This window comes from Rutidosis leptorrhynchoides, chromosome 2 (assembly GCF_046630445.1).
Source record: "Rutidosis leptorrhynchoides isolate AG116_Rl617_1_P2 chromosome 2, CSIRO_AGI_Rlap_v1, whole genome shotgun sequence".
Lineage (NCBI taxonomy): Eukaryota > Viridiplantae > Streptophyta > Magnoliopsida > Asterales > Asteraceae > Rutidosis > Rutidosis leptorrhynchoides.
In genome coordinates this window covers 475,440,177-475,512,265 of record NC_092334.1, presented here as the reverse complement: position 1 = coordinate 475,512,265, position 72,089 = coordinate 475,440,177, and positions in this window count along the sequence as shown.

Here is a 72,089-nt window from a genome sequence, read left to right as displayed (position 1 = left end):
CCACGACCTCCCGGATACACACCAACACACTAAACCACCCGACTGCATCTGTTTTTGTGAGATTTATTCGCTCAAAATGTTTATAACTCTTTCCTTTTCTGTTCCTATCCTTCCTCATCTTCTTCATTAAATAACTCGATCATAAACTAATTCACTAATCATTGTTAACCTGATTATTGTTTTTAATACGCTTTAAGAAACTTGAAATGTGATCTTTATTTTGACAGAACAATTTTAATTAAAAAAAATGGAAGAAGAACTCCTGCTGTACCGTCGCTGTTTCAAAAAAAAAAATTTGATTTCGTTTTCAGGTACTTTTAGATCAAACATTTAACATAAACTTAGTTGTAATCCACATCTTGAAACTATTGGTGTCGTTAATTGAAGTTGATTTGTAACAACAAACTCGAATTTTCTTCAAGAACAAACCTTTTAACTTTTAAAAAATTAATTTTAACCTCAAAATTCTCACTTAATATAATGAATTGAAAGATGAAGCTTTGCAGAAAGTTTGAATAGATGATTCCTAACAACACCCCATTTATAGTTTTCGAAAATTTAATCGCATTTGAGTTATGGTAAAGTAGAATGTCGAACAGGGGTATTTTCTATTACTCGTTCCTGTTAAAAAAAAAAATTAATATATGAAGCTGATGAAGAAACATGAAAACGGTTTTTCCTCTGTAATCGTGATATGTTTAATCGTTTTATAAAAGCAAGAGGTCGACATAACCTCACAAGCATCACAGTAAGTTTGAAAAAAAAAATACCTGATTGTGATATGAAATAACAGTATTCGGTAATTAAAAAAAAATCTGATATCTTGTAACATTTTCTTTTTAATTGTATTTTTTTTTTAGATAATTATATCTATATAAATCTATTTATTTATTTGATTATATTTCATAAACTTTAATATTTATAATGTTACTAGTATTAAAATACTAATACTAATAATAACTATAAAAATTTTACTAATAACCAATTTCAAAATACTAATAATAATAATAAAGATAATATTGATGATAGTAATATCAATAATAATAAGTAATGCTGATAATAATAATAAAAAAAATAATTCTGATAGCATTAGATATAAAGATGTTAATAATGATACAATTAATGTTAATAATATTCATAAAATATCTAAGTAATATTAATTATAATAAATGTAATAATAATATAAATGATTTTAAATAAAAGTTAGTTTTTAGTTATTCATAATAATAATAATTATGATAATAACAATAAATATAACACTGGTATTAAATTTTCATACTAACAACAATAATGAAATTAATACTAATAATAATATCAGTAAAGATAATAAATTAAATGTATTAAATTTCGTAACTATATATTATTAATAACAAAATAACTAATGTTGATACTAGTTATTAATATTTTTATTAATAATCATAAGGTAAGTAATAATAATATTTCTATGATAACTATAATTAAACTCATTATATTAGACATTAATATTACATATTATTAGTTATGTAGTATATACTCAATAATTTACATTGAACATTTAATATTCAACATTACCATATATATATATATATATATATATATATATATTTTCTATATACTTTGTTTATATATAGATAATTTTTAAAAAGATAATTATTATACATTATTATTATTGTACATAATTAACAATTACAATATATAATATTCCATATTATTAAATACACATCTATATACACATAACGTTTCGTGAATCGTCAGACTTGGTCAAAAGGTAACAAGTTATCCGAATACAGATTTCAAACTTTCTAGACTCAACATTACAGATTTTGCTTATCGTGTCGGAAATATATAAAGAATAAGGTTTAAATTTGGTCAGAAATTTCCGGGTCGTTACAGTACCCACCCGTTAAAGAAATTTCGTCCCCGAAATTTGGTAGAGGTTGTCATAAATAACAATAAGAATGTTTTCATGACAAATATGAGGTGATAATAGAGTTTTATTATTATTGGAAGATATGGATAAAATGATTCGATCATGTGAAGCGTACGAGTGAAGCTATCACAAAAGAGTGAAGTGAGTAGTATAAAATTGTTTTTAACCGATGACGTGGTTATGATTGATTTCCGGGATTTAAGGGATTTAAAGAAAATCTTACGTAATGAGATTTGGTTCTTCGGCGATCATGATCTTCTTTGATTTAGTGTGGCAAATCTGTTGTGACTTCTTTGTCGGATATTTCACTTATGGAACTACCCCCTTCGTTTCCCTTCTTCCCGTCCTTGAGTCAAGCGAGCAATGGTCCGAAATTCGTATGTATGAGATTTGGAATGAACATAGCTAATGCTCTAAGAAAGAAAGGGTATTGGCACGATTTTGATTTGTTAATTTACCAGAATACCTTGGAAAAGATAGAACTATCAAGACGATATGTTCCTAATTCGTTTGGGAATTGGACAGAATGTAAGAGCCGTGTAACATGGCACATGATGACGGTACTGTGAATCATCACATTCCATTAGAAACTTAACATGACTTACTCTAATATAATGAAGTTGATCAAGTTTCATTATATTATACTAATTCATGCATCAGTTCCCAACCCTACTTCAAAACATTCTATTTTAATTTCGAAGGTTTCAGAATTTAGAAACTAACACAGTTTCTTTTATGATGTGATACAGATAGCGCGAGAAGATAGATGATTTCCGATAAGAATAGTTATAAAAATATCTTCCAAAAACATTGAGGATATTTATAATGAAAGATATGATAATATCTTGGAACTTCTAATGCCGAAGGATGATAATGAAGAATAGTGTCAGCAAAGGTTTTAGAGTAAGGAGTAGGGTATGTACTAAGGATTTCAGCAGGCACTGAATCTTTTAAATTCTTTGAAGTCAAACTTATTCTTTGTGATTTGTCCATGGCTTACTTCGTAGTTTCGCATAATCCGCTTTTTGGTACTAAATTTTCTATTGAGTGTTTCCAATACTCCGTTCTTTATCATCAACTTTTGGCTATTAAGACCATCTACAACATGCTGCTTCGTCAGCATTCTCAAAGTTAACGGATATGGGTCATCGGTTATCAAACTGAGGTGGTTTCAGGAGAATTGTGTTTTTAGATGGTTAAACGCTGATGATGGAATATAAAAGATTCTCCAGTAACGACAGCGAAAAAAATAACGTGTATATATATCGAAACTAACCTTTCTGAGAAGTCGAGGTTAACTTGCTGGAGCTGTGACAAAATTGGCTAATTTGAAAAGGGATTGCAAAGTTATTTTGGGTAATAATAACACTAAAGAAATTAACAATGTTGCGTGTTAAACGTTGACTCAGTTTCCGAGAGTCTTACAGGAGCATAAGTCTTTTCTTCCGTAGATGAAACGCGGTTGGTTCATCCTCTCGATTGAGGGGTTTTCAAGAATCATGAAAGATTTGAACACGCATTGAAATTGTCGAGATACAAATGAGGTTTAAGATAAAATCAAGTGGCAAGCTTGAAGAATTATTTAGTTTCATATGTTATAATCAATATTTTAATTTAATTCATTTTAATTGTCCAAAGTTAGCAGTCCAATAGTCCGATGGTTCAATGATTCATATATAATTTAATATATAATATTCGAATTAAATAATACGTATCGTGACCCGTGTACCGGTCTCGGTGTCGATCACAACTCAAAGTATATATATATTTTGAAATCAACTCCGACCCTGTATAGCCAACTCCCACCTTCACATATAGAGTGTCTACGGTTGTTCCGAAATATATATATAGATGGGTCGATATGATAAGTCGAAACCTTGCATACGTGTCCCGTCATTTAAAGTGCGTAAAAATAAATAACAGAAATTAAATGACGATAAATAAAATTGCGAGAATATAAATTGCGATAAATTAAATGTTAATCAGTTAGCTGGGAACAGTTAGCCGGAACAGTTAGCGTGTAATCCTATCACAATTTCAATTAATTAATTCGTTTGTTTCTAACACCTTTTTATTTTTGTCCAATGTTTTCTTCGTTATGCCACTTGTTGAATTCCGATAGGTCAAAATCCGAATATGAAATTTGAATGAAAATGGTTATTCCGGGGTGAACGGATACGTATATCAGTAGTTGTAAATAGGATAGTAAATGATCGTTGAATCAGATTCGAAAAATGTACAGTGTAACTTATTAATGTGAATTCTAAATATTCCTCGGGTACTACCCACCCGTTAAAATATTTTCATCATTAATAATTTGTACGAAAGAATTTTTAATTACAATCTTTATGAAAATATACTTGCATATATATTTTCATCGGATGTAATCATGGATTTAATGAGTCAATAAGGTATTAAACTCATTTGATTTATCGTTAATACTAAATTACATATTATCTAAAACATTAGAGATTATATAATCGCCTTGTCGAACGAAGGTAAATGAGGTAGAATGATATGTAAAGCGAAGATAATCGATGTAGATCGATGTGTAGAACGAAGTTCATACTCGAAGTACAGATGGTGATATTGAGGCGTGTCATGTTGATATTCGGGGTACAGATTGTGATGTTGAGAGTTATGATGCGGTTAGGGTTTAGGGATGATAAGGGTATTGTCGACGTCGATGATGGTGGTACGGTTTATGCTGCTGGTGCTGCTGCTGGTGTTTGTAACTTCCGCACCAGATTTTCCAAAGTCATTACTCGAGTACGTAGTTCGTTAACTTCTTATATTATGTTGAGATGATTGTCGATCGAAAAGAGCGGGTGAGTAAGATTCAAATATAGGATAATATATAATCGTGACAGGATACTCTAGAAATGAGAGGGTAAATGGTTTCTCGAACAGGTTCGCCGGTAAGTGCTTTCAGGTTCATCGCCAAGAGGGCAATTTGAGAAGAATCTTTGATTTGAAATGATTTTCGAATATAGGATGATATTCTAACTTCATAGAAGATCTATAATACTAAAGGTTTCGTAGCCTACAGAGAAACTTACGGCATATGACAAGCAAGTCTACAGATGCGCTAAGATATGAATTTTTTTTTTTTTTGTCTATACACTATCGATGCACTAAATGCAGTAAGACGTGTCCATACTAAAGAATGATAAGCAGACAATTCCCTAAGGATGATAAGCAGATGGTTTCCGACTAGAAATGATAAGCAAATCTTTTTGACAGATAGGCACGGTCAAAGTCCAGACTTACTAATGTATCCTAACAACTACCAGTTAGACACACTAATGCAAGGCCTGGTTCGCTAAGACCAACGCTCTGATACCAACTGTAGTAACCCGAACTAATCCATCCGAACGAAGTCATTAACAGTTGGTTCCATGGCGATGATCGACTCCAAGTAATATCTTTAGTATGAGCTAATGCACAGCGGAAGACTTAATTCGTACCTGAGAATAAACATGCTTTAAAATGTCAACATAAAGTTGGTGAGATATATAGGTTTGAAGCTAGCAGCGTTATAACTATGGACCACAAGATTTCATATATAAAAATATAATACACTCGCAAGTGTATAAAAATCATTCCAAGTAATGGGCACCCGGTAACTAGCCTTAACAAGAGTGTGTACCCCTGAGTTATAATAATATGTGCACCGAATCAAGTGCGTTCTGTTAACCTCGAAGTACTAAACACCCGTTCTTCTAGTTTAGTAGTGACTAGAACAACATCTGGGTGGGGGTGTAAAACCCGATAGATCTATCTTTAGGATTCGCGCCTACCAGTTCATAAACCAATAGTTAAAGTTACCAAGCTAGGGGATTTTTAATTCAAACCCATGTAGAACGTAATTTTAGTCACTTGTGTCCATAACGTAAATCATTTATAAAAATAGCGCATGTATTCTCAGCCCAAAAATATTTAAAGTTTAAAAGGGGACTATATACTCACCTAATGTATTTTGTAGTAAAAATACATATAACACCATTGATAACTTATAAGGTTGGCCTTCGATTCACGAACCTATATTAATTATATATATATATATATTAACACACATAATGGCAATCAAATAGTTATATATATTAATTATATAATATTTATTTATTTAGTGTTGTAGTTTGTATAGAATTTATTTTACATTTTGTCTATCTATATATTCTAAATTATATATTATATATATATTTATTTTATATATAAAAATATGTTAATATATTTAATATATATTTATAGATATTATAAATATATATTATATATGAATCATTATTTGTTATTAATAATAATGAAAATGATAATGATAATGATATCATAATAGTGATACTTAATACTCTAAAATAAAAAATAAAAATGATTATATTAGTATTGATAACAATAATAATAATTTTTAATGAAAATTAATAAAATGATAACTTTTAAAAATAATAGTAATAATTTCTTCGGTTTTGTTAATAACCATAATAATCATATATATTATCTTATTTAATAAATGTTAACCATATTAATAATGGAATTAATAATAATATTAAAGATATACTAATATCAATACTTAATGATAATCATAATAGTATCAGTTAATACCTTAGGAGTGTTAAAAAAAAATTAAATCGTCCAGGATGGGACTCGAACCCACGACCTCCCGGATACACACCAACACACTAAACCACCCGACTGCATCTGTTTTTGTGAGATTTATTCGCTCAAAATGTTTATAACTCTTTCCTTTTCTGTTCCTATCCTTCCTCATCTTCTTCATTAAATAACTCGATCATAAACTAATTCACTAATCATTGTTAACCTGATTATTGTTTTTAATACGCTTTAAGAAACTTGAAATGTGATCTTTATTTTGACAGAATAATTTTAATTAAAAAAAATGGAAGAAGAACTCCTGCTGTACCGTCGCTGTTTCAAATAAAAAAAAAATTTGATTTCGTTTTCAGGTACTTTTAGATCAAACATTTAACATAAACTTAGTTGTAATCCACATCTTGAAACTATTGGTGTCGTTAATTGAAGTTGATTTGTAACAACAAACTCGAATTTTCTTCAAGAACAAACCTTTTAACTTTTAAAAATTTAATTTTAACCTCAAAATTCTCACTTAATATAATGAATTGAAAGATGAAGCTTTGCAGAAAGTTTGAATAGATGATTCCTAACAACACCCCATTTATAGTTTTCGAAAATTTAATCGCATTTGAGTTATGGTAAAGTAGAATGTCGAACAGGGGTATTTTCTATTACTCGTTCCTGTTAAAAAAAAATTAATATATGAAGCTGATGAAGAAACATGAAAACGGTTTTTCCTCTGTAATCGTGATATGTTTAATCGTTTTATAAAAGCAAGAGGTCGACATAACCTCACAAGCATCACAGTAAGTTTGAAAAAAAAAATACCTGATTGTGATATGAAATAACAGTATTCGGTAATTAAAAAAAAATCTGATATCTTGTAACATTTTCTTTTTAATTGTATTTTTTTTTTTAGATAATTATATCTATATAAATCTATTTATTTATTTGATTATATTTCATAAACTTTAATATTTATAATGTTACTAGTATTAAAATACTAATACTAATAATAACTATAAAAATTTTACTAATAACCAATTTCAAAATACTAATAATAATAATAAAGATAATATTGATGATAGTAATATCAATAATAATAAGTAATGCTGATAATAATAATAAAAAAAATAATTCTGATAGCATTAGATATAAAGATGTTAATAATGATACAATTAATGTTAATAATATTCATAAAATATCTAAGTAATATTAATTATAATAAATGTAATAATAATATAAATGATTTTAAATAAAAGTTAGTTTTTAGTTATTCATAATAATAATAATTATGATAATAACAATAAATATAACACTGGTATTAAATTTTCATACTAATAACAATAATGAAATTAATACTAATAATAATATCAGTAAAGATAATAAATTAAATGTATTAAATTTCGTAACTATATATTATTAATAACAAAATAACTAATGTTGATACTAGTTATTAATATTTTTATTAATAATCATAAGGTAAGTAATAATAATATTTCTATGATAACTATAATTAAACTCATTATATTAGACATTAATATTACATATTATTAGTTATGTAGTATATACTCAATAATTTACATTGAACATTTAATATTCAACATTACCATATATATATATATATATATTTTCTATATACTTTGTTTATATATAGATAATTTTTAAAAAGATAATTATTATACATTATTATTATTGTACATAATTAACAATTACAATATATAATATTCCATATTATTAAATACACATCTATATACACATAACGTTTCGTGAATCGTCAGACTTGGTCAAAAGGTAACAAGTTATCCGAATACAGATTTCAAACTTTCTAGACTCAACATTACAGATTTTGCTTATCGTGTCGGAAATATATAAAGAATAAGGTTTAAATTTGGTCGGAAATTTCCGGGTCGTTACATCTGTCGAAAGAACGACACCTTGATGACCATTTTGAATAACATACTTCCACTTTGAGTTTAACTACCATTTTTAGATATAATATCATGTTCATACGAAATATCATTTTCCCATAAAATAAACTTTAATTTCAAAGATTAAGATAGTTTTTAATTATCGAACCCAAAACAGCCCCCGGTTTCACTATAACGGCGTATGTTCAGTTTTACGGTGTTCTTCGTGTTTTCCAGTTTTAAATCCTTAAGTTAGCATATCATATAGATATAATACATGTGTGAAGTTGTTTTTAAAAGTTAAGTTAGACGGATTAACTTTGTTTGCGAACAAGTTTAGAATTAACTAAACTATGTTCTAGTGATTATAAGTTATATTCTTCGAATAAGATAGTTATAAAAGTATGAATTGAACGAGGTTATGAACATAGTTACTACCTCAAGTATAGTAGGTAAACCTACTACAAATGATGAGAAATAAACTTGAGCTTCAAAGGATCTTTGATGGCTTGGAAGTTCTTGAAGTAGAATCATGACATGAAAACAAGTTCAAGTAAGATTACTACTTGATTTAAGATAGTTATGTTTATAGAAATCGAAACAAAGCTTGAATATGATTATTACCTTGATTTAGAATGATAACCTACTGTGAAAAATAAAGGTTTCTTGATCTTGCAAGTGTTCTTGAGATAGATCAAAAGTTTGGGAGCAAACTACTTGAAATTAGATGACTATCTTGATATGTTCTTGATCAAGCTTTCTTATGATGATTCAAACTTAGTTTTTGATTCTTAAACTTGATGAATTGATGAAGGGTTTTTAGGATTTGAAAGAGATGAAGATTAAAGAGCATTTAGAGTAGAAAAATGGAAATGAAAATGATGTATGTGTGTGTGTGCAAAGTGGCGTCCAAAATGGATGGCCATATAGGCTCCATTAGTTTATAATTTAGCTAATAATTCATGGTAAATGACAAAGGTTAAACCCTACATGTTTCTATAATGGTTGATGAGTCATTTAGGGCTGCTAAGAGCTGATCATTAAGTGTATATACCAATAGTATATATATATCTAGAAGTTAGGTATTATACGGGTGAAAATACCGTATGAATACGAGTAGAAATCTTGAGAAAATCAAATGTGAATACGAGAAGTATTTTGATATATGTAACTTTATCTTTTAAATGTGTATTAATACCTTTTAATACAATACATATATATACATTTTATTTAAGTCGTTATTTCGTCGTTAATCGTTACATGTTTGTGTTGATTCGAAACCCTTAAGTTAGTAATCTCGTTTTATGTATATAGTTCATTGTTATTACACTTAATGATATACTTAATGATATATATATATATATATATATGTATGTATGTATGTATATATCGTCATTGACGGCGCTGTCCACTTAGGTCCCGTTACGTGGTCATAAGTCTTTAAAGTAACGTTGACCAAAAATATGTCGCATTCATTTCAAATGTAAAGATGTTTCAAAGTTTATAAAGTAGTTCAACAACTAAATACGTTACAACGTTTTAAAATACAAATGAAACCTATGCGACACAATTTAAGATAAAGTCAAAAGACGCTCAATGTATGCATGTATACTCGACATCCAAGCAAGTATCAAAATAGAGTGCGGAAGCATGTATCACTTAGCGTTCAAAGACCTGAGAAAGACATAGAAAATGTGTCAACGAAAACGTTGGTGAAATAATAGGTTTAGTAAGTAAGTAAGTAAGTAAGTAAGTAAATAAGTTGAACCACAAGATTTATAACATTGAAATAATAGTAAACCATTCTAAAAGTTGTTGTTGTTATCATGAGCACCCAATTATTAAGGCTTAACTGTCACGAACCCCATTAATATAGTGTTAGAACCTACACTTATACTCGAAAATATATTTCATCCGATTAACGGTAGCGAACCGTCCGAATGAGGGTTTGTCAAATCCGTATGCCCACACAACATAAGTTCTCGCTTACACCCTGCAAGTGTAACTAATGATAATTGAATTGAGGCTTTTTGTTCTAACTCGTACGTAGAATGTTTATTTTCGTACTTGTGTTCACTTTGTAAAACGAAACGTTTATGTTTTCTCATCCCAAATATAAGTATAAAAGAGTAAAAGTGGGACTATGATCTCACCGTAGTTGCACGCCAAAGTATTTGAAATTAAACGTTGTGCAAAATGGAAGTTGCTTAGCCTTTACCTAAACAAATAGGTTGTATCAATATCGGTAAACACGGTCGGTCAAAGTTGTTCAATTAGTCATATGGCTCGTTACGACTCGATTATATAGCATGTGAATCACGTTGTCAAGTTTCATGCAAGATTCAATTACAAGAGAGAGGTTATAACGATTAAACAAAGTATTGGTTAAGTTTGAATAAAATTCAACCTTGGTCAAGTCAAAGTCAACACGTTCGGATCGGGTCTCGGACAATTTTTCTGAGTTATATAATCATATATGAGCATGTTAGAACAAGTTACATGTTAATCGGAGGTGCGTAGCATAGTTAGAATTAAACGTGAAAACGTGCACTTGAACAGCCCTTTTTCCAGGCAAACGCCGCGCCGCGCCAAAGGTGGGCCACGCCGCGGCCATACACGGGAGCTGATCCCTGGACTGTTTCAAGTGTTCAAGTCTCGAACCAAACTCCATTTTACCACAACTAATGAACCGTAAACACTTAAAAAGCATGCCATACATCGTTGGAAAGGTATTTTAACGAAAAATACAACTAAACACATTTCATCAATCAAATTCATTATTTACAATAACCGAATTCTCGTCGAATTATCATTTAATGCTCACCATTTAATGTTTCAAGCTCATAAATGCATTTAATGATTCGGAAACTTAACACACGCATATAATACATCGTTTCGTAGGTAATTATGCATACAATATTACTAAACACTTACAAATGACATTGCAAAGCATTTAATGCATCAAAATTCACATTTAAGGCTACAAACCCTAACCAAAATCATAAAATCCTTAATCATGTTAATGAGGCTTTCCAAGTCAACCTACATACCAAAATGTAGCTAATGATGCTAGTAACACATTTAGTACATGAACTTTAACATAACAATAACATTTAATCAACCAAAACTCAAGATTAAACACACCCATTTTCAAGTTCATGCTAGTTACTCAAAATAACAAGATCGAGAAAATAATTCACATATTCATGTTAGACTTGAGCCATAGACACTAATTAACACACTTTTAAGTTAAAACACTAAGAACATGAAATCTAGAGTTTTTAGAAAGTTACCCAAAAGAGATGAAGTTGGTATGAAATTGAAGAGGAAGACGCAAGGATTCCAAATATGTAATTTGTTTTGATGTTAGCTTCTTGATTTGAATTTAGATGATGAATTAAGGATTTGGAGTTTGAGAGCAAAATAATGGAAGTAGTAGAAATGAAAATGGGAGGTTGAATGAATGAGTGGAGGAGGAGGGATTGACTAGTTGACCTAGTCAACTAGTTTAATCCTTTGGCAAGTTTAGTCCCTCGAGTTTTAAAGCGGGTGCGTGATTTAACCAAACGGTTTATTTTAAATACGCAAATTTAACGGGAGATGTTATAATTAAATAACGGACTTAAAATAGTTAAACAGAATGTAAACGGAAAAAGACGGGTTGTTACAGTGTTGACGCATCATCTGAAAATAAGTGCTGGTATTTCTGCTTCATCTGATCTTCACGCTCCCAGATGAACTCGTGTCCTATACGCTCATTCCATCGAACCTTAACGATTGCTATCTATATTTTAAAGCTTCTAATTTGAAATTTGAAGATCTTTTTTTTTTGTCTTATGTCTTCGAAAAACAAACCGTCAATCAATACGTCTGCCCGCCCGTAGACATAAGATAAAATAAGGTTTTCAATAGAAAAAAACAAACACCACCTTAGTCAACTTTGTTGTAATCCAACAAAATTCACATATATCACTTCATTCGTGATTAATCCACAAAATACAATTTTTTTAAGGCATAAGTGTCTAGATTTTCACTTGTTTGAATTACATGCCTTAATCACAAGACATATCCCATCACTAGAGAGGAAGAAAAAAGAAGTATGAAAAGAAAATAAGTCATATAAAAAAAATAAATCAGAAACAGAAAAAAATTAAAAATAAGCTAGCCAAACAGATACTTCGTAGAAGTTTGTATACATATACATAAAATATAAATTGTATTTTGGGATTGAGTGCAAATTTAGGAGGGCCACATGGAAAGATTCACCAATACTTGCAATAAAATGAAACATACCTACACCGGTGGATTGTGATGTTTTTATTTGACCACTCTCAAGTGCAAGTTATTTACCATGTCATCGTCACCTCTATTCGAAGGCGCCGATGACAATTTACTCGTCCTCGGCCGCCCTCACCTTAGTTGCCCTGCAAGTTTATATATTGAAGCATATTCGAGGACGTAATATTGTTGGTGTTTTGTGCATATTAACGGTTATATAGCCGTTGAAATGTTTTTTTTTTTCAATACCTCCACTATATATATACTACTATCCCATATCAATATACATCACACTTTTACTCTCATCTCATACCAATATATATCACACTTTTAAACCCTCAATATTACTCAACAGTCACCAATGCCTCCAAAATTGGATAGTCTCACAAAATTTGCAATAGATGTTGCGAGTTCAGATTTTGGTACTGTCGCACTCGATCTGCTTGATATGATAGATCAACAAGAAGAAGAAATCGTCCAACCGATCCTAAGAGCGCCTAGAAGATTTTTATTAAGAGATCGAAAGGGAACCGGCATGCGGTTTTGGAGTGATTAATTTTCCGATAATCCCATTTTCCCCTGGGATTATTTTCGCAGACGTTATAGAATGAGTCGGTCACTGTTCATATGCATATGCCAAGGTATAATTAATTTTTCTCAAGAACCTATTCCGGATTATTTTTTATATATTCGTCAAAGGCGGGATGCTACCGGGCTGCTTGGTTTCAATGTTTTTCAAAAATGCACATCCGCAATACGACAATTAGCGTATGGTGTGACAACCCGGAAATTTCCAATCAAATTTAAACTTTATCTTTATATTATTCCGACACGATAAGCAAAGTTTGTTAAGTTAAATCTCAAGAATTTTAAATTGTGTTCATACATTCATTATAACCTCGACCAAATTCAGACGATTCACGAACCGTTATATATAAATAAATATGTATATATATATATTATAACTTGAGAATATTAATAAAGTATTAAACGTATAATACTTTACATGATCGTATTTGTTTCAATATATTTATCGATGGAATTAGAAGATAATATCAAATTGTTGATTTATTAGATACATTATGATATGATTACGAGTCTATGTTATGAGGTCCACTGTGATTTAAGAAATCTATTCTTTTTGACAACATTCGAAAAATGGTAAAGTGATTTATAAGTAAGAACGTGAAGTGTAAATAACTTAGATGTTGGATATCGACAAGTTAAGTAACTCGACATTTTTCATTAAGATGATTTCATACGTTTATTTAACCTTTGAACTTTATCCCATGCTTCACCAACAAACTGTAATTTAAAAACTTGAAACCTATTATGAATATATATGATTCTACTTTTTTAAAATATTTTATGATATAACGATTTCCATTATTTTAACCTTTAAACAAAATGATTCTTAAAAATATATTTGGTTTTGGAAAACAAAATTATTATATTTATTTGATTTAGTTTCAAACGTACAAAAACGTTTTCAGTTTAAAAAGAACTTTATTATTAAAACGTATATAACTTTTATAAATATCTAGAACCACTTTTGACAACTCATTACTTAACCAGTATGATAAAGATAACGATATTTATATTTTATTTTATTAAATATATATAACGATTTAAATTAATATTATATATATTTATACGCGTATTATACGTACATAGTTTTATACTTTTACTATACTTAAACTTTACCTTTACTTTATTTTTACTTTACTTTAACTTTAATAATTCACTTTAATAATTCATACTTTAATAATTCACTTTAATAATTCATACTTTAATAATTCACTTTTATAATTCAAAAATCTATTATAAATAGAATTCAATAGGTTTTATTATTTCATAGAAACTTGAAAATATTTTTCTCTAAACTCTCTCAATCGATTTACATATATATATTTACTCCGTATTATTTCAAGATATTATTAGTATACATAAAATATTACGTCATAGTGCTGTCCGAGTGATTTCGAAATTGTTTTTCGAGTGGGATTGGATTAAGGAAATTATGGGTTATAGCTATGGAGGTGATTGGTATGGTTCATGGGTATGCTCGTGAGGTCAATATAGTGTTTATCATCTCCGTTGCGTCTACGTACCTTTCCTGCAATATTGAATCTCAATATTGATACGTTCGTGAATCCGAGGCCAACCTTGCACTTGTTCAATGACGTTATATGTATTTTTACTACGAAATACAGTATGGTGAGTTTCATTTGCCTTTTTACCCTTTATATTTTTGGGACTGAGAATACATGCGCTTTTATAAATGTTTGACGAAATAGACACAAGTAATTGAAACTACATTATATTGTTGAATTATCGAAATCGAATATGCCCCTTTTTATTAAAGTCTGGTAATCTAAGAATTAGGGAACAGACACCCTAATTGACGCGAATCCTAAAGATAGATCTATTGGGCCTAACAAACCCCATCCAAAGTACCGGATGCTTTAGTACTTCGAAATTATATCATGTCCGAAGGAGGATCCCGGAATGATAGGGGATATTCTTATATGTATCTAGTTAATGTCGGTTACCAGGTGTTCACCATATGAATGATTATTTTTTGTCTCTATGCATGGGACGTATATTTATGAGAACTGGAAATGAAATTCTTGTGGTCTATTAAAATGATGGAAATAAATGATTATGATAAACTAATGAACTCACCAACCTTTTGGTTGACACTTTAAAGCATGTTTATTCTCAGGTGTTAAAGAAATCTTCCGCTGTGCATTTGCTCATTTTAAAGATATTACATGGAGTCTTTCATAGCATATTTCGAAGAACGTTGCATTCGAGTCATTGAGTTCATCAAAGATTATTATTAAATCAATTTATAGTTGGATAGTGGATATTATGAAATGGTATGCATGCATGTCAATTTTTGATGTAAAGAAAGATTGTCTTTTAAAAACGAATGCAATGTTTGTAAAATGTATCATATAGAGGTCAAATACCTCACAATGTAATCAACGATTGTGAATCGTTTATAATGTATATGAACGGGTCCTTTCAGTTGGTATCAGAGCGGTGGTCTTAGCGAACCAGGTCTGCATTAGTGTGTCTAACTGATAAGTCGTTAGGATGCATTAGTGAGTCTGGACTTCGACCGTGTCTGCATGTCAAAAGTTTTGCTTATCATTTCTAGTCGGAAATCATCTGTTTATCATCCATAGGAAATTACCTGCTTATCATTATTAGTCTAGACACGTCTTGCTACATTAATTGCATGAGTAGTGTATAGACAAACTTCATATCTTAGCGTATCTGCTAAATCATATCTTATCGTATCTGTTACTTTAAACTTTACCTGACATACCCCGCAAATTCCTCCGTAATCTATGAAATCTTTTGATCTCTATATATAGATATCCTATGTAAATAGAATACCACCCGATAGCCGAAAAATCATTTTTATATCGAAAATCCTTTATCCAATCGTACGAAATGGAATTTGTCATCAGTTCAAGTCACTCGGATTCCGAAATGGAATCTCACTCAAGCTCCGAAAGCAGTGTGACCGGAATGGATCAACCAATCAGTCATCACCTATTCTGGATGAATTGGGGATGGGTTCGTAGCCTCCTCAATCATTGGAAACAAGAAGAAGGCGATCCTTTCCATCCACCACATTGCCCTCTTGGCGAAGAACCTGAAGCACTTACCGGCGAACCTGTTCGAGACACCATTTTCTCTCTCATTTCCAGGGTATCTCGTCACGATTATATACTACATCAAATTCTAGATTTTATTTATCCGCTCGTTTCGACCGACAATCATCCTGGAATAATAGAAGAAGTCAACGAACTTCGCGCTCGGGTAGTGGCTTTGGAGAATATGGTGCAGAGATTACAAACACCAGCAGCAGCACCAGCAGCATAACCAGTACCACCATCATCAACGCCAACAGTACCATTACCACCTCCAACCACAACCGCGTTGTAAACCTCAACTTCACAATCTGTCCCACGAGCATCAACGTCATACGCACCATAGATACCAAGGAGTACCAACAACAATAACTGACGAAGTATTAATTCATAACTTCATTGGAGAAACATTCAGCGGCGATTATATAATCTCTAAAGTCTTAGATATTATCTAATCTAGCCCTAACCATAAATCAGTTAAGCGAACCAAAATGATAGAAGGAAGAGTAGAAACCCTGACAAAAATGGTGTGTGATTAACAAGTTAAACTTGTTTTACCAACAGTATCAACAGTACCGTCAACGTCACCAGCATCGTCAGTACAGTCAACATCAGAATCAACAACACCTATAACATCACAAACTCCGTCAGTTCAAGAATCACTGTGGACATCATTACGAATCAATAACGTGTATATTGTATCAACAAGTTATGAAGAATTAACTCATTCCCTCTGAAGAAATTATATATATATTTTATATATATATATATATATATATATATATATATATATATTTTGAAATAAAAAATAAATCTTTCCGTGCTAAGCTATTGTGTGTGAATCTTAACTACTCAGTTAATTCATATTACAAATATGCAATAATGTACGTCCCTCACCCGCGACTTAACCATCGTTAACTACAATCTCTGTCTCAATTCAACAAATTCCAATTCCTAATAAATCAAGTATATATTTGATTTTACACTTCATCATTGATGTAACCGAAACTTTTCAGATAACATCATTCGTACTTTGCGAAGTTCACAAGAATTTAACGAAAACCAACATCACATCTCAACAAATAACGAAGTATTGATTCATAATTTCAATATTATTGAAGAAATACTTATGTAACCTCTAAACCTTCAAGGAATTATTCAATTCTAGTTCCAACCGTAAATCGAATGAGTTTAATTCAGTATTAACTCATTAAAATCTATGTTACATCTGAGGAGAATATATACATATATATTTTCATAAAGACTGTAATAAAATTCTTATGTACAAAATATTAATTGTGAAAAATTTTTAACGGGTAGGTAATACCCGAGAGATATATATAAATTCACAATTAATATGTTACATTCTTCGAATCAGATTAAGCAAATTATCAATTATACTTCCTACTTTCACAATAATATACATTCTTTCGTAGAAATCAAAACAACCATACTCATTCAAACCCAATTACGTATTCTGATTTTAAAATCTCAGAATTCAATTCGAGATATAACCGGTAGCATTACTTTTAGATTCCTACATCTTTCAAAGCTATACTTTGACTTCAAAAGTGTGTTAGAACATCAAATGTATACAAACGATTACAATCTATGTTCAAACCCTTCAAAAATCTCTGAAGACACTTCAAATAATGAGCAATCGAGATGATGATCCAACCACATCTTACCCACAGTTATGTACTTAAAAAGCTCTCGAAACCAAAGTCATAATTCAACACATATCTGTGTCAGATCTTTTGGCATTTATTAGCAAAAATAACCTTGCAATTCCTTTGCAAAGTAGCAAATTATATCACAGCTCCAGCAAGACAACTTCGATTTTTTCGTTCGGAGTAGCCTTATCATAATTTTAATATATGTGATTACCCTTTTGTTACCGGAGAACCTTTCATATTCCACCACATTAGCAATAAACTTACCAACAACTTCACTGATCTTGGGCATTCCGAAGAATCTTTATATTTATCGAAACCTCATCATTTACTCATCTGCCTCTTGTAACGAGAATTGTCAAACGAATCATTGGGAGTTAGCAATCAGTATTTTGAAATCTCACAGCATGTTGACGCCAGCAGTTATACATAACGTCTATTTCCAAGGCTTACATACTTCGAATGTGAATTTTCTGAAAAACACTCTGAACCGCGAACTAGTTCTCGAAATGCTGATGAAGCAACAAAAACTGTAAACGACCTTAGCAGTAAAAAGTTTGATGATAAAGATTAGTGTATTAACAAAGCTCAGAAATAGAGAAGTTTTGGAACTGGAAAACGGATTGAGCAAAGTATGAAGGAGGCTGTGGACAAATCACAAAGACTGAACCTGCCTTCAAAGAATCCAAATGATTCAGTATCTGCTGAAGTCATTAACGAATACCTTGCTCCTAACACTAAACCCTTACAGACAATATTCTTCATCATCCTCTGATATTAGAAATTCTAAGATATCATCGTATCTTTCATTATAAATATCCTCCATATTTCTGAAGATATTTCCATAACTATTCTTATCTGGAATCATTTATCTCTTTGCGCTATCTGTATTACATCAAAAAGGAAACTGTTTAGTTCCTATACTCTGTAAACCTTTGAGTTTAAAATTTGAATGTTTTTGAAGTAATGTTGGAAACTGAAGCATGAGTTAGTATAATATAATGACACTTGATCAACGTGATTATATTACAGTAATTCATGCTGAGTTTCTAAATGGAACGTGATGATTCACAGATCATAACATCATCATGTGCCATGTTATACGACTCTTGTATTCTATTTAACCTCTAAAATATCAAGAAAATATTTCTTGATGATTCGGCCTTTTCCAAGGTATTCTAGTAATTTGACAAGTCAAGATCGTGCCATCACAATTTCCTTCCTAGAACATTAACAATGTTCATTCCGAAAATCATATTTGTGAATTCTGGACCATTACAAGCGGTGCTTAATCGCAAGAAGAAGAAACGAAAGGACAAAACTCCGAAATAGAAATTGGGGTATAAATTGCAGCAAATAAAAGAGAGCATTAATTGTGGATGACAATGATTATAGAAGATAGAAACAGAGACTTTGAAATATAAGGGAAGATATAAAGCCCAACGACAAACCAAAAATTATAAACCATATATATCGAAGCATATAGCAATATAAAGACACGGGAGAACTAGAAACACTATAAACCCAAGAGTATAGTAGAAGTAAATAGATTCTTCCGGCGGTAGATGAAAAAGAAGAATGACCGATATGAAAGTTATAAGTATATCGAGAATCAGAACTGGATGGAGCATATTGATGAATACTTTAAAATATGAGTTGAGGGGGAAAGAATAGAAGGTGATGAAACATGACTAGGAACTTAGAAATCAACAGATTTAACTCACACAATGACGGAATAAGTGAATCAAACCCTCTAGTAAATAGGTTAAGCTTTTTGTGATTAATTTAGTCATACCACAACTAAATCAAGTGTGATTAGATCAACACCTAGAGCTATTATTCACCACCTGGGTGATTTGGGTTGAGAGATAATCGGAGGAGCTCACCAGATCTGAGTGTGTGTAACAAATGAGAGGCTTAACCTAAAAATGAAGAACATAAGACTTTATATACCCCTGCTGTTGACTCACCCGTATGATTCATCCATCACGCATACGAGTTGGCTTCATCAGCCGTACGGGTGATCACTCACTCGTGTCTTCTCATTTAGGTTGTAATTGTGACTTAGCTCAGCATCAACCGTGTGTATGAGTCTGTCAGCCGTACGAGTGAGGCTTCACTCGGACGTTTGACTAAGTCTAACATAGTCAAACATCCACATCTCATTCCTGCAGTTGCTGTAACCACATACAAATACGGATAGGATAATAACGAACGATCATGGTGTCCTGTAAACTGTTGTACCTGCAATGGACGTGGGTAGATGTATAGGGACTTGCATAAAATGCATCAACAGAAGGTGTGAGTTGTAAGAAAAGGAAGGAGGTGAATTTATAAGAAAATCTCCGGCAGAACAATTAAAATGGACGATCGCATTTAAAGCGGATCCTAATTCCTTTTGTTACCGGAGAATCAAATCTTATTACAAAGATTTTCTTCAAATCCCTTGAAATCTGGAAATCAATCATATCTACGTCAAATGATAAGATGAATCTACACTTACTCATTTCACTCTTCTATGTTAGCTTCATTCGTACTCTTCATATAAATGGATTGTTTATCCAAATTATTCGCTGATGATAAAACTCTAATTTTCAGCCTGTATGCATCATGAAAACATACTTATTATCATTCACGACCTTTCCACTCAAATTTCGGGACGAAATTTCTTTAACGGGTAGGTACTTTGACAACCCGGAAATTTCCAATCAAATTTAAACTTTATCTTTATATTATTCCGACACGATAAGCAAAGTTTGTTAAGTTAAATCTCAAGAATTTTAAATTGTGTTCATACATTCATTATAACCTCGACCAAATTCAGATGATTCACGAACCGTTATATATAAATAAATATGTATATATATATATTATAACTTGAGAATATTAATAAAGTATTAAACGTATAATACTTTACATGATCGTATTTGTTTCAATATATTTATCGATGGAATTAGAAGATAATATCAAATTGTTGATTTATTAGATACATTATGATATGATTACGAGTCTATGTTATGAGGTCCACTGTGATTTAAGAAATCTATTCTTTTTGACAACATTCGAAAAATGGTAAAGTGATTTATAAGTAAGAACGTGAAGTGTAAATAACTTAGATGTTGGATATCGACAAGTTAAGTAACTCGACATTTTTCATTAAGATGATTTCATACGTTTATTTAACCTTTGAACTTTATCCCATGCTTCACCAACAAACTGTAATTTAAAAACTTGAAACCTATTATGAATATATATGATTCTACTTTTTTAAAACATTTTATGATATAACGATTTCCATTATTTTAACCTTTAAACAAAATGATTCTTAAAAATATATTTGGTTTTGGAAAACAAAATTATTATATTTATTTGATTTAGTTTCAAACGTACAAAAACGTTTTCAGTTTAAAAAGAACTTTATTATTAAAACGTATATAACTTTTATAAATATCTAGAACCACTTTTGACAACTCATTACTTAACCAGTATGATAAAGATAACGATATTTATATTTTATTTTATTAAATATATATAACGATTTAAATTAATATTATATATATTTATACGCGTATTATACGTACATAGTTTTATACTTTTACTATACTTAAACTTTACCTTTACTTTATTTTTACTTTACTTTAACTTTAATAATTCACTTTAATAATTCATACTTTAATAATTCACTTTAATAATTCATACTTTAATAATTCACTTTAATAATTCAAAAATCTATTATAAATAGAATTCAATAGGTTTCATTATTTCATAGAAACTTGAAAATATTTTTCTCTAAACTCTCTCAATCGATTTACATATATATATTTACTCCATATTATTTCAAGATATTATTAGTATACATAAAATATTACGTCATAGTGCTGTCCGAGTGATTTCGAAATTGTTTTTCGAGTGGGATTGGATTAAGGAAATTATGGGTTATAGCTATGGAGGTGATTGGTATGGTTCATGGGTATGCTCGTGAGGTCAATATAGTGTTTATCATCTCCGTTGCGTCTACGTACCTTTCCTGCAATATTGAATCTCAATATTGATACGTTCGTGAATCCGAGGCCAACCTTGCACTTGTTCAATGACGTTATATGTATTTTTACTACGAAATACAGTATGGTGAGTTTCATTTGCCTTTTTACCCTTTATATTTTTGGGACTGAGAATACATGCGCTTTTATAAATGTTTGACGAAATAGACACAAGTAATTGAAACTACATTCTATTGTTGAATTATCGAAATCGAATATGCCCCTTTTTATTAAAGTCTGGTAATCTAAGAATTAGGGAACAGACACCCTAATTGACGCGAATCCTAAAGATAGATCTATTGGGCCTAACAAACCCCATCCAAAGTACCGGATGCTTTAGTACTTCGAAATTATATCATGTCCGAAGGAGGATCCCGGAATGATAGGGGATATTCTTATATGTATCTAGTTAATGTCGGTTACCAGGTGTTCACCATATGAATGATTATTTTTTGTCTCTATGCATGGGATGTATATTTATGAGAACTGGAAATGAAATTCTTGTGGTCTATTAAAATGATGGAAATAAATGATTATGATAAACTAATGAACTCACCAACCTTTTGGTTGACACTTTAAAGCATGTTTATTCTCAGGTGTTAAAGAAATCTTCCGCTGTGCATTTGCTCATTTTAAAGATATTACTTGGAGTCTTTCATAGCATATTTCGAAGAACGTTGCATTCGAGTCATTGAGTTTATCAAAGATTATTATTAAATCAATTTATAGTTGGATAGTGGATATTATGAAATGGTATGCATGCCTGTCAATTTTTGATGTAAAGAAAGATTGTCTTTTAAAAACGAATGCAATGTTTGTAAAATGTATCATATAGAGGTCAAATACCTCGTAATGTAATCAACGATTGTGAATCGTTTATAATGTATATGAACGGGTCCTTTCATATGGTATTGCACCTGATGCTTTCGATGAGTACTTACATATCGGTCAACAAACTCATACGATTGTTTGAATAATTTTTGTAAAAGTGTATTTCATTTGTATGCTAATGAATATTTGAGAAAACCGACTCCACAAGACGTACAACGTCTTGTAACCGTGCATGCTAAAATACACGGTTTTCCAGGCATGTTGGGTAGTCTAGATTGCATGCATTGGGCATGGAAAAATTGCCCATATAGATACGAAGGTCATTATACAAGAGGCGATCATGGATACCCAACAATCATGTTAGAAGTGGTTACATCGTATGACTTATGGATTTGGCACACTTACTTTGGACCGGCGGTTCAAACAACGACATCAATGTGCTTAATCAATCTGATTTATTTAACGATCTACTTCAAGACACGGCACATGCGTGTAATTTCTCGGTTAGTGGGTGTAATTTCAATAAAGGTTATTATTTAACCGATGTGATATATCATGAATGGCCAATGGGCGACTTTGGTTAAGTCTTTCAAAAGTCCACCTACCCCTGAGGCAGCAAAATTTAAGAGGTTTCAAGAAGCTGCCCGAAAAGATATTGAACGGGCCTTCAGAGTGCGGTCGTTGGACAATAATTAAAACCTCTGCTGACAATTCTATGTTGAAAGAATCCGAATAATTATGCACACTTGTGTTATATTACACAATATGATCACCAAGGACAACGGAAGGGCAATGTGTGACCTTGAAGAAAATTATAGGCCCGCTCGTCGTCCAAGAAGATCCATTGAGGAAAGGGTTCAAGCACACATTCGCGCTAATAAAGAATTGCGAGATTCGACCATTCATCATCTTCTACGACAAAAGCTCATCGAACACATTTGGTATCTTCCGACGAATTTTCGTATTTTACACGTACCAGGGACCTTCCGGTAGAACCGCCAATGATGACCAAGACGAAGACGAAGACGAAGGCGAGGACGACGATTGTGATGAAGATGATGAGTAGTTTAATAGTTTTTGATTTATGTTTAAGTTTATGTAATTTTTAATTTATGTTCAAGTTTTGTCATTTTTTTATCAAAAAAATGTAACCGTATGTTTGTTGTTTAATAAATGTGATGTTCAAAAACAATTATTTATTTGTTAGTTAAAAATAATAATAATAATAATTATAATTATAATAATAATAAATAATAAAATTTGAGGAAGTATGTCATGGTTGACAATGATGTGTTATGAGAATGTTATGGGAGGAAGTGGTGAGGAAGGATGAGAGAGAAAGTTGATGTGGCTCTGAGGAAGTGTTGAGGAAGGCGTCATGGTTGGAATTGTTCTTAGGGAGGTCCAGTTAAGTATACAAAAATTTATAGAGGCCCATTTAGTTAAAAAATATTTAGCTTATGAAAAATTAGAAGAATTACACTAGTAGTCCAACAAGTTGAGGAGGCCAGGGCCATATTTGATCTCCACTACCTTCCGCCTCTACATACCTGTAATATTATTTACATTATGGCTCTAAACTTAATGAGGGTGAAGACCCTCTTTTATCTCTACTATGTGGTTACAGGGACAATCCGAGTCAAAAAAATCACATAGGTCAAATACACGACAAAAACTACGTTATTTAATGTTGCAATATTCTATGTAAAGCCTGGATTCTAAAAGCTTTTATCGTGATTTTTTTAAGCAAAAAACGAGTTATTAAAAACAAGGGAGACTTTCACTGAAAATGAAAGAAACCCAAGCACTTACAACAAAATGAAAAAAGCGAAACGCAACAACAACAACAATTAACAAAAGACAAGAACTAAATTAAACAAAACAACGTAAAACAAAAAGGCTAAGCAAAAACAAGAAGCTTTTAACTCAAATGAGATAAAAACACGAAAATGAGTCTGCCTACGAGCTCGACGTGTCGTCACTTCCAAATAATCTGTCCACACTCTTTTCGAATTTCTCCACTTTGGTGGTAACCTTGATATCCTTAGATATCGGCTTAAGGAACTTACCATTAACCTTAGCAAAAAGAATAGGTTTATCCGAGCGTGAAGAGAATAAAAACCCTGAATCGATTCCGAAGCTAAAGCGGGATTCGGATAATCACACTCGTTGATCTCAATCGCCTTAGCGTCTTTCTTTTTGTAAACTTTAGGTCCAAGAATTCCATGTTCGCTATCCACATTCATCTTATTCTTACCCTGCTTCTGTTGTAAAAATTGGTTAAATACAAGTGTGTGTTTTCACCAACTTTGGACACAAATAATTATATGGTCGAGTGGCATATACTGATAACCATTTAGTGGGTTCTGTAGTCCTTGACAAGCGCTTTATAACGAAATAAAGTGTGTCCAATAAGGATTAAAGGTGAATGAGATATTGAGTCTCAAAGTTGCTAGTTTGGTATAAAGTTATCTTGAAGAATAAGTAAAGTGGAAGTTGTTCCACATCAGTTGTGGGAAGAAACTTAAGGCCTTACTCTCCACTATAAATAAAGCCTTTAGGCTTTGTTGAAAGATACTGTGACGTCCCGGAAATTTTCGACCAAATTTAAACTTAATCTTTATATAATTCCGACTTGATAAGCAATGAATTTTAATAAATCTTGAACCTCCGAAAAGAGTTTTACACAAGCTTTTGGTCACCCTTTTATTCCGACGATTCACGAAAGTCATAACTTGATTTAATTGTTTAATTGTTTAATTATTGTGTATATATATGGATTTATATATATTTAACTTGAAAATATGATAATTAAATATCTCATTAAGTATATTAACAAAGTATTATATATATTTTCATACTACTAATTTAAAGAGTTTTCAAACAATATATATATTACTATTTAAACGACGTAATTAACTTATGTTAAAATGTATTTACATATAATGTATTACGAGTGTAAATACATCCTTACAAGTATTGAATACACATTATAATATACCCATACATATAAAGGATAGCTATACTCGTATTTCCGTTCAATTTTCTCAAAGAATTCTACTCGCATTCATACGGTATTTTTACCCGTATTATACACAGCTTCTAGACGTATTTACTATTGGTATATACCAAAAGAAATCTGCAATTATTTGTGTAATATGTCATCCATGACCTAATCAATTTAATATGTCATGCATGACTTAATACAATTTAACTTATCTTAGATATTTTCACTAAAAGCTAAAATTATAAGCTTATAAATAAGGACCATTTTAACTCATTTTTACTCCACATTTTCTTAAACTAAAAACAAACACTTGAATGCTCTCATATCATACTTTAATCTCAGCAACTTTTCTCTTCATAATTAAGGTAAAATACTTCTCAAAATCCTTGTTCAATTCCTTGTATAGTTGCTATCTTATTATACTTATAAAACTTGTAAAAACTAGAACTTGTTTTGGTGAACACCAAGCTTGTTTGAAAAACTAATCTAATATTTCTAACTTAACTCTAATAACACTTATTTATATGTATTATGATGTTATATTAAGTTAATATAAGAACTTATAACTTGTACATATGAAGAACACCTTGAAACTTAACATATATCATTTAATCTCCATTCGTTAAAAAGCAGGCTGTTTTGGGTTGGGAATTAAAAACCTATCTTAGACTTTTAGTTCGAGGCTAAGACTTTGTAAATATGTGAATATATGTAAATAAGACTTCCAGTATTTTTTTCATGATTTTAGACAAAGTGGAAGTATTTTTTTCAAAAATCATATATTGGGTGGATGCCGAGATTTTTCCAAATCTGTCCACCGACACAAAAAGAGGCTAAAGCTCTAAAAATTACTACTTGGGATGAAATTTTAGGATTGGTTTTGTAAAATTTACTTCTTAATGAATCCATAGCAATTTGATTCACTTTAAACGGAGTTGTAATGAATATTTGGCGAGCAATACAAAATCTGCTAAAATTAACGTTGTATGGACGAAATTTATATTATAAAAACTATATTAACCATATCCTTGTTAACTTTTCCTATATCCTATATATATTTGGACATGTTATCAGTAGTATAACAAAATATTATAATCTTGGTTAATTCTGTGATTGTATATATGTATAATAATATTCTTGGTACATCCTAACACAATAAGTATACAATACGTTTTGATAAATTCTAAGACAATACGTACACAATACGTCTTAGTTAATTCTAAGACAATACGTATACAATACGTCTCTGGGTTGATGCAAAGACAATACGTATACAATACGTCGTGGGGTAATTCTAAGATTATATATATATATATATATATATATATATATATATATATATATATATATATATATATATATATATATATATATATATATATATATATATATATATATATATATATACCGATTATTGGACTGTTGGATTTTTCGGACTATTTTGGACTACTAACAAAGGACTACTAACAATGGACTACTAACATAAAATGTTAAAAATTATTATATAAGTATTCTATGAACTTGCTTTATTTTATTCATATGTCGTATTATTATCTGAATCATTATTATTGTTATAGGTTCTTGAATCCAAGGACGACGGTCATATTTTTAATAAGTTGAAAACTTATTATTAATATACTTTTACTACTATGAGTATATAGTCCCATTTTTAAACTCTAAAAATATTTTGGGATGAGAATACATGCATTTTATGTTTTACGCCATGGACACAAGTACTTGAAATATATTCTACGTTGAGTTGTACCACATTGCATATCTTCCCTGATAGCTTGGTAACTAATATTTACATGTTGTAAGAACATGTAAGCGCGAATCCTATTGATAGATCTATCGGGTTTGACAACCCCAACCGGGCTAGTCGCTCTAGTATCGTAAACGGTTGCATAGTACTTCATTTTTACTACACTTGGTACAGTGTAGGGAGATTTCATAATAAAGGGAATATGCTACATTTATGGTTAAGTATGGTTACCGAAGCGCTCAACAACTTATAGAATACTTTTATACACTTGCGAGTGTACATATATTTATAACTATGAAATCTTGTGGTCTATATTTATATCAATTCTATACCTATATATCTCACCAACCTTTGTGTTGACTGTTTAAGCATGTTTATTCTCAGGTCCTTAAGAAAGTCTTCCACTGTTGCATTATCTGAGCAAGCTGTGCATGGAGTCTCATACTTTTATTTAAATAAAGTGTTGCATTCAATAAAACCTTTGTCATGTATTATATTCGACTGTTACGTCACGTGTGTAGTATTTGGAAACCGATGTATTTTAGGGATTATTTCTTAAATAATCGCCCACTTGTTTCAAACATGCATTATGTATAATAATGGTGTGCTTTTTATGAAACGAATGCAATATTTTCTAAAACGTATCATATAGAGGTCAAATACCTCGCTATGGGACCAATGAGTAACGTACTGCGTTTATAGTAATATGGACGGGTCGTTTCAGATACACCAAAAACTAGAGAGCACAAATACAATTAGTTTTTCTCTCTCAGCCGCAACAAGGTCTTCTAGTACGCTGCTTCGAGCCGGTGTACCCTGGGAACAGACGTTGAATCTGTTTAAGGGAATTGTGTCAAACACAAGCCCGATTCAACCCTTCAAATCGGTTAGTTCGTTCTATCTTTTTCCGTTCTTATTCAGATTATTTATTATTTATGTTTATGATCTGATTATTTTATTAAGTAATATGTTACGATTTTATTTAATCGTTTCAGTTTCATATACATTTTTGCCTACAAACTTAGACAGAATCGTATACGAAATTGACCCAATTTTATCATTTACTTTGAACAGATTTGTATACGATTTTAATTACGTTATGATCGAGTGTTTATAATAATGATTCATAGTTATTTTGTTTGCTATCTGAATTGAATCGAATCAGTCTATGTTTGAATCATTATATTTGATTTATATACAGACTATAGTTTTTTTTTTTTTTAGGACATAGTTATTATTATATTTTTATAAATATAATAATTATATATTATATATAATCATTACTATTATATATAATTATTACTAGTTTATAACCCGCGACTTCGCAGGATTATGAAAAAAAAATTCCTACAAATAAATTCTTGATTTCATGTAAAAGAAATTCCTAAAAAAAGAAAACAGTCGATCACCATCACATTCTTCGGTATATGTATCCAAATTGAATATGTATTAATTAATATACACAAAAAAAAAAATGTTACATTTTGAAGCAATACCAATAGGGTACATGTGGCAAATGCTTATTTGATTTCTATGTTACATCAACCTCAAATTATAACATCTAAAAAGAGGAATAGATAATGATAGATGTCCAATATCTACAAAACAACTCAAACCTCAAAAATCAAATAGAAGTTGCTCACCTTGACCAACAATATCCTCCAACCCGTCCAAAAGAAGATTGTCATTGAAATAACATAAAAATATTTATTGTAACTGAAATAACTTTATATCTCAAAATAAAAGAAGATTGTCACTCAAATAACATATGGAAGGAATTAATTTGTGAGGTGACATTTTTAGCGATGTGAGAAGAATTATCTCGACCTAAGTTGGCCGCTGCATAGTCTTTGGCACACAGAGCACTACTTAATGATTTTTCTTATAATTTAAGACCACTTCACAATTCATGGATCTCACCACCAGTTATATACTTATGTCACATTTATATAGTGACCTACTCACCTTGTATTTATGGCACCAATGCTATATCGATCATAATTAGAATTTTGTAGCTCCTCCAATTGTTGTTCGCATTCTATCATGTCAGTCAACTCTTGAGGATAAATAGTACTTAGCAAAGTTGAGAACTATCAAGTCAGCTTCTACATCCCATTTTAGATCCTATAACACAAGTATGGAACCAATTCATAAAAAATTAAAGCAAACCACGCCACATGCGGAGAAGATTTGATTCATAAAATTAACAATAAAAATAATTTTCTTTGATAAAATAATCTAATGGGTTTTAAACATACGAATATACTTTGGGTGACTTGCAAAACTGTTTTAACGTGTTTCCTTTCTAGTTAGATCTATTAGATTGACCCATTTGAGATACCAGCATAAACTATTTAGCGCATTTTATATGTACATGGGATAAAAATTGCCACATTTAACATAATGTATCGCTCTTACATAAAGGGACCTTACCGCATACGTCCCTCACGTAACTTTGAAAACACGGGTAACCATTTGCAACGACATCAAGATCATCAAGGCTGAAGTTGTAATATTTTTCAAGAGCCAAATATAAGTACCTGAAATAAGAGGAACGCATTACAAGCTGCTGGAAACAACTCGTTAGTATTATTGACGTCATATATTTGTAAGAATTACATACCTTTTGCAGTAATGTTAGGCTATTGTTGAGCCACACATATCTCTTAAGTCTTATTGGTGTACCTTTCGCATTGTCTGAGTAGTAAATACATAGAAGATGTAGCGAATGAAATGCAACAATTAAATGGCACGAAAAAGTATAAAATCGTAGACATAAGCACAAACGCTTGAAGTGCAATACTTAGTACTTTAATCGATTACCGTTGAATAAAAAAATCAAAGACATTGTACCCAGCGAATCTAAGATAAATGATCTGCATCTGACCATGAAGAACCCTAATTTTAATTTGATACGGGAAATTAGGTTCGTGGTTTCTGCTTGAATTTAATTATCAGAAATAACAGTTTTGCTCATCAGCGCTACTTATACGGATCGATCAATGGGGATTGATGTTCACGATTTGACTTCCATAGCTATTTCTTCATCTCTATAACCCAATTCGATTTGATCTTCGCTCGCTACTGTTTCACGATTACGATCCCTAATTTGTTGGTTGTTGAAACAGGGAGCTTTTGAAAGAGGTTACCTCGTATTTTTGTTTGTTAGGGTTTTTAAGGATATTTCTGTAAATAAACAATTGAAATAGAGGAGAGCAATTGAAATAAAGGTTGAGATTAAAAGTTGTTATTACACCCAACTAGTCAAAGACTCGCGAATTCGTAAGAACTTTTTAAAGAGATTTTTTTATAGTAAAGTAGAAATAACATAAATTAGTAATGATATTCAAATGTAACAATGTTAGAACACAAATCCAATTTGAAATAAAATACCTGCAAAATAAATAAATAAACATTATATAGGTATAGCTTCCCATAGGTAATTAAACGATATTCAATCTATGTAGGTAGTTGTGCACCGGAGTACTGCCATCGATTTCATAGTAGAAATATGTAATGCGCCTGCAAAAAATATGAATTGGTAGAAATAGAGTTTGAATCAGAGTGACTTGTTGCCCGATCAACATTTCATTTTAAAAGACATAGTTCTTCATCTTTAGAATATGGTCCATATGAACAAAAACAAAAGTACCCTTACTCATCATCATGTAGCTGTAACTCCTCAAAAAATGACCTGCATCTTATATTTATAGGGATCAAAGGTTGATCAGCAAGAAACCTAACGAAACCAATGAAACCATAATCATATCAATAATCCAGATGTAAATCAATATAAACAAAAGTAATACATATTCCAATTATACATTAAAATATTTCATCAAACAGTACTGATATATGCAATTCTTGATATCCTAAATAACCCATTGGCTTCAAACCAATATCATATCATATTCAAAGATGATAATAATGCACAAGTAAGCATACTGATCAACTGCGAGCATTCTTAAACGGTAGTATCATCTGGATAATTTAACAATTTCAATTCCATTTTTCCAAATTGGTGTATTAAAGGCCCGCAAAATTTGTCTCCTCACCCTTCAAACCAATCTGTTATAACAAAAAGAAACAAAAACTACAGGCATAAAATATTTATAAAATGTAATCACAAAATATTTTTAGAATAAAATAACCACGTTAAGTCAAAAAATCTTATACAGTATTCTCATAGACCGTAGTATGGTAGAAAAAATATGGTGTAAATGATTAAAGCTAGAAAAAATATACTACCTCATCTTGAGTCTCTTAATCATCCTCAAAAACCACCTTTATCAGATTGAAGAGTTGCATGCTTTAACATTTTATTAACTCCTTATATCTGCCATATAAAGAAACATCGCTACTTTTAAATACCTGCAATCAAACCCATTTCAATATCATGTTTTCACAGGCCATTTTTTATTGAGAAATGTTAAAACAGCTACTTACACTTTCACTTTAATTGACGTAGCTCCATGTTTCTTTCTTTGGAAGACACATAAGTAAGTTAAATTAATAACGCATTTAAAATCCAAGGTAATAGATTAATAAATGTGTATGGTTCAGTAACAAACAATTATTAAAAACGGTTCATTAACAATAGTCGAGATAAAATCGAATAAGCATAACTGTAAGGAAATAGTTTAACTCCAAAAGTAATTTCGATTGTTAACCCTTGTTATGTTGATTCAGACCGACGATAACAAAGAAAAAAACGATTTGTTAGATATAAATTGAGATGAAACATATCAAGCATACCTGATGCCCATTTTAGAACAGACATAACTTCGATGATTTAACTCTGAATCATCCCTAAAAACAACGATGATATTATGATGCATTGACAATTGAACAAAGTGATTAATGGTTATGGAGAAAGATAACTTTGACTCGATGGTTGCAAAATTTTCAAACCATAGTTCTGTATTTTAATCGTCTGATTTTGAAAAAGAGATTAATGATTAAGGAAAAAGATAGCCGTAAAAGATTGGATTACAAATCAATATTTTTTAAATTGAATTTAAGATGGAAGTAATTCTTTGCGTATATTAGAAATCAATTCAATTAGTTTTATTACTCATTAAATATCTGATCTTTTTATTCTTTGCGTAACAATCGGTTTTTTCTATTACATAATGCAAGTATTTTTATTTCTAAAACATGATACTTGAAATCCTAAATAAATGAATTAAATATCTTTTGATAATGATGATAACATGACAAACATCATACCGTGTGAGATCATGGTTTCAACTGTAATCTAAACAGATTTTAACAATGGTTAACCATTGAACTTGATGTTACATATGTTAAACAACAGAAGCTCTGCAACCTCATCTTCATTCATCTTCTATCTTATACTAAGCATAAAATTGTCAAAACAATTAAACCATTCTATCTTCTATCTTATACTAAGAATAAAATTGCCAAAACAATTATACCATCTCATTACGCATTGACATGAGGCTAGATTCTCGGTTCATATGACAAATTGCATATTGAAATATTCATGCTCATGATGAAGTCTGTATTATCAGACCCTTGTTTCATGTTGCATCGCTCGACAATCTTAGTGAAAACATCAAGACTTAGCTGACCATCAGACACACACAAGACATTAGTCAACGAACTGGGCCAGTGAGAGCCAGTCAATAAAACTAATTAGTTAGTTATGGTTATAACGGCTAAACAGTTAGGCCAACCATTCATCAAACCTTTTACCTATATTTATTTAAGTTCATACATATATGCCATATACAATCACAATCACAAAAAGTATGATATTGCAGAAATAATTTAACTTGAAATATCTTCATAATTTTCAATCTGTTAGAAGTCAGATAGTATTTTAATTAGTATAAGGCTCTTATTAGATTAGTTAGTTTAGGCCATTGTAACCTTTATAAACAATTATTTACCGATTGTTTATCATTTCTGTTTACACAACCCATTCATCTTAAAACATCAGTTAGTTCAACCCAATAAATCCGTTACAAATATCACACAACCCTAATCAACACATTTTACAAATAAACGGGTTAATTTTGCCACCTGTGCAAGAAACTAAAAGAACTAATAGGTAACTAATATGGCATATATCTTAATTTTTACAAAGATATGAAGAACAAACAAATTTAAAAGGATGTACTAACCTTCCCATCTCCATTACTATCAAAGAACTGAATCATATGCATCATTTTCTCATCGTTCCAAGTAAAATCATGTGAAGCAGCAATTTTTCGTAAGTCCTGTAGATTTATCCTCTATTTGCCCGCTTCTGCAAAATAAAAATAAATAAAATTTATGTAAATAAATTTCTGATAAGTGCTACGAAATTAATAAGGAGTGCTCTCCTTTTATAGTCCATCTTGAGTCAATTTCAAATGGCATGTAAGTATCACATTACAGAATTACCATTCTGTACGAATAAACAATGGTAAACTTGTTTACACATAAAAGGTGTAATTTCTCATCAAACCTTGCAAGCAAATGAAGTTAGACGAATACCTTAAACCGTCAACAACCTACATCATGAATATACAATAATTAAGCAATTCCAACTAACCTATGCTAATGGGAAAACCTCTTCACCGCCTCTCAAACACAACTCTGAGATTTTGGCCACATATCCCAATTGAGCAATTTTTCATTCTCACTCCGATTCATATGAAAATAGGAAACTTGAATTTCTCAATTTCATATCATGGTGACTTGCATGTCCTCTACATTATCTGAAAATATACGTGATCATTGATAAGAATTGTAAAAACTCACAAATGTAAAAATAATAAGATTTCTTAATCAACAGAATATTTTTAAATAAGGGTCCGACCAAACATATATGCATGCTTAAGGATGATTTCAAAATAATCTGTATACATTTTATTAACAACAGAAAAATATAATCAGATGTAAAAATAATTCATTCTGGAATGAACATAAAAATTATAAAAAGTACGCAGATAATTTCAATTAAAAATTCATCAATTACTCAACCGTAAGCATAACGGGAGATGCTAGGAATATATCTCTGATGTTAAGAATATAGTCTATGATGTTAGCAATATAGTGATAATGACTATTCATAAAATAACAGCACTATAATGTGATATTAAAATGTGTACTTACCAATTGCAAAGCGCTTTAAAACGGGAATATCAAAACTTATGTGAACAATCGAAAGCGTAGCTTTAACATCACCAAAATTCACAAATCCATAAACTAAAACTGCAATCAAAACGTGTACTTACCAATTCCAAAGCGCGCAAGGCACACCTAAACAACAAAATTCTATTACTTCATAAAGTATTCGAAATCACATAAATGATCTTTTAATGGAATAATTATTTAATTTAATTAAAAAGAATATGACTCTGGAAATTGGACGAATTCCTTGATGAAATATTGATTGAATTTGAATTTGACTATGGAAAATCTATTCCTAAAATAAATGTAGTTATAGTGGAATTATTTTATTTAATTTAATAACTAAATTAATTACATTCCGAATTTCATGTGTTTTTGAATTTGAATTTAATGCAGTATTCCAAAATTTCGAAATTGAATTAATTACATTACATAATTAATTTATATTTGAAAGAAGGGTATTAATGTCTTTGTCATTTAAAACTAAAATCAATTACGTAATATTTTTTTGGAGATCAAAATCAAGGGTTGGATTTAATTGTTCTTTTAAAATTTAAAATCAATTACGTAATATTTTTTTGGAGATCAAAATCAAGGGTTGGATTTAATTGTTCTTTTAAAATTAATGGTCAAGATTGAGTTATTCAAATAATTATTATATATTTTAGCTCCTCTTTTAATAAGAAGAGGGAGAGGGATGGTTACTTCTTTGCCAACTAAGACTTTTAAATAGGTGATTAGGTAAAAGAGACTTTATTATTATATACTCCGTATAAAATATAATATAATATAATAATATAATATAATCTATATCTATCTATATCTATATCTATATCTATATCTATATCTCTATATCTATCTATATCTATATTCTATATAATAACAAAATCACTTTTAGCTAATTAACATTTAAAAAATTTAGATGGAACAAAAGTGATCATTGAATTAAACAAGACTGGGGGATGCGCGCTACGTGGCTTGAATTATTGATTGATATTCTATAAAGATAACGATTGTCAAAGTATTATATAGTTCAAAATGTACTATTATAGGTATTCATTATAAAGTTAACACACATCCGAAACTATTAAACAGTTCAAAATTCACCAAGAATAAGAGGCAACATTTAACAAATTAATTGACATACTGCATTAAAAAATGAAGACACAATATCAACATGCTATACGTATCTTTTAAGTAAATCTGATATTTGTACTTACATGACCACTAAACAAATCAATTATGTATATGTTGCTTATAACGTTTAAATCATGATGGACATAGATTCAAGAAGCTAAAATAATTGCTTGACTAGACTATGGGTCTACCAAGCCAGCAGTCATGGGGTTGAATTAATTAGGTGTAACGACCCGACTTTTTCAACTTATTTTTGTGCTTTGTGCTTTCACAAAACTGCATATATGTGCGTACTGAGCTAGTTTATGCTCTGGGATCTTATTTAATGGTTAATTACTTTCATTAATACCTTATAACGTGCTATTAAGTGTGTAATCACTTAACTTGATCCCCGAATGCTTTTACGACCGTTGGTGTCACTTGACGTTTGAAACGAGCTATGTACTGTGTACACGTTTAACTTTGGTCATAATCGGAATATTATGAATTGTTATTTTATAATAACAATTACTTGGATTTTTGGATGCTTAATTACGCTTAGTAATTTACTAGAGCACACTAGTTGGTCTTGTTGGACTTTCTACCTTGTTGGACCTTAGCTCACCCTACACTAGCTAGTGGACTATTTAATTAGTCCAATTATAATAAGTTAGTGACCCATAATAATGAAAGACAAATGCCCATTTATTAAAGGGAACATACTAGCATTTTTGTTAAGCATTATCCTTAATGTTGTATGAGATCCTAACATAAGCACCAACTTTAGACAACCATTAACCAAAAAGCAAAAAGGTGCCCCCCTTGTCCCCTCCCAAACCCCACGGCCTAAACACCCTCCCCACACCCTCACCTCCTATAAATACCAAGCTTAACTGTGACGATCCGAAAATTTCTGACCAAATTTAAACTTTATCTTTAAATGATTTAATGTTTTCGACACGATAAGCAAAGTCTGTAATGTTGAGTCTCAAGTTTTGGAACTATATTCATGTAATCAATTATTCTTTGACTGTTCTCGAAGATTCACGAACAATATATATATAACTTAATGTGCATATATATATATATATATATATATATATATATATATATATATATATATATATATATATATATATATATATATATATATATATATATATTCAAGTTATTTAGTAAACGATAGTAACATTTGATTATTGATTCTATTGATATTTAGATAAGTTAACTAAAACATTTAAGATGAACCAGTAAAACACTAATTTGCTACAGTATTTTCGAATTGCTACAGTACCCGAAAAGCTACATTGTTTTTGAAAATCACTATTTGCTACAGCAAAAAAAAAACTTTGCTACAGTAAAACGCTATTTCAAAATGAAAATTGTGTCGACTCGGGAATTTTCGACTATAAACCTATGCTTTTTCTGTTTGGATTCTTAAATTAGAGTTCAATATAAAACCATAGCAATTTGATTCACTCAAAACGGATTTAAAATGAAGAAGTTATGGGTAAAACAAGATTGGATATTTTTGATCTTTTTAGCTACTGAAAATGTTTAACAAATCTATACAAATCATATCCTAGCTAACTTATATTGTATTATACATGTATTCTAATATATTATGTAATCTTGGGATACCATAGACACGTATGCAAATGTTTTGACATATCATATCGACCCATGTATATATATTATTTGGAACAACATAGACACTCTATATGCAGTAATGTTGGAGTTAGCTATACAGGGTTGAGGTTGATTCCAAAAATATATATACTTTGAGTTGTGATTTAGCCTGAGACGTGTATACACTGGGTCGTGGATTGATTCATGATAATATATATCGATTTATTTCTGTACATCTAACTGTGGACAACTAGTTGTAGGTTACTAACGAGGACAGCTGACTTAATACACTCAAATCTTTAAAACATAATAAAAATGGTTGTAATTATATTTTGATCATACTTTGATATATATGTACATATTTGTATATGTTCGTGAATCAATTCGTGACCAAGTCTTATTTCCGAGGAAGGAAATATCTGTGAAAGTGAGTTATAGTCCCACTTTTAAAATCTAATATTTTTGGGATGAGAATACATGCAGATTTTATAAATGATTTACAAAATAGACACAAGTACGTAAAACTACATTCTATGGTTGAATTATCGAAATCGAATATGCCCCTTTTTATTAAGTCTGGTAATCTAAGAATTAGGGAACAGACACCCTAATTGACGCGAATCCTAAATATAGATCTATTGGGCCTAACAAACCCCATCCAAAGTACCGGATACTTTAGTACTTCGAAATTTATATCATATCCGAAGGGTGTCCCGAAATGATGGGGATATTCTTATATATGCATCTTGTTAATGTCGGTTACCAGGTGTTCACCATATAAATGATTTTTATCTCTATATATGGGATGTGTATTGAAATATGAAATCTTGTGGTCTATTGTTACGATTTGATATATATAGGTTAAACCTATAACTCACCAACATTTTTATTGATGTTTAAAGCATGTTTATTCTCAGGTGAATACTAAGAGCTTCCGCTGTTGCATACTAAAATAAGGACAAGATTTGGAGTCCATGTTTGTATGATATTGTGTAAAAACTGCATTCAAGAAACATATGTCGATGTAATATATTTCTATTGTAAACCATTATGTAATGGTCGTGTGTAAACAGTATATTTTAGATTATCATTATTTGATAATCTACGTAATGTTTTTAAAACCTTTATTGATAAAATAAAGGTTATGGTTGTTTTAAAAATGAATGCAGTCTTTGAAAAACGTCTCATATAGAGGTCAAAACCTCGCAACGAAATCAATTAATATGGAACGTTTATAATCAATATGAACGGGACATTTCAAAAATATATATATGTATATGTATATACTACGAGACGATGATTTATAGAAGCAAATAACCAAAATACTTAATGGATTAAAGCTACACTTCGAGTGACATAGTTTATCAATGATTAAGTTTAATTTTTGATAAAGGTACACGTCGCGTAACGAAAAGTACTAGTTTTCTAAGCGTACGAAAATGCATTCGAAAAACCGGAACCGGGACATAAGTCGAGTAACAACGTACGAGTCAACGGACCAAAAATTACAAGTCAACTATGCACGTGAATATAATATAATATATAATTAATTATATAAATTAAATATATTATATATATTATATTTAAATATGTCGACAAACTAAAATACAAAAGCATTGTGAGCTATAAAACCCACCCATGCGATCGCATGGGAAAAGGGCTTGGAAGCCATGCGATCGCATGGCAGCCCTGTACAGGTCAACTCTATAAAACCTCGATCATTTCTGCTTCTGATTTCATTTCATTACTCCGTAAGTATTTATTTATTTTATTATTATTATTATTATTATTATTATTATTATTATTATTATTATTATTATTATTAAGATTAATATTAATATTAATCTTATTATTATTAGTAATATTCTTATTATTAGTATTATACATAAAATACTACGACGAGGTTATGAGCGTGTCACTTTCAAAATGGGTTTTCAAGCAAGATAGAGCTAAGGAAACTATGGGTTATAGCTATGGAGGTTATGGGTAATGTACGTGAGTATTATTGGCAAGTCAAACCTAGTGTTTATCATCTCTGTTGCGTCTACGTACTTCCCTGCAATATTGAATCACAATATTGATACGTGACCATTCATATCTTATCTTTTATATATTAATTATGTATCCATGTCTAGTGCTCGAGTATATATATTTATGCATGCTTGTATGCTAAATTTCATCGTTAAACAGTTTATGATGAATCACGAATTAAATACATATGTTACTGATAAAAGTTATATGATATGCATGTTTTTGGAAAGCTGACGAAAAATCAATAACTTTTCATTTAGAAATCACGTAATTTCGATGAACGAATCAAAAGATATGGTCTACTGAATTATGATTGACGTTAATTGGAATTGCTTTTGAATCTGCAATTAATATTTAAACAACTTGTTTGTAAGATTAATAAATTGAATTTTTGAATATTACCAACCGAGTAAATAAATCCTTATATAAGGTACGTCTTGTTTTGTTGAACTATTGTCAAAATTGACTTTTTGAAACGACTTTGGATAATTTTTGTATGTCGATCTCGAGCATTAGGATTGTGATACACTATGACCAGACGTAGCTTGATAGACATTTATTGACCAACATATGTTCTCTAGGTTGAGATCTATGGTTATTTGGTATTCCGAGTTTCGATCACATTTCGGTGAACGACTTTATGTGCTACTAAGGTGAGTTTCATTTGCTCCATTTTTAATTTCTTTTGCAATCTATATTTTTGGACTGAGAATACATGCACTTTATTTTAAACGCAATGGATACAAGTACATACTAAATTCTACACTGAGTTTGAACCGAAAATCCCTTAGCTTTGGTAACTAGTAACTGCCAGTTATAAGAACTGGTGGGCGCGAGTAGTAGTCTATGGATCCATAGGGCTTGATATCCCCATCCGAGCTAGAGCGCTAGCCTTTTAACGGACGTATGCTATTTGAGAAGCGTACACGTTGGTTTACGTGTATTATTAAGATGATTATACAAAGGGTACAAATTATATATACGTTAAGTTTAGTTACCAGGGTGCTCAATTTCGTAGAATATTTTGATAAACGTTTCTGGATAAAACAACTGAAATCTTGTGATCCACCTTTATGTACAGATTATACGATACATTAAAACTATGAACTCACCAACCTTTGTGTTGACACTTGTTAGCATGTTTATTCTCAGGTTCCCTAGAAGTCTTCCGCTGTTTGCTTATATGTTAGACAAGCTATGTGCATGGAGTCTTACATGCAAGGTTGTAAAAGTCGCGAGTCGGGGACTCATCGGTCGAGATCTAAAAAAGACGCGTCGGCCGAGTCGGGGACGCATCGGGGACGCATAGGTCGTTGACCAACGTTGAATTTATTGATAATTTCTTAAATATATATTTATATATGTATAAAATAGTTGATTCTGTACCATAAATTTCTTAAATAAGAACTTGAAATTAAATACAATCAAACTTCAAAATTAATTAATGTTACCGAGTACATAATCAGCAAGGACACAGAGAAAAGAACGGCCAAAAAATGAAAACGTACCCTAATTTTAAAACATATCACATCCTGACAAAAATTTGAATGATTTTGACCTTTTTGGCCAACTTTGACCGTCTTTTACCGTCTTTTGAGTCGTTTTCAGAAAAAACGGGACGGAGAACCCAAAAAACGACGCATCGGCCGACGCGTCGGCCAAGTCGGCCGACTTTTACAACACTACTTACATGGCATATTTTTCAAGGAAACGTTGCATTCACCAAATCATCACCATGTATCTTATTTTGACTGTATTGTCAACGAAAGTACTATTGTAAACTATTATATTACGGTGATTGTCTATATGAAGAAATCATCAGACGTCAAAAACCTTTGATTTAAATATTCATTTATGGTGTACCTTTTCAAAAGAATGTAATATTTAAAAAATGTACCATATAGAGGTCAAATACCTCGCAATGAAATCGATGAATGACGTGTTCGTCCATATGGATTTGGAGATTTCGTCACATTAACCCATTCATTTCACACTTGATTTCATTTACAAATTACACACACTTACTCTCTAATTATCTCTCTAGTCTTTCTCACTCTAAAAAGTGTAAGTTTTAAATTTTCTTTCTCTTCTTCTTCCCTTCATCTACACAACATCATCATCATCATTTATTGGATCTAGCTTTTAGCTTTTGATTTTGTTATATCTTGTTGATTTAAACTTGGGTTTGAATCCTTCAAGAACATGAAAGATTCAAGCTTTCTAGCTTTGAATCTTCATTTACTTGTTAGATCTAGCTTGTAATTTCTTTGTTTTGTTATAAAGATCAAAACTTGTGTTTATGATCTTCATGTATCTTAAAGATCCAAGCTTTATGCTTCAAGATCTTCAAGAACACTAAAGATCCAAGCTTTCTAGCTTATGGTTTCATTATTATGTTAAAATCTTAGCTTTTTAGCTTACGATCTCATTACTTTCATTATTTTGTTAAAGATCTTAGCTTTCTAGCTTATGGTCTCATTAATCTTGTAAAGATCCAAGCTTTCTAGCTTAGGGTTTTCTTAATACTTGAGATCTAAGTTATTATTGTAGATCTCACTTACTTGGAACCTTTTTGTGTTTGTTGTGATGATAAAAATCAAGTCTTCATCATCATATAAGATGGAGATGCATTAACTTGTGTAAAATGGACAAAGGTTGAAGCTTTATTGGATCTATGCAATAAAGAGGCAATCTTGATGTTCAAAACTTGTAGAATGATAGATTTTACTCTTAGTTGTGTATTTATGGTTGAACCTTGGTCAAAGTGATGCTAAAACATCAAAGAGTTGTACACTTGAAGCTTACAAGCATCAAGGATGAGAACCGTGATGAGCATCAAGCACCAAGAACCTCACCGGAGCACTTGTTTGCTGTTTTTAGGGGTCTGATCAGACTCCTGGGCTTCTGGAAAAATGATTTTCAGATAGTTCGTTTCAATTATATGACTTTCCGTTTAGGCCTCAACTTAATCCGATATACAGTTTAGGATTTATAGCCTTCCGAAAGTCACTACGCCTTTGTAACATTGTGCTGAAATTTCTGACCTACTCGCACTTAAACCGTCGCCACGGTCAAACGAAGATGAGTTAGGTTCTGAAAACTGGTCAGAGGTTAGAGGACTCACATACGGAGCCTTGGCCACTAACTACGCGTCTTTTCGATTTGTATAGAGGTCGTAGCAGCTGATCGAAGTCAACCTTTTGTTCGATCTCTATTCTTGTTAAACTTACCTTAGTGTTGATGAATGATGATGATAATGATGATGTTAATGATGACACTTAAACTTAATTTATGCACTTTTAAACCTTTTGGGACAACATACTGACCTATTAACCTTTGACTTAGGTTGTCGACCTTTCGGACCGACTTACTACCTGCATACGTTTCATATCTACTTTTATTGCTTATCCACTGTGATTTATAGCATCCCTTTACTACTTTTTACTATTTTTGGGACTGAGAATACATGCGCTTTTTACGTTTTACATACTAGACACGAGTACTTAAACTTTACATATGTGTGGGTTATATAACGGCATAAACTTTCCCCTTAGCACGGTAACGTTTAATCATTGGTTTTTGAACCGGTGAACGCGAATATTAGATATGGATCCATAGGGTTTGACATCCCCACTCGGGCTAGTCGCGCTAGCATTCAGCGGATGTTTAATACTTCGAGGACAAACACACTCGCGAAGTGCACTTATAGGGGGTGATATACATACGTTAAGTCTAGTTACCGGGTGCCCACGGATAAGCATATACTTTATCATACTGATTCGAATTACTGATTTAAACTTCTTGTTGAAGCACTGAAATCTCGTGGTCTTCATTACTGATTACAAACAAACTATAGCTCACCAACATCCGTGTTGACTTTTTAAGCATGTATTTCTCAGGTGCTTAGATGTTGTTACTTCTACTGTTAGACTTGCTGTCTTGGTGTTATAGACTTGCTGTTACGGACTTGCTGTGTTAGACTTCCGCTGCATTACTTAGAGATGTCTCAATCATGGAACTTTTATTTTATATTCGTAACTTTTGTTATTTTCAAACAATGGCTTTGTAACAACCTTTGGGTCACATACTTATGTTAACGCTTCTATTCATAAGAAGCATGTTATCTTTTGTAAAACGCTATCTTTTTATGAATGCAAAACTAGTTTTCAAACAGCATATAGTGTTTGACCTTGTAATGATCCTGTTGTTGATGAACCGTACACGATGGTTCTGTACGGGGTGTCACATTTGGTATCAAAGCATTGGTTGTAGGGAATTAGGTTGTATTAGTGAGTCTAGACCAGGCCGAGTAGGATTCACTAATAGGACTAATCTACAACTTGCTTGTTTACCTGTTTCTGCGGAACTGTTGCATGCTACTATGTTGTATTACTACATGTCACTGTTACTACTACTGCATGCTACTGCTTACTTTTACTATGAACTTGTTGCATGCTACTGCCTACTTTCACTGCTATGTGAACTTACTGTATGTTGCTGCTTATTCTCGCTACTGCATGCTGCTATCTACTTTTTGCATGATACTTCTATTGATACTGCTATTACCGGCATACTATGCACTGCTGTAGACGATCTAGGCTGCTATAGTTACTATGCCTGATTTCATGCTTGCTACCCGTCTGCTTTTCGCTGTACCGACTTGGAGAATTTACCTTTCCTAGTTCAGATGTTTTTCTGAACCTTTTTCCCACTCGTCTAACCCTAAGGACTAGTATGTAAACCACCTGTTACTACCGTTCCACCGTTCCAGAGATCGAAACATTACTTCACGCAATCTAGGAGGAGTAACCGCACCCCGAGATCACTCTAATTAACCACGTACAATGTATGAACATTAGAAGGTTGTTCAATTCCTGCAAGGTGACCCGTATCCTGTACGCTTTCATGACCATCACTTATCTCTTTCATTCCTCACCACTACTCGACGAATCAACGACACTTCTGGACTTAGGTCCCTAACACTCTTAGGCATTGGAGAAGTCGGGAGGACATCTCCTTTCACAAGGTTATAGTGTCTTCCACTGATGCTCAGCCATACCCAAAGACTTGGGAACCGCCTCAAAACATATCGTATTACTACTTGCTACACGTACAACTCGACGCGAGACCCAGATTAAATTTCTAGAAAGGAACCTAATGACATTACCTGAACCCGAACATTTTGAAGAAATTTCGGGACATTTAGGCATTGATTCATAACCTATGGAACCTACGCACCCGCACCGAGAAACCGTGAGGATAATTATGTAGATTTTGTTTTGAGATAGCATAGATAAAGCACCGTTAGATGAAATTGGGTAGGATTTGAAGTGATCACGTTACATTGACCATATGGAGTGATATTGGAATGAACGTACGATTTAGTACAATATAATGACGCCAGGCCAGCGTGATTATATTGAAGTAAATCATGCAGAAGTCCCAATGTCACTATATAAGGAATATGAAGCGATTCAAAGGAAATGTTGGTAGGAACCACTTGAGTATACGCATTATGGTCTGTTAGAGGTAGCGAAAGAATAAACACTTAGCCAAGATACTGTACAAGGAGGGCCTCGATTGCAGAATTGATAACTCGAAAATTTGTTATAGATATAGACACTCTGGACACTTAAGGAAAAAGTTCTCAAATAGGAAAAACTTTGGACTTACTTGCGGTAGAGCAATCATTATCTCAGCTATGGAGACTCGCATGGATCCTAATTTTAGTTAGGGTAAGTCACAACGTTGTATTGTCTCGAAGTTGTTTAATACTAGAACGATAGAAACCTTGTATCTACGAACCTTAGTTTTATGACTAATAAGCCATTAACAACCATGAGAGTTAAGTATTCTATAGGACAAGCTAATGGTAAGCTGGCAGAGATAGATGAATAAATTAAGGTAGTACCTTAAAATTAACAGGTGGCTCAATTGGAGATAACCTCATGTCAACAAAACTTGGAAATTTTAATGAAGTAGTTGGAAAGGATTAGTTACCTATGCACAAACAAATGTTATTTGAGAAGGTTGATAGAATTTTTCGCGATAGTATAATAAGATTTCGTTGGAATGAACCTTAAGATTAACCTAATACTCATCAAGTCAGGAAGCTTGATATAAAAGTTGGAAAGGACTTTAGGATTAACCTAATACTCATCAAGTTAGGAAGCTTTGATGAAATAGTTGGAACGGACTGGCTTTCAAGGATGAAAGCGAAAGTTATTTATAGTGAGAAAGTCATTCGTATACCTCGCAAGCATGGTGAGCCGTTAATAGTTTACGGGGAGAGAAGTAGCCCGAAGTTGAACCCTATTAGTTGCAGGACAACAACCCGAAATCCCACAATGGAAATGGGAAGGAATAACAATGGATTTCATCACGAAGCTACCAAAAATAGTAGGCGGCTAGGACACTATCTAGGTAATTGTTGACCATCTCACCAAATCTGCTTAGCCATGAAAGGAACCGATACAATGGACCAACCTGCACAACGATACATAGAGGAAATTGTGAGACGACTCGTCCTAATCCATAAGGACGAATACAATAACATATGATTACATCGCGAGGTACTTGACCTCTATATGATACATTTTACAAACATTACATTCGTTTTTAAAAGACAAACTTTCATTACATCGAAAGTTGACAGCATGCATACCATTTCATAATATATCCAACTATAATTGACTTAATAATAATCTTGATGAATGATGTGCAAAACGCGGTATATGAATTGTTGTATGAAATATTATGGAAAAATATCAATTAAAGATTGTTACACACTAACGGGCAGTGTACCCGATCGTGTAGTAGTATAGTAAATGATAAATTCCATGTATCGTTCCAAAGACAGTTGCATTAGTCAAACTAGAATTAGAAACTATATTATGATTAACTAATTAAATGAAACTTAAAGGTACAAGATATTATGTTTTTGTGGCTATTTAACGATTAACCAAATCAGAGAAGATTAAAAGTAAAAACAATATTTTTGGTCTTTTTAAGTTTATATAATGAAAACAAGTGCAAAGAAAGTGATGTTATGCGAGGTGTATACGAAATAGCTTATATTTTACTAGGAAAAACTATTAAATACGTTACAATTTTATACAAGATATTTATTATTTATTTACAGATGGGATATACCTAAACCTTACTACAACACTATAGACAGTGTACCTAATCGTAGAGTAGTATAGTTTTTAGTAAGTCCGGTTCGTTCCACAGGGAGCGGGCTTATTGTACACTATATTTTAATTAACTATATTTGTACAAAATATTTATAATTATATATAATAATATATAAAAGGGGGTTTACCGTTTAATGACCGGTTTGTCGATTTTAAAACTTTAGTCACAGTTAAAACCTAATGTAAAATATTAAATATATAAAAGACTTAATTTAAAGCGTAAAATAAATAACGATAATGAAATTGCAATAAATAAAAGTGCGATGAAATAAAATTGCGATAATTAAAAATGTAATAATTAGAAGTGCAATTAAATATGAAAATAAAGGAATTATGCTTATTTAAACTTCCGTAATCATGATGTTTGACGTGTTGATTTTATTCTATTCCCATGGGTTAATTGTTCTTTGTCCTGGATTATTCAATATACCCGTCTGGTTTTTGTCCATAACAGTCCATCAGTCATAAATATAAAGTGCGAGTGTCCTCGTCAAATTATCCTTATACCCGAAGTCAAATATTCCAACTAATTGGGGACTTAAACTGTAACAAGGTCTTAATACTTTGTTTAATAATTACACCAGGATATCGACTGCGTGTAACCCAAGGTTTTAATACTTTGTTATCAATTATGCCAAGTGTCCTTGTACATAATTTCACCCATGTTTTAAAAATTCCATAGACTATTAATCCATTCCCGTGTCCGGTTAAATGAACGATTATTCGTACATATAAATATCCCACCCATCGTGTCCGATCGAGTGTATATGGTTATTTATAGGTATGTCCAATTGTAAATCTTTATATTAAAATTAACAAACTATCATTTAGTTAAACAAATATAAAGCCCATTAATAGCCCATAGTCTAATTTCCACAAATGTCGTTCTTTTGTCCAAACCTCAATTATGGTAAAAAGCCCAATTACCCAATTTTAGTAATTAGCCCAACATCATGATTACTTCGTTTTAAATAAGCATAATAATAACTTAGCTACGAGACACTAAATTAAAAAGGTTGAACATAACTTACAATGATTAAAAAATAGCGTAGCGTTACACGGACAGAGCTTCGACTTTAAAACCCGTAAAATAACCTTTACATAATCCAAACTAATCTAATATAAAACTACCCTATACTATAATATATATATATATATATATATATATATATATATATATATATATATATATATATATATATATATATATATATATATATATATATATATATATATTATTAGAGGAGTATTATTATTATTATGTTTAAAACTCGTCGAATAAGCTGGCTATTTATAGGACCTGACCAACTTTTTCGGACCATGCGATCGCATGGGATATGTGCCTTCTGGCCATGCGATCGCATGGTGTCTGGCACCAGCTCACATTCATTTGTTTTTTACTCTGCCGACACTATTTAATATAATATAAAATATATAAATAATTTATATAATTATTTAAATATTATATTATATTCTTGTGCATAGTAGACTTGTAATTTTTGGTCCGTTGCGTCAGGCGTTGATAGTTGGATCAGGTCCCGGTTTCGGATTTTTGAACGTCCTTTCGTATAATTTAATATCTTGTACTTTGCGTTCCGCAACTTGTACTTTTGTCATTTTTAGACGTTTCTCATCAATAAATTGAACCACTTGGATTGTATCTTGTACATTTGAGTTTTTTGGTCATTTGCGTCTTCAAATCATCGTTTTCGCCTTTTGTCTTCGCACTTATTTAATATAAACGATTACAACTTAAAATAGGACAATTACAACTAAATAATTTACATATTGGGAGGATATTGCTACTAAATATATGTTCATTTGGAGCACTGTTAAATATCCCCACACTTGAACGTTGCTTGTCCTCAAGCAATACAGAACTTGAAATTAAATCACACGAATCACTTCTTTATTCTTCACACTTTATACATTAGTGATTTTGATACGGCGGTATAAACAATGATAGTAACGATGTGGTTTACAGTCCCACATGACTATAAAAATTTAGATCCTTAAGAAAATTGGATCTTTATGAAAACATTTGATCTTTTGAAAATTCATTCTAGCTTTTACCCTAGATAAGTTTTCCGAAATACCCCTTCACCGGTGTTTGCAAAATGTTTTTGTGGGTTTTGTGGGTTTCAGATTTGAAAATTTTAGCTCAAAACTTATGGTTTTGTGTCACCCACTTGCTAACCTTGTATTGGGAAAGCAACACGTCCAGTATACTTGTCCCGTATTTTACCTTTCGGCAAACTACCGTCCGGTTGTAAAGGAAAGCGATGAACAAGAAACTGTTAAGGCAATGTCTAATGACATAAGGCAATGTCTAATGACATGCATTTGTTCATGGTCTAAAACGTGTCGGATGCAATTACTATCTTTTGTAGGAGCAATAGTAAAGATCACCCTATAATTTTTTTCGATCTGGCACAAGGTCCTGTCTTTGACCATGCTATGCAACCACCGTTCTTACGGTTGACACCCGAATTGGTTCAGGTGACCTAATGAATTCTAGGTGAATTCCTAGGATTTTACGTTCAATGGTAATGAACGCATTAAAAATGGGTTTTCAGAAAACAAATCGGTTTTAATTTGATCAAAATATTTTCTCGTTCAAGCTCGAGTTTAGATATCATCGAATTCCATGAGTTTGTAATTCTCAATCTTTAAGGTCAATCTCTAGGATTGAGTAATATCAGTCTTAAAAGCTGATTTTTAATCTTTAAGGAGATTATCCTTTCTGGGGATCTGATTCATTAGTCTTATCAAGCTAATTTGCACGGCGCCCTCCCCATTTTACGAGACAGATCCTCTCATGGTTAGGATAAGTCTGACCACTTGGCGACCCTGTTTGATGCTGAGGTCCGTGGATTTCCTGCTGATTTTAGAGATGACTTTTCTAGATTTTTCATCAACCTACAGCTGGTCTGGACGACAACTTCTTGACTAAATCAAGAAGCGCGTGTCTTTTTCGAAAGACTTTACTTTCATTTAATGATGGAATTGATTCATCGTGTAGATCCATCTTTTCTTTTATCTTTATTATAATATTGCGGGTAAAACAGTCAATTTAGTCCAAAACAAAAGCACCTGCAATAACTTTACAGAAACATGTGATAGATAGTTTTTTTTTAATTGAATAACTTGGTACATTCTCCCCACACTTAGTTTCTTTCTTTACCTTTTTATTCTCCTTTATTCCATTTTAAATGAATTCAAGTGTTTTAGGGTGTTTCTCAATTTTATGTCCTTTTTGAGGTAACGATAATTTCGGTATTAACACCTAGTTTTCATCGTTCATAAATATGTATAAACATGATTTTGAATTCATTTAGTTGAAATTTTTTCAAATTTTCACAAAATTTGGCAATTAAACCAAGTGTAAACCTGAGAGAATTTATAACCCTTCCTCACACTTGAGATCATGCAATGCCCTCATTTGCATGAAATCAGACTCTAATTGTAAATTCATGAGGGTGATTAGTGCAGAAAAGTAGTTAAAGATACCCAGTTTTGTAATTACAAAGCTCGTCGAATGATAGATGGCGCACCTCATCGTTCATCCCTTCTTGTTTTATCACACATGTTTTTTTTCTTCAAAAACGGCTGATTTTCTGAGCTGTTTGTTAATATTTGAAAATGCGTCTTTTACCCTTACTTATTATGCATGTTTATTAACGAGTTATGCACTAACCTGAACCCCTAATTTAACGTTAAGTGGGGTTAGACTTCCCCACACTTAGCTGATGATATGTGAAGTCGGTAGAATAAGTTTCACGAATTAGAATAGTGAGCCAGTTATTTACATCTCGGGTGGTGTATAATATATCAATGGGTTTAAAGTTTAGAACCACTCGATCGTCACTACTTAATTCTTTTTTAAGTGTAGCTTTTAGTAAATGGATACGTCTCTTTTCTGGTTCTTGGTCAAATGGATCGATATACACCGACATACATATTTCTATAGGGTGGAAAATTCCTAACATTTCCTTTCGTTCATTCTCGGGATCAAGGTTTTCACCTCTATTACCCAATTGGGTGAAATTCGAGGTGTCAATATCTATTACAGCTTGTAGTTCATCTTTGGTAGATGACTCGTCTATTGAGAATATTGGGTTGGAAGGTTGTGGAATGGTGAATTTCGGGATCGAAGCAAATTCTTCTTCATTAATGGTACTTATTGTTCTCACCATTTTGGTCTCGGGGGTAAAATTTTCAACGTTATCGTTTTCCCAAGAGTACCAATTTGTCACCCTTACTTCTTCTTCATTCATTGATGGATCGATAATTTTGTCGGTAGAGGCTAATGTGTCAATATGTTATGAAATTGGTAAAACTGAATAAAAAGTATCATCGGGATAATTGGTGATTTCGGAGCTCTCGAATTCATCAAAATTCGATGATATGAGATTTTCTTGTACATGACTCCTCAGATCAACAGGTGCGTAATCTGATAGAGTTTCAGCTTGCCTATTTACAAACTCTCTCATTTGTTCATTTTGAGCATCAAGTTCTTCGAGTTTGATTTTCATATAATCTAAAGAATTTTCAGACACATAATTTTCCTCATCTTCTGGTTGTGGTGTTTGGAAATATTCTTGGGAATAATCCCAATTTGAATTGTATTCTTCATAATCGTTCCCTTCAGGTTCCATGGGTTCATAATTTTCCATAGGAACGTAATAATAACATTCCCATGTTGAGTGATAATCTCCACAGATTCACAACCAGTTATTGTTTCGTCATCCGTGATCCAAGATTGACCGAACAAATTTTCATCAACATTCGTTTGAGAGTATTGATTAAATTGATTTCGGATGTCATAAAGAGTTTCCAAAATATTCTCGAGATTTTCCATAATGCGCTTATTACCAAATTTTAGCTACAATGTGGTGCATTTACTTAATTATCCTATTAGTTATAAAAATAAAAATTATATAAGTTATCAAATTAATAGACTTTTCCGCTTTTGCCCACGTTTCGAATAGCCAATAGATGCAGCAGGGAGCCAGAACCCTTTAAATCGGAAGCTCACAACTCAGCCACTAACAAATCCAACTATTACTACGAAGCAGAAAATTTGGATGTCTATCAATTTAACCGCTTAAAATAATTTTTCGTTTTTGAAATTTTAGAGAAGAAATATAAAATTCTATGTCCTAAAAACTAGATCGTCGAGAAATAAGAAAGAAAAAGAAGTGCGTCGAAAAACGTCGAAAAATAAAAATGTCGAAAAATAATAGGCGTCGAAAAATAAAAATAAGAAAGTAGCGCGTCGAAACTTAAAAAGGAACTAAAAACTAAGAATTAAAAGTTGCGTCTAAAAATATTAAAGCTTAAAAGGAAAACTATATCCCAAAATGGCAATAATTTAAAAAGGTACTAAAATTTATAAACAGCGTCGCAAAATTCTAAAGCACCTAAGTCTTAGTCTAAAGAAAAAGCACTTCAGGGATTTTACGGCAAAGCCTAAAAATCTAGAAATAAAAATAACTATGGTAAAAACTATATTAAAACTAAATACGAGCCAAAAAAATACAAATATTACACTAAAACAAATAAAAAGATACAAAATATTAAAATAAACTTAAAGTTGTAAAAAGTACAATTTTTATAAAAATATTATTTTTATATTATTTATTTTATAAAAGTATTAGTTTTATAATTTATTAAAACTAATTAAACTAAAAATACAAATTAATTAAATAAAAGTAAAACTAATAATTAAATAAACTAACCTAATTAGGGTTATAATAATAATAATAATTATAAATTAATTAAAACCCTAAACTGTCGACTGAGGTTACCAGGCCTGTCATCTCAAGCCATCCGATCGCATGGTTTAGAAGTTAAAATCTCTTGCGATCGCATGAGGTAGGGTTTCGGGCCAAGAGCTGGGCTGCTACAGTGTTCGGGCCCGAGAGTTTTTATTTATTTTTTTTATTTTTATTTAATTTTTTTATATTGTTTTTCTAAAAATGATATACAAATATATTTATAAAATATAGTGTTTCGCCGAATCCCCGGCAGCGGCGCCAAAAACTTGATGTTATGCGAGGTGTATATGAAATAACTTATATTTTACTAGGAAAAACTATTAAATACGTTACAATTTTATACAAGATATTTATTATTTATTTACAGATGGGATATACCTAAACCTTGCTACAACACTATAGGCAGTGTACCTAATCGTAGAGTAGTATAGTTTTTAGTAAGTCCGGTTCGTTCCACAGGGAGCGGGCTTATTGTACACTATATTTTAATTAACTATATTTGTACAAAATATTTATAATTATATATAATAATATATAAAAGGGGGTTTACCGTTTAATGACCGGTTTGTCAATTTTAAAACTTTAGTCGCAGTTAAAACCTAATGTAAAATATTAAATAAATAAAAGACTTAATTTAAAGCGTAAAATAAATAACGATAATGAAATTGCAATAAATAAAAGTACGATGAAATAAAATTGCGATAATTAAAAATGTAATAATTAGAAGTGCAATTAAATATGAAAATAAAGGAATTATGCTTATTTAAACTTCCGTAATCATGATGTTTGACGTGTTGATTTTATTTTATTCCCATGAGTTAATTGTTCTTTGTCCTGGATTATTCAATATGTCCGTCTGGTTTTTGTCCATAACAGTCCATCAGTCATAAATATAAAGTGCGAGTGTCCTCGTCAAATTATCCTTATACCCGAAGTCAAATATTCCAACTAATTGGGGACTTAAACTGAAACAAGGTCTTAATACTTTGTTTAATTATTACACCAGGATATCGACTGCGTGTAACCTAAGGTTTTAATACTTTGTTATCAATTATGCCAAGTGTCCTTGTACATAATTTCACCCCTGTTTTAATAATTCCATAGACTATTAATCCATTCCAGTGTCCGGTTAAATGAACGATTATTCGTACATATAAATATCCCGCCCATCGTGTCCGATCGAGTGTATATGGTTATTTATAGGTATGTCCAATTGTAAATCTTTATATTAAAATTAACAAACTATCATTTAGTTAAACAAATATAAAGCCCATTAATAACCCATATTCTAATTTCCACAAATGTCGTTCTTTTGTCCAAACCCCAATTATGGTAAAAAGCCCAATTACCCAATTTTAGTAATTAGCCCCACATCATGATTACTTCGTTTTAAATAAGCATAATAATAACTTAGCTACGAGACATTAAATTAAAAAGGTTGAACATAACTTATAATGATTAAAAAATAGCGTAGCGTTACACGGACAGAGCTTCGACTTTAAAACCGTAAAACAACCTTTACATAACCCAAACTAATCTAATATAAAACTACCCTATACTATACTATAATATATATATATATATATATATATATATATATATATATATATATATATATATATATATATATATATATATATATATATTATTATTAGAGGAGTATTATTATTATTATGTTTAAAACTCGTCGAATAAGCTGGCTATTTATAGGACCTGACCAACTTTTTCGGGCCATGCGATCGCATGGGATATGTGCCTTCTGGCCATGCGATCGCATGGTGTCTGGCACCAGCTCACATTCATTTGTTTTGTAGTCTGCCGACACTATTTAATATAATATAAAATATATAAATAATTTATATAATTATTTAAATATTATATTATATTCTTGTGCATAGTAGAATTGTAATTTTTGGTCCGTTGCATCGGGCGTTGATAGTTGGCTCAGGTCCCGGTTTCGGATTTTTGAACGTCCTTTCGTATAATTTAATATCTTGTACTTTGCGTTCCGCAACTTGTACTTTTGTCATTTTTAGACGTTTCTCATCAATAAATTGAACCACTTGGATTGTATCTTGTACATTTGAGCTTTTTGGTCATTTGCATCTTCAAATCGTCGTTTTCGCCTTTTATCTTCGCACTTATTTAATATAAACGATTACAACATAAAATAGGACAATTACAACTAAATAATTTACATATTGGGAGGATATTGCTACTAAATATATGTTCATTTGGAGCACTATTAAATATCCCCACACTTGAACGTTGCTTGTCCTCAAGCAATACAGAACTTGAAATTAAATCACACGAATCACTTCTTTATTCTTCACACTTTATACATTAGTGATTTTAATACGGCGGTATAAACAATGATAGTAACGATGTGGTTTACAGTCCCACATGACTATAAAAATTTAGATCCTTAAGGAAATTGGATCTTTATGAAAACATTTGATCTTTTGAAAATTCATTCTAGCTTTTACCCTAGATAAGTTTTCCGGAATACCCCTTCACCGGTGTTTGCAAAATGTTTTTGTGGGTTTTGTGGGTTTCAGATTTGAAAATTTTAGCTCAAAACTTATGGTTTTGTGTCACCCACTTGCTAACCTTGTATTGGGAAAGCAACACGTCCAGTATACTTGTCCCGTATATTACCTTTCGGCAAACTACCGTCCGGTTGTAAAGGAAAGCGATGAACAAGAAACTGTTAAGGCAATGTCTAATGACATGCATTTGTTCATGGTCTAAAACGTGTCGGATGCAATTACTATCCTTTATAGGAGCAATAGTAAAGATCACCGTATAATTTTTTTCTGTCTGGCACAAGGTCCTGTCTTTGACCATGATATGCAACCACCATTCTTACGGTTGACACCCGAATTGGTTCAGGTAACCTAATGAATTCTAGGTGAATTCCTAGGATTTTACGTTCAATGGTAATGAACGCATTAAAAATGGGTTTTCAGAAAACAAATCGGTTTTAATTTGATCAAAATATTTTCTCGTTCAAGCTCGAGTTTAGATATCATCGAATTCCATGAGTTTGTAATTCTCAATCTTTAAGGTCAATCTCTAGGATTGAGTAATATCAGTCTTAAAAGCTGATTTGTAATCTTTAAGGAGATTATCCTTTCTGGGGATCTGATTCATTAGTCTTATCAAGCTAATTTGTACGGCGCCCTTCCCATTTTACGAGACAGATCCTCTCATGGTTAGGATAAGTCTGACCACTTGGCGACCCTGTTTGATGCTGAGGTCCGTGGATTTCCTGCTGATTTTAGAGATGACTTTTCTAGATTTTTCGTCAACCTACAGCTGGTCTGGACGACAACTTCTTGACTAAATCAAGAAGCGCGTGTCTTTTTCGAAAGACTTTACTTCCATTTAATGATGGAATTGATTCATCGTGTAGATCCATCTTTTCTTTTATCTTTATTATAATATTGCGGGTAAAACAGTCAATTTAGTCCAAAACAAAAGCACCTGCAATAACTTTACAGAAACATGTGATAGATAGTTTTTTTTAATTGAATAACTTGGTACATTCTCCCCACACTTAGTTTCTTTCTTTGCCTTTTTATTCTCCTTTATTCCATTTTAAATGAATTCAAGTGTTTTAGGGTGTTTCTCAATTTTATGTCCTTTTTGAGGTAACGATAATTTCGGTATTAACACCTAGTTTTCATCGTTCATAAATATGTATAAACATGATTTTGAATTCATTTAGTTGAAATTTTTTCAAATTTTCACAAAATTTGGCAATTAAACCAAGTGTAAACCTGAGAGAATTTATAACCCTTCCCCACACTTGAGATCATGCAATGCCCTCATTTGCATGAAATCAGACTCTAATTATAAATTCATGAGGGTGATTAGTGCAGAAAAGTAGTTAAAGATACCCAGTTTTGTAATTACAAAGCTCGTCGAATGATAGATGGCGCACCTCATCGTTCATCCCTTCTTGTTTTATCACACATGTTTTTTTTCTTCAAAAACGGCTGATTTTCTGAGCTGTTTGTTAATATTTGAAAATGCGTCTTTTACCCTTACTTATTATGCATGTTTATTAACGAGTTATGCACTAACCCGAACCCCTAATTTAACGTTAAGTGGGGTTAGACTTCCCCACACTTAGCTGACGATATGTGAAGTCGGTAGAATAAGTTTCACGAATTAGAATAGTGAGCCAGTTATTTACATCTCGGGTGGTGTATAATATATCAATGGGTTTAAAGTTTAGAACCACTCGATCGTCACTACTTAATTCTTTTTTAAGTGTAGCTTTTAGTAAATGGATACGTCTCTTTTCTGGTTCTTGGTCAAATGGATCGATATACACCGACATACATATTTCTATAGGGTGGACAATTCCTAACATTTCCTTTCGTTCATTCTCGGGATCAAGGTTTTCACCTCTATTACCCAATTGGGTGAAATTCGAGGTGTCAATATCTATTACAGCTTGTAGTTCATCTTTGGTAGATGACTCGTCTATTGAGAATATTGGGTTGGAAGGTTGTGGAATGGTGAATTTCGGGATCGAAGCAAATTCTTCTTCATTAATGGTACTTATTGGTCTCACCATTTTGATCTCGGGGGTAAAATTTTCAACGTTATCGTTTTCCCAAGAGTACCAATTTGTCACCCTTACTTCTTTTTCATTCATTGATGGATCGATGATTTTGTCGGTAGAGGCTAATGTGTCGATATGTTGTGAAATTGGTAAAACTGAATAAAAAGTATCATCGGGATAATTGGTGATTTCGGAGCTCTCGAATTCATCAAAATTCGATGATATGAGATTTTCTTGTACATGACTCCTCAGATCAACAGGTGCGTAATCTGATAGAGTTTCAGCTTGCCTATTTACAAACTCTCTCATTTGTTCATTTTGAGCATCAAGTTCTTCGAGTTTGATTTTCATATAATCTAAAGAATTTTCAGAGACATAATTTTCCTCATCTTCTGGTTGTGGAGTTTGGAAATATTCTTGGGAATAATCCCAATTTGAATTGTATTCTTCATAATCGTTCCCTTCAGGTTCCATGGGTTCATAATTTTCCATAGGAACGTAATAATAACATTTCCATGTTGAGTGATAATCTCCACAGATTTCACAACCAGTTATTGTTTCGTCATTCGTGATCCAAGATTGACCGAACGAATTTTCATCAACACCCGTTTGAGAGTATTGATTAAATTGATTTCGGATGTCATAAAGAGTTTCCAAAATATTCTCGAGATTTTCCATAACGCGCTTATTACCAAATTTTAGCTACAATGTGGTGCATTTACTTAATTATCCTATTAGTTATAAAAATAAAAATTATATAAGTTATCAAATTAATAGACTTTTCCGCTTTTGCCCACGTTTCGAATAGCCAATAGATACAGCAGCAAGTGTGTCGATTGGGAGACTTTACTCCTATGGGTTATACAAAGTGGTCGAGCACATGCATTGCCCTGGTTCTGAACAATGAAGACCGCCCTTAGGTTTTTGATCTGGCACAAGGTCCGGTTTCTGACCAAGCTATGCAATCACTGCTCTCTCACGGTTTACACTCGTTTTGGTATAAGTGACCTACAAGTTAGTTTTACTAAACTAGTAGAATTTTCATCCAAATAATTGAATGATAGTGCAACTTCAAAGACTATTAATAATTTAAAACATAACTCAACATTTCTTTTCTAGTTTTTAGAACACAATGTATGTAACATGGTTTTTGGACAATTTTCGTTTCTTAGGCTACCAGAAAATTTGAAAATTTTAATCATAAACTCCTTAATTTTTGTAAAACGAATTCCCGATAAATTTCTATCTCCCACCCCACACTTGAGATCATGCAAGGCCCTCATTACATGAAATCAGAAAAAAAGATTAAATTTAGAGGGAAAAGTGATAGGGTGATTGTAGAAATTTTAAAATTTTTTAACCTGTAAATCGTGGAACATGTAGACGGATGTCGCTGAACTTACTGCCAGCATAAGAGCATCATCCACTCCGCGATTAGCATCAAACATACATCATAATATCAAATGTTGCTGAACTTAATGACAGTCTTTGAAGTTCAATCACGCTGCACAAAATAATAAACCAAACAAATAATACTAAAAATAATGGTGTTTCTACAACCACAACCATTTTCAAATTAGTTAATATTACAAACCAAACATTGTTTAAAAACACACCACAAGAAATAAATAAATAGTCTCAAAGTAATGTAACAAAATGATAATAGGCACGCATGCCTTCAGTTATCGTACGGCCAAAAGTAATTTCCTGATCCATCTCTGCTTTGGCGTCCCTGCAGGTATTACTGCTCAAACCTGTTCCTGGCATCCTGCATCGCAGCGTTAGAATCATAAATTGGGTAATGAGGAGGTAGGTTTTGAGGATCAGTGTATTATGTGGGTGTCGGGCGTGTTGTCCCATAGTACTGATCGGGGTTGGAATAAAATAACTCGGTGTTATGGTTATTCCAATCAATACCATAACTTTTCCACCCCTGATCATGTACTTGAGCAATCTGGCGTTGCTCCATTCTCTGCTGAGTTTCTCACATACGATCATTATGAGTCCTCTGCTCATTCAGACTCAACCTCATGTTGTTCACACTATTAACCAAATTATCCCAACTAGTTTGGGATGGATTCCAAGGCCCTTGATCTTGAACATTAGTTTGAGCTTCCATTTCTGCTTCCTCTTCCTCTTGTTGTTCCTGTTGAACATTTGCTCCACTACCACTTGCTCCACCTACGACGAAAGGCACTAAACGCCTATTTCCGTCGTACATAAGAATCTCAGCATTTACATAAGAAACTTTATTTATAGCTTTCATGGAGTGATCACACTCCATCAATCGGCTGAAATCTATGTTAAAGTGACGAGCAATCCTCGTGATATAGTGGCCCCCAAGAAGAGGCTTTTCTCTCCGTGTCTCGGTGGCGATGGCTAGAAAATAGTTGCCTATCATCCCCGAAATATCCGTATAGCAACCCCATTTTATTTGATCCATTATCCATAGATCCAACGTTTTAACCTTTTCATTTCCCTTGACTCTCGCATTGAAAGTGCATGCGATAAGTCGATGAAGAAGTCTATCATCGGGGCTTGCAATTTCATTATACCAGTACCTACTTGATTTAAATGGCCTAGATGCATTCGACCCACAAATTCTTCGCCGAAAACCTATCTCATTAAAGGGAACTCTACCATGGTAATCGAAAGTTGTCAAGTAAATTCTCAATTGGTTGTCGTTAAGCTCCTCGAAAATGCCCAACACTCTACATAACCCAACTCTGCTTAACCCTCTATCTAAACCCCCTAGTCGAAACCGAAGAAATTCATTTGACAAAGGATCACACACGTTATTAAACCTTAAAGGTGAGTAAAATTCCTTTAATAACACCGGATAAATTTGTTCGCGGATGCTAAAAACGTGCTCCCATGCGTAGGAAATGATCCTATCGTAGGGAATGGCTAATAGGCGGGAAACATGGTTGTGCAAACCCGCCTCATCCAATGGGGCCCAAATAAAATACCACGTGGCATTTATTGGCCTACTGTTTATCCTATTAAAAGTCTCTGCGTAATCTTCGTCGTTCTGAATTTGTCTTAACCAAACTTGAGGATCATTTAGGTCCTCCTCTTCTTCTTCAGAAGATGATGTATAATGTTATTGTAGTGGTGGAACGTTTCTTGATGTTCTGCCTCTTTTCGGTTGTCCACCTCGGCTTGATTGTCCCTACAAAACACAATAACACCAAACCAAAAGAATATAGAAACCATTGTGTTAGTGTTATCTAAAAACATAACCGAGTAGCAAGGGAAATTAGTCATTCCATTCAAAGTTCATAAGCATTGTGATTCATATAAGCAAAAGCATATGATTTCAAAATATTTAAGCAAAGTCAACCAAAGTCAACATAAGCTCGCAAATACACTTTCAAAAATATGGATCGCAAAATTCACAATTAAGCATCAACTTAGGACTTAAGCATGTTGCGTTCATAAATCTAGGTCATAACATGTAGAACTTGTATGCAAATTATATCCATTACAATCATAGCACAAGTATCACAATTTAGTTCAAAATGACCATTATCTTTCCATAACACAACTACATTATAGCATGCCATACCATCAATCCACTTCAATAGGCCTAAACATGTGAAAATCAAGCATACATATTTCATAAGAACATTACAATTCAAAGCATGCTAGAAATTCAAGAAAATTCAATTTACGACCCGGCTAAATTGACATCTACAACACCAATAACATATTAAGCATTCACAATCTTCATAAACATCACAAACAAACCCAAAAGTCTAAAGTAAAGGCCCTAATTTCGGATTTAATCACTACAAACCCTAGATTCATGAACACACCCATTAAACATGTAATTATTGCAAAATCAAGACATAATGGGTAATTAAACAACTAAGGCATATTAATCTAAGCAAAAATCATGCAAATCAAACACCCCACACTTATCTTTCACCAAATCATACATATAAGCATACAAATCAAGTAATCAAGAAAGAAAAGTGTGAAAAGGGAGTAGCAATACCCTAGAAAACATGATTCAAGCTTGGATTTGAAGGAAGAAATCACGAAATTGAAAGAAGAAATTAGGGTTTTTGAGAGTTAGTTCGTTTATGGGAGAGAAAAATAGAGAGTAGTGTGTTTTGTAGTTGAAAATTGGGGTGGATAAGCCTTAAAACGCGTTTATTTTTTCTAGGTCATGACTCTTGACGGCGTCCAGATTTCGGGACGGCGTCCCATTGTTAAGCACAGGACGGCGTCCAAATATCAGGATGGCGTCCCATCGTTAAGAACCGGACGGCGTCCAAAATTTAGGACGGCGTCCAGATGAACTAAGGATTACTGACCTATTTTTTAGAAAACTCTTTGAATTTGGACGACGTCCAATGAATTTTGGACGGCGTCCCACTAATCTGATGGCTCAAAATTTTAATAAAACTCATAAAAATTCCCATTTTTAACACACAAAAGTTCATATCACCATCATAGATCATTTTGTACATTAAAAACAATCACACTAATCATAAAATACTCAATTCAAACTATTTACACGCGCGAACTTTCTTTAATGAGTCGTTCACCCAACTCGTCCCCATTTTGATTTAAGCTTTGTTCTCGAAGTTGAGGTTAACCTCGTCTTCAATTTTCAGGGGACCATCGACATAGTGTTTGACCCGGTGGCCATTCACTTTAAAAATGTCGCCCTTCGAGTTCACCACTTCAATCGTACCATAAGGGTAAACTCTTCTAACAATAAATGGTCCCGACCATTGAGACTTGAGTTTTCCTTATGATAATTTGAAACGGGCATTGTAAACAAGGACACGATCTCCTTCCATGAATTCCTTTGGATTTTTCAATCACTTATCGTGCCATTGTTTGGTCTTTTCTTTATAAATTAGAGAGTTGTCATAGGCTTCAAGCCTGAACTCGTCTAATTCATTCAATTAGGTCAAACGTAACCAACCTGCCTCTTTGTAATCCAAATTACATGCCCTTAGCGCCCAATGCGCTTTGTGTTCAATCTCCAAAGGGAGATGGCATGCTTTCTCGTATACCAAGTGGTTCCAATAGGTGTTTTGTAGGCCGTGCGAAAAGCCCATAATGCATCGTTTAACTTAACTGACCACTCTTTTGTATTTTCACCAACGGTCTTTTCAAGTATGCGTTTTAAAGATCGATTGGTATTCTCCACCTGCTCACTTGTTTGGGGATGATAAGATGCTGAAATTTTATGGATCACTCCATATCTTTTCAACACCTTTTCTAATTGCTTATTGTAAAAGTGGGTGCCTCGATCACTGATAAGGGCTTTTGGTGTGCCAAATCTTGAGAAAAGTTCCATCAAAAAGGTTACTACAACTCGGCCATCATTTCTTAGGAGAGGTTTTGCCTCCGCCCATTTTGAAACATAGTCTATGGCAACAAGTATATAGAGATAAGAATGAGACTTTGGAAAGGGCCCCATAAAGTCAATTCCCCACACATCGAACACCTCACATACTTGGATGCTTTGTTGAGGCATTTCATACCGTTTAGTGATTTGACCGGCCCGTTGGCATGCATCACAAGCCTTACAAATAGTGTAGGCATCTTTGAATATTGTAGGCCAATAGAAACCGGCCTTGTAAACTTTCCTCCCCGTGATTTGGGGTCCAAAGTGCCCACCCGTAGGACCAAGGTGACAATCAAGCAGAATTTGAGTGCATTCCTTCCCCGAAACGCACCTGCGAATAACTCCATCCGCACATCGCCTAAATAGATAAGGATCTTCCCAAAAATAGTATTTTAGGTTACTAAAGAATTTCTTCCTTTTCTGATGTGACCAACCGGTTTCTAGGTACCCCCCAACAATGTAATTGGCGAAATCAACATACCACGGGTCTTCCACCTTCTCTACTCGCATGAGTTATTCATCAGGAAAATCATCTTTAATACTCGATTCATGGAGTACTTCAAGATTGGAATTTTCAAGTCTAGAAAGATGGTCAGCCGCGAGATTTTCAGCACCTTTCTTGTCCTTAATCTCGATATTAAATTCTTGCAAGAGCAAGACCCATCTTAGCAATCGAGGTTTGGCATCTGGCTTAGAGAAAAGATATTTCAATGCCGAATGATCGGTGAAGACAATTGTCTTCGATAGGACAAGATATGATCGGAATTTGTCAAAAGAAAAGACGATAGCAAGGAGCTCTTTTTCCGTTGTTGTGTAGTTCAATTGGGCTCCTTGTAAAGTCTTGCTTTCATAATAAATGGGTTGAAAACGTTTCACAACCCGTTGGCCCAAAACTGAACCAACTGCAAAATCCGATGCATCGCACATTAGCTCGAATGGTAATGACCAATTTGGAGCTATGATTATTGGTGCGTTAACAAGTTTTTGTTTTAAAATTTTGAATGCCTTAGTGCATTCACTTGTGAAAATAAAGGGTGCATCTTTTTCGAGAAGTTTATTCAATGGCGTTGCAATTTTTGAAAAATCCTTAATAAATCGTCGGTAAAACCCGGCATGCCCAAGAAAACTTTTCACACCCTTCACATTTGAAGGAGGTGGAAGGTTGGCAATGATGTCAACCTTTTATGGATCCACCTGAATACCAACACTTGAGATTTTGTGCCCTAAAACAATGCCTTCTTTAACCATAAAGTGGCATTTCTCCCAGTTTAGCACTAAGTTCGATTTCTCACATCTTATTAGCATTTTCTCCAAATTTAGAAGGCATGAATCGAAAGTGTCATCGAAGACTGAAAAGTCATCCATGAACACTTCCATGCATTCTTCAATCATATAATGGAAAATGGCCATCATGCACCTTTGGAATGTTGCAGGAGCATTACATAGACCAAAGGGCATTCGGCGGTATGAAAAGGTGCCATAGGGACACGTGAATGTAGTCTTTTCTTGATCCTCGGGGGAGATGGGAATTTGAAAGTACCCCCAAAAACCATCTAAGAAACAATAAAAGCCATTTCCCGCTAGTCTCTCTAACATTTGATCAATGAATGGTAGCGGAAAATGGTCTTTTCTAGTGGCATCGTTTAACTTACGATAGTCAATACAAACTCGCCACCCCGTAACAGTCCGTGTAGTGATAAGCTCGTCTTTATCATTGGTGGTAACAGTTATACCACCCTTTTTAGGAACACAATGGACCGGGCTTATCCATGGACTGTCTGAGATTGGGTAGATTAGACCTGCATCTAGCAATTTAATGATCTCCTTCTTGACAACATCTTGCATATGAGGATTTAGCCTCCTTTGACGTTGCACCACTGGTTTGGAATTTTCTTCCATTAAGATCTTGTGAGTGCAATAAGAAGGACTAATTCTTTTTATATCATGAATTTTCCATGCAATGGCCGGTTTGTGGGCCTGTAACAAGGAAACAAGACGTTCTTTTTCATGTTTAGAAAGAAGTGAGAAATAATTACCGAAAGCTTCGAATCCTCCTGAAGGAAAGCGTACTCAAGATGATCAGGGAGCGGCTTAAGCTCCAAAATTGGAGGTTCCTCAATTGAGGGTTTACTCCGGTACTCGCTATCCTTGTTCAGTTGTTCTAACTCCTCCTCAGTTGGTTCATACCCATTTACCATCAATGTAGCCATCACATCCATTTCTTCTTCAGGAAATTCTTCATCTCCACTCGCCAAATCGTATGTACCTGTTTCATTCGAATCGGGAAATTCCTGCAAGAACTCATAATGCGAATCTATGCTTTGCATAAAATAACAAGTATCATCTGAAGATTCAGGATATTTTAATGACTTGTCAATTGCAAAAGTCGCACTAGCTTCACCAATTCTAAGAGTCAACTGCTGATCATAAACATCAATGACACATCTAGCAGTATTTAAAAATGGTCGACCCAAAATAATTGGTATTCTGTCATCAACTTCCATGTCTAAAACCATAAAGTCTGCCGGAAAAATTAGATTCCCGATCTTAACTAACATATTCTCTATTATTCCTCGAGAGAATTTTATAGAGCGATCAGCTAGTTGAATAGCCATTCGTGTGGTTTTGAGTTCCCCAGGGGATAATTTAAGGTAAATCGAATAGGGCATCAAATTGATACTAGCCCCCAAATCGGCTAATGCCCTCATACAATCAAGGTCACCCATTAGACATGGAATAGTAAAACAACCCGGATCTTGAAGCTTTTCGGGAAGTGTGTTGGACACCAGCGCTGAACATCTAGTATTTAAAGTGACTGATGAAACGCTTTCCATCTTCTTGCGGTTGGTGAGCATGTCCTTCAAGAATCGAGCATATTTAGGCATTCCTGCAATAACATCAATGAAAGGTAAATTTACGTTAACTTTCTTGATGAGCTCCATGAATCTTGATTTTTCTTCCTCGAGTTTCTCCAATCTTTGTTTTCTTGGGAATGGGAGTGGTAGTTGATACATTTTAACAACCGATTTGACTCGCACCGTGTCTTCTTGACCGTCTGTGTGCTCATTGTCAACACTTTCTACCACATTTTCCGGCTCCTTCTCCTTCTCCAGTTCATTTACACTACCTGGTTCATTCTCTTTCATTAATAGAACACGAAAGTCAGAGACTTCTGACATTCTTGGTGGATCATAGGTTACTCCACTTCGGGTGGTGATAGCTTTTGCTTGCTTGTTTCGGGGATTAGATTGCGTGTTGCTTGGTAATTCCCCTGGTTTTCTTTTGCTTAATAATTTAGCAAGATTACTCATCTGTTGTTCCAATACTTGAATGGAAGATTGTTGGTTTCTAAATTGTTGCTCATTCTTCTCATTCGTTTGGCTTATATTGGTAACAAGTTGAGTTTGAAATGCAATTAACTTCTCCAACAAACTCTCCATATTTGACTTTTTCTCTTCATGTTGGGGTTTTTGATAAAAACCCGGAGTTTGTTGTTAGAACCCACTACTTGACCCTTGTAGGAAATTGGAATTTTGACCCTTGAGGGTTGTAAGGGTTATTGAAGTTTCGGTTAAATTGAGCTCTTCCTTGAAATTGGTTGTTATTCCTTTGGCTTATGAAAGCCACTTATTCTTTCTGAGCCATTGTCAAACCTGCATCACAATCTTTTCCTAAATGTAAACCACCACATTATTCACACCCCACCTTCATTCCATGGATTTCCTTGGTGATCTTTTCCATGTTTTGAGCAACACCATCTATCTTCACGCTAAGAGAACCAATGTCATCATAAGCACCGGCGCTTGAGACTTGAGCATGACGGGTCATGGGTCTTTCTTGATGCCATTCATGAGAATATTTGGCTTGCTTTTCGATTATCTCATAAGCGTCTTGCTCAGTTTTGTCCATGAGTGAACCTCCTTCCGCTTGATCAATGGAAATTCAGGTTGCAACATCACAACCCTTGTAAAAGATTTGAACTTTCTGGAAGGTATCCAAACCATGGTTTGGACAACCTCTTAGCATTTTGGAAAATTGATTCCATGCTTCATATAAGGTTTCCATCGGCTTTTGACAAAATTGGGCAATTTCTTGTTGGAGTCTCGCGGACTTAGAAGCTAGAAAATATTTCTTAAGAAATTTTTCCAACATACCATCCCAAGTTTCTATCGTAGCCTCGGGCAATGAGTCCAACCAACTCCATGCTTCCCCGTAGAGTGTCCATGGAAAAAGTCTTAAAAGTATGGCTTGATCAGTGTCCGGTTGAAGCTTGAATAGAAGACATATCTCTTGAAAAAGACGAATATGTTCGTTTGCATCTTCATTCGGACCACCACTAAATTGACATCTGTTGTTAATCATTTGGAGAATAGGTCCTTTTATTTCAAATTTTACCTCACCAGGTGTCTGAGTAATTGCACTTCCTTGTCCGATTCGGGTTGCCTTCATCTTTGCCGCCATTGATTGTCTTGGTACCACCGGTCTTGCCTCTCTTTCCATTTCAAAATTTGGAGGATGAACGGTTTCACCAAATTCAGAATATCGTGGCTTGGTTGTACTTGATTTTGAATCGAAAGTTTCTTGCTTTGATGAAGATTCAAAAAGTTCAAGTACTTCTTTTGGGATTCTACCAAGCTTCCTATCAGGTTCTGTAAGCGGTGTAAGTAATGGAGAATCTGAACTTCGGGAATGTGGCATATGCAACCTAAAATCTGTCAATCACACAACTAACAAAACTATTAAACGCACTGATTCTATAAGTTTAAAAATAATCAAAGACAAAAAACTTGATGTGTAAAACGTGGTATATGAATTGTTGTATGGAAAATACCGGTTTTAAAGATTACACACACTAACGGGCAGTGTACCCGATCGTTTAGTAGTATAGATAATGGTAAAATCCATGTAGCTTTCCAAGGACAGTTATATGTGCAAGTTAAGATTGTATAAACTAAATTGAGTTTTAACTAGATAAAATGAAATCAAACAAATACAAGATATTGGGTTGCCGTTTAACGACGGACAAATCAATAAAGGAATAAGTTTAAAGGACAATATTTTTGGTATTTTAGATTTATAAAAATCAAAAGATAGTTTTTATATCAAATTAAATAAATATGCTCGTCTAGACTTTTTAACCTCGAATGTTGATTGTTGTTTTAGAATTAAGACTGGATTGATTGACTACGTATGAGAACTAATTAATTGGTTTATCAAGAGTAGTCTTGTGCAAACACTCAAACGGGATTACACGACGCAAGTGATGTTCTTGTCATCTAAGACCTCCTATTTGTAATCAATTAATTCAACTAGCCTAAAGACTTGAATGATGATCATGCCAACGATGTGTTGATCATGATCCACTCCTATGTCAACTAATGGTTTAGCTTAGTTCATTCCCTTGGTCTGGTTAAATGCCCAATTTACCCAACCCAAGTAATCAATTTAATGTAGCAATAGGATCTTTATAAACGTCACTATATAAGGCAAATTACTAACACCTATTAGTTATATGGAATTAAGTAATGAAAATATGTATAACAGATTCTAGGGAATTGATCGTTCTCCTAGACAACTACACATATCAATTAAGCTATCCGAAAGTATCTACAAGAGTCGTTCTTACATTCCTATATAGATTAATCTTTTCAACGCAACTTACCCCTTTTGGTAAAAGACGGGCAAACACTTGTCACTAGGTGCAAATCAATATACTAAATCAATAAGATGGTGTTTCTTAGTTCAACAAGTATACTGACTAATTGAATCGAAAAGATTAAACTTAACAAGAATGGTTCTTGTATTCAAACATCAAACTATCATGCATAAGAACAATCAATCAACAAAGGTAAACAATCAACATCTCAATTATTAATATAGACAAGCATAAAAAGAGCTAGCTAACAATCATATTTAAAGACAATAACAAACTGGAAACAAAGATAGAATTCATTGAACTGATAAGAATCGACCTCGTGATGCAATCTTGGATGATGATCCTGATGATTCTTGATTCCGGATTGAAATGATGGATTAGGTGATCCTGGATTACTCCAAGGATCACCTTGAATCGTAACCTCTGCCTCTGAAAATGACAGTGTAGTGGTGTCTTTTGAATGAGGCTGGACTGGGTTTTAAAAAGGGAATAATCTGCACCGAAAGTGGAGTGCGTCGAGCGCACTATTTGGGGTGCGCTGAGCGCACTGTTCACCAACCTCGAAAACACTTTACAGCTCGACTTTACGTGTTCAATCTGCTTTACAGGCTGGAGTGCGCTCAGGAGTGCGCCGAGCGCACTGTAGCAGCGCGCACTATTTCTACAACTCCCAGAATTTTCTGATCAAAATTTGGATGAGTGAGCTGAGCGCACACCCGTGGCGCACTCCTTGGCGCACTCCTTGGCGCACTCTACTACTCATCGACTTTTTGACTTGTTTTCGATCTCTGAGTATTATCATCCAAAATCTTCCATATTTCTTCAATTACACAATGATTCTAACTATTTTATAATAAAATGGAATACAAACGAAAATACTATGTTTACACACGAAATAAACAACGATAGAACTTGATATTGCGGCTAAAGATATGTCTAATTTGAGCAATATCAAATCCCCACACTTAACTCTTGCTTGTCCTCAAGCAAGTCTTGTTTCAAAAATACTAATACAGAGCACAAAATAGAATACACACACATTTATTGGAGAACACAATAATAGGAATCACACTCACATGATATAGTACACAAGTTTACACTAGTCACACGAAGTACACGAAAAACACATGTTCTTTTGGAACACAAACTCACGCTATATGAAACACATGTTACACAATTGGGAATACACACTCGTTGAGGTACACACATAATATATGAAACACACGCACACATTTGGATTGCTCGGGAGAAATGAACTTTGTTGTAAGTTCCGAAAAATTTGGATCCTTAGGGAAAATTGGATCTTGTGAAAACGTTTTATGATTTTGAAAATGTCATGCTAGTTTTTACACTAGACACGTTTTCTTGTTTTAACCTCGAATACCGGTTGAGGGTAACTGAAAACCGAAGCCTCAGTCGGCGATTAGCAAGCTATCCGCCCCCATGATTGTAGTATCATGGAACTCTTAACCGGGCGCCCCCTGACGCGATATTAATATCGGTCTTTCATGACAATTTGTACATTTTAATTCAAGGGTTAAAACTGCAAAGACTAAGCTATCGCGTGGGACAGATCCTGCTCCAGCTTATTCACCGTAATCGGTCTTACACTGGATAGTGACTTGGATTTACCCTACCAAGTTTATTTTCGGGTTTGAAAGTTCAAGGCTTTCCCTTCCCACTTTACCTTTATATCGTAAAATGATATTGGTATGAAATGACATAGTTTAGGAAGTTTGCTATATCAAGTAAGGTAACATTCGAAAGACTTTACTTCCTTCAAGGATGGACTAGATACATCCTTTAGGTTTAGTGACATTATTCTTTTTCCTTTCAAGCCAAAAGTATTTTAAACATTTTTCTTAGCAAAATTTGGTGATAGTAATTCGAAAAGATTGGTAAAATCCCCCACACTTGGCTTTTTCGTTAAGACTTTTATTTCAAAAAATTTTAAAATTTCCCATTAAATTACGAAAATGAGCCAAGTTGAATACTGTTTGAATACGCGCGAGAATTTGTACTATCCCCCACACTTAAGATTAAGTAATGCCCTCATTACTTAAAATCAGTAAAATTTAAATTCGAGAGGGCAATAGTGAGAAAATTTTTTCGAAAAACCTAGGTTCAAAAACCGGAGATCGTGGAGTATAGGTGAGCGATGGCGCATCCTTCAGTCCTTGATCTTCATCACACAAATTCTAATTTGATAGGTACCTTGCTGAATTTTAATGCTAGTGTCACTAAAACCTTGAAAAACATCGTGCACTTTTATTAACGCGTCATGCACTCGACTCGACCCCAGAATTTAATGCCCAGTGGGGTTAAACTCCCCCACACTTTATCGGACGAGAAGTAAAGTCGGTGGAAAAAGTTCCACGAATAAGAATAGTGAGCCAGTCATTTACACCTCGGGTGGTGTATATTATATGAGATAAATCCTTTTTCAGTTTCCCGAAAAAGGATGACCTAACCCGAGGGTTAACACATGACTCCCCTCTAAGTGCGGTTTTCAGTAAAACTTTTATTCTTGTTGGTGGATCTTGGTCAAATGGGTCTTTATAGATTGTCTTCCCTAAATTGACATCCTCTGGAATAAGCGTAGACCCGCTGTGAATCTCAACTATTGAGCGAGGCTCAATTTCCAGCTTCAATTCCTTTAATTCTTCAGTTGTAGGTTCATAACCATTAGCCATGAGAACGAGTAGCAAACCGTCTTCCTCCTTTACCACAATCTCATCTATATAACTAGAAGAGTAAGAATGTAACTCGGGGAAATCCTGCAAAAGCTCAGAAAGTGGATCTAAATGAGTACATTTTTCAACTATCAGTTCGTCTTGCAAAATAGATTGTGAAGTTATAAGTTGTGGAGCTAGACTGGACTCTGTTACATTTGAATTTTCTTGAAACCGAATCAATGGTGAATAATGATCGGTAGCAAGTTGCATAGTGGGTAGGGGACTCGAATGTTTTACGTTCGGATTCATGCAACATTGCCAAGACCCATAAAAACACGGGCAGAAACCTTCGACTATCATCCTCTCTTTCATAGACATGTTTTTAGTGTTAACCACAACTTCATCTTCTTCTTTCTCTTGATACCCCTCGTTGGTAACACTAGGAGATAAATATAATTCGATTAGTTTCCTTCGTTCTACTCTCATTCTCTCACCCATTGTCATATTCCTGTGGTTAACCATTTCCCTGCAACTGACAAAAACTAGAAAATAATAAAAGCACCGACACTAAACAGTGATAAAAAATAATAAAAACTCTACAAAAAAATGATAAAATATAAAAAATAATAATCACAACTTAGTTAACAATTCTTATCTTGACACAACTGTCCCCGGCAGCGGCGCCAAAAACTTGATGTGTGAAACGTGATATATGAATTGTTGTATAGAAAATACCGGTTTTAAAGATTACACACACTAACGGGCAGTGTACCCGATCGTGTAGTAGTATAGATAATGGTAAAATCCCTGTATCGTTCCAAGGACAGTTATATGTGCAAGTTAAGATTGCATAAACTAAATTGAGTTTTAACTAGATAAAATGAAATCAAACAAATACAAGATATTGGATTGCCGTTTAACGATGGACAAATCAATAAAGGAATAAGTTTAAAGGACAATATTTTTGGTATTTTAGATTTATAAAAATGAAAAGATAGTTTTTATATCAAATTAAACAAATATGCTCGCCTAGACTTTTTAACCTCGAATGTTGATTGTTGTTTTAGGATTAAGACTGGATTGATTGACTACGTATGATAACTAATTAATTAGTTTACCAAGAGTAGTCTTGTGCAAACACTCAAACGGGATTACACGACGCAAGTGATGTTCTTGTCATCTAAGACCTCCTATTTGTAATCAATTAATTCAACTAGCCTAAAGACTTGAATGATGATCATGCCAATGATG